Below are 66,980 nucleotides of genomic sequence, written 5' to 3'. Positions count from 1 at the left end.
CTGCCCGGCCTTGACCTGTCCCTGCCCGGCCTTGACCTGTCCCCTGCCCGGCCTTGACCTGTCCCCTGCCCGGCCTTGACCTGTCCCCTGCCTGGCCTTGACCTGTTGTTTGCCTGGCCTTGACCTGTCCCCTGCCTGGCCTTGACCTGTTGTTTGCCTGGCCTTGACCTGTTGTTTACCTGGCCTTGACCTGTCGTTTGCCTAGCCTTGACCCTTTGCCTGGCCTTGACCTGTTGTTTGCCTGGCCTTGACCTGTTGTTTGCCTGGCCTTGACCTGTCTGTGGCCTTGACCTGCCCCGCCTTGACGTCCCTTTGCCTGAGGTTTTGACCTGTCCCCCCTGCCCGGCCTTGACCTGTCCCCTGCCCGGCCTTGACCTGTCGTTTGCCTGGCCTTGACCTGTCCACTGCCCGGCCTTGACCTGTCCCCTGCCCGGCCTTGACCTGTCGTTTGCCTGGCCTTGACCTGTCCTGCCTGGCCTTGACCTGTTGTTTGCTTTGTTTACCTTGACCTGTCCCCTGCCTGGCCTTGACCTGTTGTTTGCTGGCCTTGACCTGTCGTTTACCTGGCCTTGACCTGTTGTTTGACCTGTTGTTTGACTGGCCTTGACCTGTCGTTTACCTGACCTGTCCCTGCCTGGCCTGACCTGTTTGCCTGGCCTTGCCTTTGGTTTTGACCTGTCGTTGCCTGGTTTGACCTGTCGTTGGCCTTGACCTTTGCCTGGCCTTGACCTGTCGTTTGCCTGGCCTTGACCTGTCGTTTGACCTGTCCTTTGCCTTGACCTGTCCCCCGGCCTGTCCTGCCCGGCCTTGACCTGTCGTTTGCCTGGCCCATTGGCCTTGACCTGTCCCTTGCCTGGCCTTGACCTGTCCTTTGCCTGGCCTTGACCTGTCCTTTGCCTGGCCTTGACCTGTCCCCATGCCCGGCCTTGACCTGTCCCTGCCCGGCCTTGACCTGTCCCCCTGCCCGGCCTTGACCTGCCTTGGCCTTGACCTGTCCCCTGCCCGGCCTTGACCTGTCCCCCTGCCCGGCCTTGACCTGTCCCCTGCCGTTTTGACCTGTCCCCCCCTGCCCGGCCTTGACCTGTCGTTTGCCTGGCCTTGACCTGTCCCTGCCCGCTGCCTGGCCTTGACCTGTTGTTTGCCTGGCCTTGACCTGTTGTTTACCTGGCCTTGACCTGTCCCCTGCCTGACCTGTTGTTTGCCTTGACCTGTTGTTTGACCTGGCCTTGACCTGTTGCCCGTTTACCTAGCCTTGACCTGTCCCTGCCTGGCCTTGACCTGTCCGTTTGACTGGCCTTGACCTGTCGTTTTGACCTGTTGTTTGGCCTTGACCTGTCCCCTGCCTGGCCTTTGACCTGTTGCCTGGCCTTGACCTGTCGTTTGTTTGTTTACCTAGCCTTTTGACCTGTCCCTGGCTGCCTGGCCTTTGACCTGTTGTTTGCCTGGCCTTGACCTGTCCCTGCCCGGGCCTTGACCTGTCCCCTGCCCGGCCTTGACCTGTCCCCTGCCCGGCCTTGACCTGTTCATTTGCCTGGCCTTGACCTGTCCCTGCTTGACCTGTTGCCTGGCCTTGACCTGTTGTTTACCTAGCCTGGCCTGGCCTTGGACCTGACCTGGCTGTTGTTTGCCCCTGTTGCCTTTTGACTGTCTGTCCCCTGGCCTTGACCTGTTGTTTGCCTGGCCTTGACCTGTCCTAGCCTTGACCTGTCCCCTGCCTGGCCTGACCTGTCCCCTGCCCGGTTTTGACCTGTCCCTGCTCGGCCTTGACCTGTCCCCCTGGCCTTGACCTGTCGTTGGCCTTGACCTGTCCCCTTGACCTGCCCCTCCCGGCCTTGACCTGCCGTTTGACCTGTCCCCTGGCCTTGACCTGCCGTTTGCCTGGCCTTGACCTGTCCCCTGCCTGGCCTTGACCTGTCGTTTCCCTGGCCTTGACCTGTCGTTTGCCTGGTTTTGACTTGTCGTTTGCCTGGCCTTGACCTGTCGTTTGCCTGGCCTTGACCTGTCCTTTGTCGTTTTGCCTGGCCTTGACCTGTCCCTTTGCCTGGCCTTGACCTGTTGTTTGCTGCTTGGCCTTGACCTGTCCTTTGCCTGGCCTTGACCTGTCCTTTGCCCGGCCTTGACCTGTCCTTTGCTTTGTCCCATGTCCGGCCTTGACCTGTCCTTTGACCTGTTGTTTGCCTTTGACCTGTCCCCTGCCTGGCCTTGACCTGTTGTTGCCTGGCCTTTTGACCTGTTGTTTGCCTAGCATTGACCTGTCCCCTGCCCGTTTGTCCTGACCTGCCCCTTGTTGGTCCCTTTGACCTGTCCCCTGCCCCTGGCCTTGACCTGTCCCTGCCCGGCCTTGACCTGTCCCTGCCCGGCCTTGACCTGTCCCCTGCCCGGCCTTGACCTGTCCCCTGCCCGGCCTTGACCTGTCCTTTGCCCGGCCTTGACCTGTCCCCTGCCCCTTTTGACCTGTCCTCTGCCCGGCCTTGACCTGTCCCCTCCTTTGACCTGTCCCTGCCTGGCCTTGACCTGTCCTAGCCTTGACCTGTTGTTTGCCTGGCCTTGACCTGTCGTTTGAATTTTGCCTGGGCCTTGACCTGTCCTCCTGTTTGCCTGGCCTTGACCTGTCGTTTGCCTGGCCTTGACCTGTCCCTGCCTGGTTTTGACCTGTCCTTTGCCTGGCCTTGACCTGTCCTTTGCCTGGCCTTGACCTGTCCTGGCTTTGCCTGGCCTTGACCACCTGTCCTGCTTTGGTTTTGACCTGTCCCCTGCCTGGCCTTGACCTGTCCCCCTGCCCGCCTTGACTTGTCTGTCCTTGACCTGTCCCTGGGCCTTGACCTGTCCCTTGACCTGTTGTTTACCTGGCCTTGACCTGTCCTTTGCCCAGCCTTGACCTGTTTACCTTTGCCCCTGCCTGGCCTTGACCTGTCTGGCCTTGACCTTTGCCTGGCCTTGACCTGTCCCTCTGGCCCGTTGTTTTGATTTGACCTGTTCGTTTTGACTGGCCTTGACCTGTCCCCTGCCCGGCCTTTGATTTGTCCTGCCTGGCCTTGACCTGTCCTTTGCCTGGCCTTGACCTGGCCTTGACCTGTCCTTTTGGTTTTGATTTGTTTGCCTGGCCTTGACCTGTCTTTTTGCCTGGCCTTGACCTGTCCCCCTTGACCTGGTTTTTGACTGTCGTTTGCCTGGCCTTGACCTGTCGGCCTTGACCTGTCCCCTGCCCGGCCTTGACCTGTCCTTGACCCCTGCCCGGCCTTGACCTGTCCTCTGCCCGGCCTTGACCTGTCCTCTGCCCGGCCTTGACCTGTCCCTGCCCGGCCTTTGACCTGTCCTTTGCCCGTTTGACCTGTCCTTTTTGGCCTTGACCTGTCCCCTGCCAGGCCTTTGCCTGGTTTTGACCTGTCGTTTGCCTGGCCTTGACCTGTCCTCTCTGCCCGGCCTTGACCTGGTTTTGACCTTGACCTGTCCCCTGCCCGCCTTGACCTTTTTGCCTGGCCTTGACCTGTCCCTCGGGTGCCTGGCCTTGACCTGTCCCTTTGCCTGGCCTTGACCTGTCCTTTGCCTGGCCTTGACCTGGCCTTGACCTGTCCTTTGCCTGGTCTTGACCTGTCCCTTTGACCTGCCTGCCTTGACCTGCCTGGCCTCGACCTGCCTTGACCTGTCCTTTGCCTGGTCTTGACCTGTCCCCTGCCCGGCCTTGACCTGTCCCCTGCCCGGCCTTGACCTGTCCCCTGCCCGGCCTTGACCTGTCCTTTGCCCGGCCTTGACCTGTCCTCTGCCCGGCCTTGACCTGTCCTCTGCCCGGCCTTGACCTGTCCCTTGCCTTGACCTGTCCTCTGCCCGGCCTTTTGACCTGTCCTTTGCCTGCCTCGGTCCTTTGACCTGTCCTCTGCCCGACCTGCCTTGACCTGTCCTTTGCCCGGCCTTGACCTGTCCTCTTGCCTGGCCTTGACCTGTCCTCTGCCCGGCCTTGACTGTCCTCTGCCCGGCCTTGACCTGTCCTCTGCCCGGCCTTGACCTGTAGTCTGCCTGGCCTTGACCTGTCCTTTGCCCGACCTTGACCTGTCCTCTGCCTGGCCTTGACCTGTCCCCTCTGCCTGGCCTTGACCTGTCCTTTGCCCGGCCTTGACCTGTCCCCTGCCTGCCCCCTGTTTTGTTAATAAACATCTGTGATTCGAACTGTCTACATCTTATCCTGAATCCTGATACTCATTTATGAGTAACCTCTAATGTAGAGGTTTATTTATGAAATATTACCAACAGTAGTTAAAAATTAAATGACCTGGAGAAGAGTCCCTAAGCAAGCTGGTCCTGGGGCTCTGTTCACAAACACAAACACCCACAGAGCCCCAGGACAGCAGCACAATTAGACCCAACCAAATCATGAGAAAATAAAAAGATAATTACTTGACACATTGGAAAGAATTTATTAAAAAAACATAACAAATGCTATTTGTCCCTAAACAGAGAGTACACAGTGGCAGAATACCTGACCACTGTGACTGACCCAAACTTAAGGAAAGCTTTGACAATGTACAGATTCAGTGAGCATAGCCTTGCTATTGAGAAAGGCTGCCGTAGGCAGACCTGGCTCTCAAGAGAAGACAGGCTATGTGCTCACTGCCCACAAAATGAGGTGGAAACTGAGCTGCACTTCCTAACCTCCTGCCAAATGTATTAGAGACACATATTTCCTACAAAGATTTTGAAAACAAACCCATTTTTGATAAACTCCTATGTACAGTGAATTCAGAAAGTATTCAGACCCTTATTATTTCCATGTTTTGTTATGTTACAGCCTTATTCTAAAATGTATTAAATATTTTTCCCCCTCATCAATCTACACACAATACCCATAATGACAAAGCGAAACAGGTTTTTAGAAATGTTTGCAAATTTATTTAAAAAAAAAGATAAAACAGAAATACCTTATTTATATAAGTATTCAGACTCTTTGCTATGAGACTCTAAATTGAGCTCAGGTGCATCCTGTTTCCATTGATTATCCCTGAGATGTTTCAACAACTTGATTGGAATCCACCTGTGGTAAATTCAATTGATTGGACATGATTTGGAAAGGCAAACACCTGTCTATATAAAAGGTCCCACAGATAAAAAATAAAAATAACTCAAGCCATGAGGTCGAAAGAATTGTCCGTAGAGCTCCGAAACAGTATTGGACCAGATATCAAATTCATTATAAAAGCTTTCTGTTAACTAAATAGAGAAAAAACACACATTTATCTCCTTGCATCCTTCTCCTCCACCCACCTGCTCTCCCCCTCCTCTTCTCCCCACTCCTCCCTCCTCCTCTCTCCTTCTCCGCCTTCCCCTCTTCCCACCCTCCCTACTCCTCTCCCCCCTCCTCCTCCTCCCGCACTCCCCCACCTTCTTCTGCCCCCCTCCTCCCACCTCCTCTGACCAACAAAAAAACATTCTGCATTGAAGGTCCCCAAGAACACGGTGGCCTCCATCATTCTTAAACCACCAAATTTGGAACCACTGTTGTGAAACCTATACACAGTTTTACTCAAACTAAATGAATCATTGTTTTATTAACCACTGGAGAGGTTCCAACAAACTTGATGTGCCATATTAGTACACGTCTGTCAGGAGCTCTTCCGGGGCAGTCCCGTTAGTTCTCTTATATCCTGCAGACAAGTTATATTTGCATGATTTTAGCTTGTAATTAATTCATCTTTAACATTTGCTATATTCATATGACCGACAAAATACGGGTTCAAATGAAATCATAGTTTATTTGTCACGTGCGCCGAATACAACAGGTGTAGGTAGACCTTACAGTGAAATGCTGAATACAACAGGTGTAGTAGACCTCACAGTGAAATGCTGAATACAACAGGTGTAGACCTTACAGTGAAATGCTGAATACAACAGGTGTAGGTAGACCTTACAGTGAAATGCTGAATACAACAGGTGTAGTAGACCTCACAGTGAAATGCTGAATACAACAGGTGTAGACCTTACAGTGAATTGCTAACTTACAGGCTCTAACCAATAGTGCAAAAATGGTGTTAGGTGAACAATAGGTAAGTAAAGAAATAAAACAACAGTAAAAAGACAGGCTACATACAGTAGAGAGGCTATATACAGTAGAGAGGCTATATACAGTAGACAGGCTATATACAGTAGAGAGACTATATACAGTAGAGGGGCTATATACAGTAGAGAGGCTATATACAGTAGAGAGGCTATATACAGTAGAGAGGCTATATACAGTAGAGGCTATATACAGTAGAGAGGCTATATACAGTAGAGAGGCTATATACAGTAGAGATGCTACATACAGTAGAGAGGCTACATACAGTAGAGATGCTACATACAGTAGAGGCTATATACAGTAGAGAGGCTATATACAGTAGAGAGGCTATGTACAGTAGAGAGGCTATATACAGACACCGGTTAGTCAGACTGATTGAGGTAGTATGTAGATCTGGTTAAAGTGACTATGCATATATGATGAACAAAGAGTAGCAGTAGCGTAAAAGAGGGGTTGGCGGGTGGTGGGTGGCAGGACACAATGCAGATAGCCCAGTTAGCCAATGTGCGGGAGCACTGGTTGGTCGGGCTAATTGAGGTAGTATGTACATGAATGTATAGTTAAAGTGACTGTGCATATATGATAAACAGAGAGTAGCAGCAGTTTAAAAGAGGGGTTGGGGACACACACAATGCAAATAGTCCGGGTAGCCATTTGATTACCTGTTCAGGAGTCTTATGGCTTGGGGGTAAAAACTGTTGAGAAGCCTTTTTGTCCTAGACTTGGCACTCCGGCTTTCCATAGTAAAGAGAACAGTAGTAAAGATAATTTTTGAGGATCTCTTTTTAGTTTCCTGAGGGGGAATAAGCTTTGTTGTCTTTGTTTGTCTTCACAATTATCTTGGTGTGTCTCTGACCTCCTCCGTATAGGCTGTCTCATCATTGTTGGTGATCAGGCCTACCACTGTTGTGTTGTCAGCAAACTTAATGATGGTGTTGGAGTCATTTTTGGCCATGCAGTCGTGGGTGAACAGGGAGTACAGGAGGGGACTAAGTACGCACCCCTGAGGGGCCCCAATGTTGAGGATCAGCGTGGCAGATGTGTTGTTGCCTACTCTTAACACCTGGGGGCGCCCCATCAGGAAGTCCAGGATCCAGTTGCAGAGGGAGGTGTTTAGTCCCAGGGTCCTTAGATTAGTGATGAGCTTTGTGGGCACTATTGTGTTGAACGCTGATCTGTAGTCAATGAATAGCATTCTCACATAGGTGTTCCTTTTGTCCAGGTGGGAAAGGGCAGTGTGATTGTGATTGAGTTGCGTCATCTGTGGTTATGGTGGCGCTGTATGCGAATTTGAGTGGGTCTAAGATATCCGGGATGATGGTGTTGATTATTGAGTTATTACCAGCCTTTCAAAGCACTTCATGGCTCCCGACGTGAGTGCGACAGGGTGGAAGTCATTTAAGCAGGTTACCTTTGCTTTCATGGGCAAAGGGTCAGGGAGAGATTGAAAATGTCAATGAAGACACACACTTTGAGTACACGTCCTGGTAAACCATCTGGCCCCGTGGCCTTGTGAATGTTAACCTGTTTAACCGTTTGCGTGTAGGGGGCAGTATTTTTACCCATTTGTTTGGATAAACCCAAATGAAACGGCCTATTTCTCAGCCCCAGAATCTAGAATATGCATAAAATTGTCAGATTAGGATAGAAAACACTCTAAAGTTTCCAAAACTGTCAAAATATTGTCTGTGAGTATAACAGAACTGATATTAAAGGTGAAAACCTGAGGAAAAATCCAATCAGGAAGTGCCTCTTATTTTAAAACCTCTCTGTTCCTATGCATGTCTATCCTCCATTTAAAGGGATATCAGCCAGATTCCTTTTTCTACGGCTTCCCTAAGGTGTCCACAGTCTTTAGACATAGTTTCAGGCTTTTATTTTGAAAAATTAGCGTGAAAGATCACATTGGGTAAGTGGATAGGTGGGGGCTCTCAGAGTGAGTTTTGCGCAAAAGAGTGAAGCGGCCATTGTTCCTCCCGGTGTTATTGAAAAACCTACACACCCGTTTGATATATTATCGAATATATATATTAAAAACAAACTGAGGATTGATTATAAAAACGTTTGACATGTTTCTGTGGACATTACGGATACTATTTGGAATATACATCTGCGTTGTCGTGACCGCTCTTTCCTGTGGATTTCTGAACATAACGCCACAAAGAAACTGAGGTATTTTGGGAAATAATCTTTATGGAACAAAAGGAACATTTGTTGTGTAACTGGGAGTCTTGTGAGTGAAAACATCCGAAGATAATCAAAGGTAAACGATTAATTTGTTTGATTTTCGTGACCAAGCGACCTGATGCTAAGTGTACATAATGTTATGTTATGCTATCGATAAACTTACACAAACGCTTGTATTGCTTTCGCTGTAAAGCATAATTTCAAAATCTGAGACGAGAGGTGGATTAACAAAAGGCTAAACTGTGTTTTGCAATATTGCACTTGTGATTTCATGAATATGAATATTTTTTAGTAATATTATTTGACTGTGGCGCTATGCTATTCAGCGGTTGCTGATGACAATTATCCCGCTACCGGGATGGGTAGCGTCAACAAGTTAAAGGTCTTACTCACATCGGCTATGGAGAGCATTATCACAGTTGTCCGGAACAGCTGGTGCTCTCATGCATGCTTCAGTGTTGCTGTATGTTGACATGTTGACCAGAAAGCTTCCGGCGCCGACAGAGATGGCCGCCTCGCTTCGCATTCCTAGGAAACTATGCAGTATTTTATTTTTTTTACGTGTCATTTCTTACATTGGTACCCCAGGTAATCTTAGGTTTCATTACATACAGTCGGGAGGATTGGATATAAGAGCAACGTCAACTCACCAACATTTCGACCAGGAATACGACTTTTCCGAAGCGGATCCTCTGTTTGGTCCACCACCCAGGACAATGGATCGGATACCAGCAGGCGACTCAAAACAACGGCGCCGCAAAAGGGGCAGACGAAGTGGTCTTCTGGTCAGGCTCCGGAGACGGGCACATCACTCCCTAGCATACTACTCGCCAATGTCCAGTCTCTTGACAACAAGATTGATGAAATCCGAGCAAGGGTAGCATTCCAGAGGGACATCAGAGACTGTAACGTTCTTTGCTTCACAGAAACATGGCTCACTCGAGACACACTATCGGAGTCGGTACAGCCACCTGGTTTCTTCACGCATCGCGCCGACAGAAACAAGCATCTCTCTGGTAAGAAGAGGGGCGGGAGGGTATGCCTTATGATTAATGTGACGTGATGTGATCATAACAACATACAGGAATTCAAGTCATTTTGTTCAAATCAAATCAAATTTATTTATAAAGCCTTTCGTACATCAGCTGATATCTCAAAGTGCTGTACAGAAACCCAGCCTAAAACCCCAACAGCAAGCAATGCAGGTGTAGAAGCACGGTGGCTAGGAAAAACTCCCTAGAAAGGCCAAAACCTAGGAAGAAACCTAGAGAGGAACCAGGCTATGAGGGGTGGCCAGTCCTCTTCTGGCTGTGCCGGGTAGAGATTATAACAGAACATGGCCAAGATGTTCAAATGTTCATAAATGACCAGCATGGTCAAATAATAGTAATCACAGTAGTTGTCGAGGGTGCAGCAAATCAGCACCTCAGGAGTAAATGTCAGTTGGCTTTTCATAGCCGATCATTAAGATTATCTCTGCCACTCCTGCTGTCTCTAGAGAGTTGAAAACAGCAGGTCTGGGACAGGTAGCACGTCCGGTGAACAGGTCAGGATTCCATAGCCGCAGGCAGAACAGTTGAAACTGGAGCAGCAGCATGGCCAGGTGGACTGGGGACAGCAAGGAGTCATCATGCCAGGTAGTCCTGAGGCATGGTCCTAGGGCTCAGGTCCTCCGAGAGAAAGAGAGAATTAGAGAATTAGAGAGAGCATACTTAAATTCACACAGGCCACTGGATAAGACAGGAGAAGTACTCCAGATATAACAAACTGACCCTACCCCGACACAAACTACTGCAGCATAAATACTGGCTGAGGCTGAGACAGGAGGGGTCAGGAGACACTGTGGCCCCATCCGATGACACCCCGGACAGGGCCAAAAAGGAAGGATATAACCCCACACACTTTGCCAAAGCACAGCCCCCACACCACTAGAGGGATATCTTCAACCACCAACTTACCATCCTGAGACAAGGCTGAGTATAGCCCACAAAGATCTCTGCCATGGCACAACCCAAGGGGGGGCGCCAACCCAGACAGGAAGATCACGTCAGTGACTCAACCCACTCAAGTGACGCACCCCTCCTAGGGACGGCATGAGCACCAGTAGAGCACCAGTAAGCCAGTGACCCCTGTAATAGGGTTAGAGGCAGAGAATCCCAGTGGAAAGAGGGGAACCGGCCAGGCAGAGACAGCAAGGGCGGTTCGTTGCTCCAGAGCCTTTCCGTTCACCTTCCCACTCCTGGGCCAGACTACACTCAATCATATGACCCACTGAAGAGATGAGTCTTCAGTAAAGACTTAAAGGTTGAGACCGAGTCTGCGTCTCTCATAATCCACAGCTTCTGGTTGGGATATGTATGTACGATCACTGTGGGGACAATGTCGTCGATGCACTTATTGATGAAGCCGGTGACTGAAGTGATTTACCATTGGATGAATCCCAGAACATATTCCAGTCTGTGCAATACAATCCTGTAGTGTAGCATCTGCGTCATCTGACCACTTCCGTATTGAGCGAGTCACTGGTACTTTACTTTTTTACACAAAATATTGGTACTTTGGGCCCAATTTGGACATTTTCACTTAGGGCTGTACTCACTTTTGTTGCCAGCGGTTTAGACATTAATGGATGTGTGTTGAGTTATTTTGAGGGGACAGCAAATGTACACTGTTATACAAGCTGTACACTCACTACTTTACATTGTAGCAAAGTGTCATTTCTTCAGTGTTGTCACATGAAAAGATATACTCAAATATTTACAAAAATGAGAGGGGTGTACTCACTTTTGTGATATACTGTATATCTGTATATCCAAAAAAATCTCAGTTTACATTGGCCCCTTACGTGCAGTAATGTTTTGATTCCAAAACATCCGGTGATTTTGCAGAAATACTCACAATAAACATTGATAAAAGATGCAAGTGTTATTCACATAATTAAAGATAGACTTCTCCTTAATGCAACCGCTGTGTCAGATTCTTTTTTAAACTTTACGGAAAAAGCATAATCTGAGAACGGCGCTCAGAGCCCAATCCAGCCAGAGAAATATCCGCCATTTTGGAGTCAACAGAAGTTGGAAATAACACCATAAATATTAACTTACCTTTGATGATCTTCGTCAGAAGGCACTCCCAGGAATCCCAGTTCGACAATAAATTACTGATTTGTTCCACAAAGTCCATCATTTATGTCCAAATAGCCACTTGTTGTTAGCGTGTTCAGCCCACTAATTCATCTTCATGAGGCGCGAGCACTTCGTCCAGACAAAAAGTTCCGTTACAGGTCGTAGAAACAAGTCAAACGATGTATGGAATCAATCTTTAAGATGTTTTTAACATAAAACATCAATAATGTTCCAACCGGAGAATTCCTTTGTCTGAAGAAAAGCACTGGAACGAGAGGTAACTCTGTCGGGAACACGCGTCATGAGACCAAGGATCTCTGCCAGACCACTGACTCAAAGAGGTCTCATGAGCCCCTCCTTTATAGTAGAATCCTCAAACCAGTTTCTAAAGACGGTTGACATCTAGTGGAAGCCTTAGCAAATGCAACTTTATCCATAACCCACTGTGTATTCGGTAGGCCAAGCTTTGAAAAACTACAAACCTCAGATGTCCCACTTCCTGGTTGGATTTTTCTCAGGTTTTCGCCTGCCATATGAGTTCTGTTATACTCACAGACATCATTCAAACAGTTTTAGAAACTTCAGAGTGTTTTCTATCCAATACTAATAATAATATGCATATATTAGCATCTGGGCATCTGGGACTGAGTTGGAGGCAGTTCACTCTGGGCACGCTATTCATCCAAAAGTGAAAATGCTGCCCCCTATCCCAAAAAGGTTTTAACCCTACCCAGAGAGAGACCCCTTAACCCTACCCAGAGAGAGACCCCTTAACCCTACCCAGAGAGAGACCCCCCTACCCAGAGAGACCCCTAACCCTACCCAGAGAGAGACCGCCCCCTAACCCTACCCAGAGAGAGACCGCCCTAACCCTACCCAGAGAGAGACCGCCCTAACCCTACCCAGAGAGAGACCGCCCTAACCCTACCCAGAGAGAGACCCCCTCCCAGACCCTAACCCTAGAGAGAGACCCCTTAACCCTACCTAGAGAGAGACCCCCTTAACCTTACCCAGAGAGACCCCCTAACCCTACCCAGAGAGAGACCCCCTCAACCCTACCCAGAGAGAGACCCTTAACCCTACCTAGAGACCCCCTTAACCCTACCTAGAGAGAGACCCCTTAACCCTACCCAGAGAGAGACCCCCTAACCCTACCCAGAGAGAGACCCCCTCAACCCTACCCAGAGAGAGACCCCTTAACCCTACCTAGAGAGAGACCCCCTAACCCTACCCAGAGAGAGACCCCCTTAACATTACCCAGAGAGACCCCCTCAACCCTACCCAGAGAGAGACCCCTGTATATTATCATCTAAACTGTATATTATTATCTAAACTGTATATCACTATATTATCATCTAAACTGTATATCACTATATTATCATCTAAACTGTATATTATCATCTAAACTGTATATCACTGTATATTATCATCTAAACTGTATATTACTGTATAATATCTAAACTCTACTGTATATCACCATCTAAAGTGTATATTACTGTATAATATCTAAACTCTATATCTGTAAAATCTTTAACAAAAGCAACGTGTAACTGTTACTGTGTTTGTTAGGCCATTACCACGATTGGCTAGTAGTAGACTAGAAAACAGACCCATTGAACTATGTACTAGAGATATACTATACTGTACAGAACACAGACCACAGTAAACTAGTACTGTACAGAACACAGACCACAGTAAACTAGTACTGTACAGACCACAGTAAACTAGTAAAGAACACAGTAAACTAGTACTGTACAGACCACAGTAAACTAGTACTGTACAGAACACAGTAAACTAGTACTGTACAGACCACAGTAAACTAGTACTGTACAGACCACAGTAAACTAGTACTGTACAGACCACAGTAAACTAGTACTGTACAGACCACAGTAAACTAGTACTGTACAGACCACAGAAAACTAGTACTGTACAGACCAAAAAACTAGTACTGTACAGAACACAGACCCCAGTAAACTAGTACTGTACAGAACACAGACCCATACCACAGTGTTTAAATCACAGTTTTTATTCATACTAGAGAAGAAACCTGTCCTTCTAACATGTCCTTCTGCCCAAACCGAAAGGTTAATCTTTTCAGTACTGAGAGTCTGCATCCTGACTGGCCAATAAGGGGTAGAGTTTCATGTGGAACACATTGCCATTGGTCCTTGTTGTCACACAGTGTTTGTTTGGTAACAGCATTAGAAAGATCTGAAAACAAAATAATAAACCTAGGGGCTACGTCCCAAATGGCCCTCTAGTCCCTACGGCATGCACTTATTCTGACCAGAGCTCTATGGACACCCTGGTCAACAGTAGTGCACTAATATATATATATATATATATATATATATATATATATACTACTGGGATTAGAGCTCTGGTGCCATTTGGGATTATATATATAGGGATTAGGGACACACTTCTGACATAGTTTAACATGTTCACTGTTCAGAAAGAAATATAGAAAGTAGAACAGGAACGACTCTCTGACCTGTAGAATAAGGAATCTGTAGTCATATCTCCATCTGCTGAACGCTATTGTACTATTGGTTCATGATCAGAGACGTGTAGATTCTCCTCCCCCCCCCTCGGAGTTTTACCAGTGTCTGAAATGGCACCCTATTCTCTATGTAGTGTGCTACCGATGGCCGGGCCTTGGTCAAATGTAGTGCACCCTATTCTCTATGTAGTGTGCTACCGATGGCCGGGCCTTGGTCAAATGTAGTGCACTTTACAGTAAATAGGATGGCAATTCAGACACTTCACATTATCCTCCCCAGAATACAGACAGGGAGCCATCACCAGATGTCTGTCCTTCAACTATGGTAATAACGTTTAAAAATATATATATATATATATATATATAATCCCCCCCGCAAAAGTCTAAACAAGCATTAGAAACTATCAGTAAACTAGTCATTGTTCAAAACCATAAAAAACTGATTGTCAGAAAAGAGTCTTTGAATGTAACATCCCCAGAAAAATAGTTAGAAAGAGGACAAAGTCCCAGCCGGTCCATGGCAGGCGGTGTCGTCTCAGAATTCACTTCCTGATGACGATCAGTAGTACTTCTTGTCTCACAGGAAGTTGACACCGTCTTCATGGGGGATACAAAAATAGAGACTTCTATGTTCGTATAAAAGTAAACCATCGAATAAATCATACAGGTTTTGTCATAGTAACCGTCACAACCGTTAAGCCCAGGACTACGTGTTCGCGAGTCACGTGGTTGTGACGAGGCACTTGTGTTTCTGTATGTATCCTTCCATCAGAGAGATACGTAAAGAGGAAGGAAGTAGTCCCTTCTGTCACAGTTTAAAGGATACTCCCCATGAGGGGGAGTGAATGAGTGTACACACTGGGAGAGTCCACTTCAGATGGGCTGTAGGTCGGTCAACTTCACTCCCTGTGGACACACAATATTTCAATTTAGCAAGTGTTGACTGACGTCGATGCGACACATTTAGCAAAATAGTGAAGATTATAAAAATTACCCAGCCACCATCAACACAGTTCACAACCTTCCCCAGCCAAAACCCTCCACTCCAAACCAACAGTGACTTAATCAGTAACATCTTAATATACATATATATATATTTATTTCACAAACAAGTTCGATTTGTCCCCTTCCAAAACCAACAGTGATTAAAACATTCTATATCACAATTAAGACCAATGAATTAATTGCCAATTAGCACCCCGTTTGTGACCAATTAAGTCCAGGTGAGTAGCTGGGTGTTAGTGGGTTAGACACACAGACCGGAGGGGAGGCGTTTCTCTACTCACACAGACCAGACAGGTAGGTATCAATGCAATAAAATACTAGGCTGTTCCAGGGAGGAGAGAGCGGAGGGACAGAGTTAGATAATAGTTGGTGTGATAGATAAATAGATCTCTCTCTGTGTGTGTTTTGTCTACCTTTTGTCTGCTGTTCATCCAGCTCTTGATGGTGGGTACCAGTATTGAACCCAGTAGGATCTGAGCAGGGTGATAGATGAGGAGAGGGACGGAGATCAGAGAGAGATGCTCATACCCCTCAAAAACGATCTTTAACATGGGTATACCTGGAGAGAGGAAAGAGGGGAGAAGAGGAGAGAAGAGAGGGAGAAGAGGGAGGAAGAGGGAGAAGAGGTAAAGAAAGAATTTATATTACCAATTGAGAAACACAAGCTTAGCTTGATCCATTTCTGTATCATTTTCATGGTGTTACTGGATTTGATCAAATTCCCAATATTTGTTATTGACATAATAGGTGCATTGAGTCTTTGCAGGTTAGTGTTGGCCAACTAGCACATTTATGTTAGCAAGAGATCCGAGTTCCTGGTTGTATCCGTGTCCAGAAACCAGAATAAACATTTAGTTGTTGCTATGATTTGCACCCCCTCCCTTCTCTCATCAAGGGTTTTTACATAAGTTTCAATTCTGATTTAGACTCCATTTTGTCTCCTGCTTCCTGATCCGCTTTAACAACATTTCTCATCCTTGTTTCCTCGAGCAGATAAACACCCCCATTTCTTTTTTCTTTTTTTTTTTACAAACACAACTACTCAGTGAAAGATATTTTCTAAACCTTGGGTTTTTTTCAGACCCCATTCAGAGGAGGAAAAAGAAGAAAAAAAAATTAAAATATACTAAAATACAAAAAAAAAAAAAAAAAAAATTTTTTTTTAAATATTTTTTTTAAATTTAAAAAATAATAAAAATAAATAAATCGGGAAATCTTTCAGACATGAGAAACAAGACGTACTCTCTAGACTAAATCAAGATACCTTCTAAGCTTCCATCTCGGACTCCGCTGGTGGTCCTTCTAAAGAAAATGTTGGACAACAGTAAAAATGCACTAAAAGGGTACAAATTCCTCTTCTTCTTTAAGTCTGACTCAGGCATCATTAACTGAGAAGATAAGTGGTGCTTTAAAAAAAAAAAAACATATTATCATCTCTGCAGACTTTTTATTTGAGAGAAGAAGAAAAAAACCCCAGTGGTTTAAATTGACCTTGGACTTCCAGGTCAGTCAATTGACTGCTCTTCCCTCTGCCTGCCTTGAGGGTTAACACGTCAACTTCTAGTGAATCGGTTTTCATTTCAGCAATTCACTAACTGTGATGTGCTAGATGCCTCGCTTAAGATTGATGTAATAATAATAATCATCATCTACTGGAGCTGATATGCTTAATCCATTTCTGCTGCAGCTCTCTGCCCCCCTAACGATTATATCTAGTACTATCCCCAAGGTTTGGAAGGAGGCCCAGGTACTCCCCCTAACTACGATGATATCTAGTACTATCCCCAAGGTTTGGAAGGAGGCCCAGGTACTCCCCCTAACTACGATTATATCTAGTACTATCCCCAAGGTTTGGAAGGAGGCCCAGGTACTCCCCTAACTACGATTATATCTAGTACTATCCCCAAGGTTTGGAAGGAGGCCCAGGTACTCCCCTAACTACGATTATATCTAGTACTATCCCCAAGGTTTGGAAGGAGGCCCAGGTACTCCCCTAACTACGATTATATCTAGTACTATCCCCAAGGTTTGGAAGGAGGCCCAGGTACTCCCCTAACTACGATGATATCTAGTACTATCCCCAAGGTTTGGAAGGAGGCCCAGGTACTCCCCTAACTACGATGATATATCTAGTACTATCCCCAAGGTTTGGAAGGAGGCCCAGGTACTCCCCCTAACTACGATTATATCTAGTACTATCCCCAAGGTTTGGAAGGAGGCCCAGGTACTCCCCTAACTACGATTATATCTAGTACTATCCCCAAGGTTTGGAAGGAGGCCCAGGTACTCCCCTAACTACGATTATATCTAGTACTATCCCCAAGGTTTGGAAGGAGGCCCAGGTACTCCCCCTAACTACGATTATATCTAGTACTATCCCCAAGGTTTGGAAGGAGGCCCAGGTACTCCCCTAACTACGATTATATCTAGTACTATCCCCAAGGTTTGGAAGGAGGCCCAGGTACTCCCCTAACTACGATTATATCTAGTACTATCCCCAAGGTTTGGAAGGAGGCCCAGGTACTCCCCTAACTACGATTATATCTAGTACTATCCCCAAGGTTTGGAAGGAGGCCCAGGTACTCCCCCAAGGTAACTACGATTATATCTAGTACTATCCCCAAGGTTTGGAAGGAGGCCCAGGTACTCCCCTAACGATTATATCTAGTACTATCCCCAAGGTTTGGAAGGAGGCCCAGGTACTCCCCTAACTACGATTATATCTAGTACTATCCCCAAGGTTTGGAAGGAGGCCCAGGTACTCCCCTAACTACGATTATATCTAGTACTATCCCCAAGGTTTGGAAGGAGGCCCAGGTACTCCCCCAAGGTAATGATTATATCTAGTACTATCCCCAAGGTTTGGAAGGAGGCCCAGGTACTCCCCTAACTACGATGATATCTAGTACTATCCCCAAGGTTTGGAAGGAGGCCCAGGTACTCCCCCTAACGATTATATCTAGTACTATCCCCAAGGTTTGGAAGGAGGCCCAGGTACTCCCCTAACGATTATATCTAGTACTATCCCCAAGGTTTGGAAGGAGGCCCAGGTACTCCCCCTAATGATTATATCTAGTCCTATCCCCAAGGTTTGGAAGGAGGCCCAGGTACTCCCCTAATGATTATATCTAGTACTATCCCCAAGGTTTGGAAGGAGGCCCAGGTACTCCCCTAACCTGACGATTATATCTAGTACTATCCCCAAGGTTTGGAAGGAGGCCCAGGTACTCCCCTAACGATTATATCTAGTACTATCCCCAAGGTTTGGAAGGAGGCCCAGGTACTCCCCTAACGATTATATCTAGTACTATCCCCAAGTTTGGAAGGAGGCCCAGGTACTCCCCTAACATCATTACTATCCCCAAGGTTTGGACATATGCCCAGTCTCCCCCATCATGATATCTAGTACTCCCGGTCTCAGGAGGCGGATAACTCTGGAAATTCCTTTGGTGTCTGGACGGAGTTAATCAGCTTTTAGTAACAATTTTCAAAATGTTTGGAATGTGATGTCCTGGTGCCTCTTGGGTAATTCAGTAAGCTGATTGAAGGATCCCAGGTACTACTGATGAATGTGATGTCCTGGTGCCTCTTGGGTAATTCAGGAAGCTGATTGAGGATCTTATTACTGATGAATGTGATGTCCTGGTGCTTCTTGGGTACTATCCCCAAGGATATCTAGTACTATCCCCAAGGAAGGAGGCCCAGGTCAGGAAGCTGATTGAGGATCTTACTACTGATGAATGTGTTTGTTAATGAACGTATTTTATTTTTCTTGGTGCTTGCATTTTGATTTTTATTTATTTCTATCCCCAAGCTTCTGGAAGGAGGCCCTTGGTCTCCCCTAGTTATATCTAGTACTATCCCCAAGAAAAAATAAGGAGGCCCAGGTAAATTAAAAATAAATGTAAAAATATGGAAGGAGGCCCAATACTGTCCGCTTATATCTAGTACTATCAGGGGAAGGAGGCCCAGGTACTCCCCTAACGATTATATCTGTACACAGAACATGATAGCTACTGTGTCAGCTTTAGACATAAAAGTCACCCCCCTCCTACGGTCTCAGGAGAGGATAATCTGGAAATTCCTTTGATGAACACAACAATTTTCATAAATGTGATCACTGGTGCCTCTTGGGTAATTCAGGAAGACATTTTGAGGATCTTATGGACAGAGCCCCATAATGTCCTGGTGCCTCTGTACAGATTCAGAGCCCCATTGAGGATCTTAGACTGATGAATGTGATGCCCCATAATGCTTCCAGAGAGTGACTGGACTGTACAGATGGACAGAGCCCCATTGAGGATCTTACACTGATGAATGTGACTGTTAGATGAACAGAGCCCCATAATTTTTCTTGGTGCTTGCATTTTGTATTTTTAGATTTCTGAACAGGCCCATCTGTAAAAAAAAGAGTGACCTTGGTCTCAGTTGAACAGAAAAAAATAATAAAAGAGGTGAAATTAAAGAAATGTAAAAAAAATATTAAATACTGTCCGCAGGGTGAGAGATTTGACTGTAGCACAGAACAGAGCCCCTGTAATCAGCTGGACTGTACAATGAACAGACTGCCCCCTAATCCCAGAGCGAGATCTGAAACTGATGAACACACACATAAAACATCACAGAGTGAGTATATTAGAAGACATTTTACAGATGAGATGAACAGAGCCCCATAATCCCAGAGAGTGACTGTACAGATGAACAGAGCCCCATAATCCCAGAGAGTGACTGTACAGATGAACAGAGCCCCATAATCCCAGAGAGTGACTGTACAGATGAACAGAGCCCCATAATCCCAGAGAGTGACTGTACAGATGAACAGAGCCCCATAATCCCAGAGAGTGACTGTACAGATGAACAGAGCCCCATAATCCCAGAGAGTGACTGTACAGATGAACAGAGCCCCATAATCCCAGAGAGTGACTGTACAGATGAACAGAGCCCCATAATCCCAGAGAGTGACTGTACAGATGAACAGAGCCCCATAATCCCAGAGAGTGACTGTACAGATGAACAGAGCCCCATAATCCCAGAGAGTGACTGTACAGATGAACAGAGCCCCATAATCCTAGAGAGTGACTGTACAGATGAACAGAGCCCCATAATCCCAGAGAGTGACTGTACAGATGAACAGAGCCCCATAATCCCAGAGAGTGACTGTACAGATGAACAGAGCCCCATAATCCCAGAGAGTGACTGTACAGATGAACAGAGCCCCATAATCCCAGAGAGTGACTGTACAGATGAACAGAGCCCCATAATCCTAGAGAGTGACTGTACAGATGAACAGAGCCCCATAATCCTAGAGTGACTGTACAGATGAACAGAGCCCCATAATCCTAGAGAGTGACTGTACAGATGAACAGAGCCCCATAATCCTAGAGAGTGACTGTACAGATGAACAGAGCCCCATAATCCCAGAGAGTGACTGTACAGATGAACAGAGCCCCATAATCCTAGAGAGTGACTGTACAGATGAACAGAGCCCCATAATCCCAGAGAGTGACTGTACAGATGAACAGAGCCCCATAATCCTAGAGAGTGACTGTACAGATGAACAGAGCCCCATAATCCCAGAGAGTGACTGTACAGATGAACAGAGCCCCATAATCCCAGAGAGTGACTGTACAGATGAACAGAGCCCCATAATCCTAGAGTGACTGTACAGATGAACAGAGCCCCATAATCCCAGAGAGTGACTGTACAGATGAACAGAGCCCCATAATCCTAGAGAGACTGTACAGATGAACAGAGCCCCATAATCCTAGAGAGTGACTGTACAGATGAACAGAGCCCCATAATCCTAGAGAGTGACTGTACAGATGAACAGAGCCCCATAATCCTAGAGAGTGACTGTACAGATGAACAGAGCCCCATAATCCTAGAGAGTGACTGTACAGATGAACAGAGCCCCATAATCCTAGAGTGACTGTACAGATGAACAGAGCCCCATAATCCTAGAGTGTGACTGTACAGATGAACAGAGCCCCATAATCCTAGAGTGTGACTGTACAGATGAACAGAGCCCCATAATCCTAGAGTGTGACTGTACAGATGAACAGAGCCCCATAATCCTAGAGTGTGACTGTACAGATGAACAGAGCCCCATAATCCTAGAGAGTGACTGTACAGATGAACAGAGCCCCATAATCCTAGAGAGTGACTGTACAGATGAACAGAGCCCATAATCCTAGAGAGTGACTGTACAGATGAACAGAGCCCCATAATCCTAGAGAGTGACTGTACAGATGAAGAGCCCCATAATCCTAGAGTGACTGTACAGATGAACAGAGCCCCATAATCCTAGAGAGTGACTGTACAGATGGACAGAGCCCCATAATCCTAGAGAGTGACTGTACAGATGGACAGAGCCCCATAATCCTAGAGAGTGACTGTACAGATGGACAGAGCCCCATAATCCTAGAGTGACTGTACAGATGAACAGAGCAACAGCATGACAGTAGCAGTACTACAGTATAACACTAGAGGCCGCAGCATGACAGTAACAGTACTACAGTATAACACTAGAGGCCGCAGCATGACAGTAACGGTACTACAGTATAACACTAACAGTACTATTAAACTCACTGTGTGGAGAAGACAAACGTCAACAGCATGAAGCTCAGCTGGATGCAGAATACTGGGGAGAGACAACGCATCAGATTAGAGGGTTTAGACGGAACTCAGACAGAGACAGAGCGAGAGACAGACACACAGAGAGACAGAAATACTCACTGATGAAGGTGATGAGCAGCAGGCTGAGGTGGTCCAGTTCAATATCCGGGTTAGAGAAGGTCTCACAGAAGGTGGTGTAAATGATCATCAGGAGAACCAAAGAACTGATGACTCCAAACGGAGGTTTCCTCCTCTCGAGCCAGTCCCTCAGGAACCGCCGGGACACCTGGGATACATAGTGGCTATAAGGGCTTTATAGAGGTGTTATAGACTCCCAAAGAAGGTCTCCTCTCTAGCTAGTCTGTCAGGAAATCTGTTTTTATAAAGTTTATAAATGATTTACAACAGGTTTATAAAGTGGTTAAACGGGGTATTATTTGTGGCTTTTAACAGGATTATGAAGTGGTTAAACGGGGTATTATTTGGGGCTTTTATCAGGATTATGAAGTGGTTAAACGGGGTATTATTTGTGGCTTTTATCAGGATTATGAAGTGGTTAAACGGGGTATTATTTGTGGCTTTTATCAGGATTATGAAGTGGTTAAACGGGGTATTATTTGTGGCTTTTATCAGGATTATGAAGTGGTTAAACGGGGTATTATTTGTGGCTTTTAACAGGATTATGAAGTGGTTAAGCGGGGTATTATTTGGGTTAACAGGTTTATAAAGGTTTTGTAATCTGTGTACTGACGTTGCACAGGATGAAGGGTTTAAAAATACTAAAAAGGTGTTATATTTCTGTATAGGCTTTATAAAACAGGCTCTATAAACTGTACTGACCTGTCCTAGGATGAGAGGAACGACCACAGTCATGAAAAGCTGAGAGAAGATGGAGGAGAAAGGGACAGAGGATGACGAGCCCAGCTGGAAGAGAGGATGAACAAGGGATGAGAATGTGTCAACATATCAGGTACTGGCATTGATTATAAAACTCTTTCAGTAGCAGTATGAAACCCCTTGGGGACCTCTGGAGCTCTGTCAGAGTGACCATCAGGTTCTTGGTCACCTCCCTGACCATGCCCTTCTCCCCTGATTGCTCAGTTTGGCTGGGTGGCAAGCTCTAGGAAGAGTCTTGGTGGTTCCAAACCTCTTCCATTTAAGACTGATGGAGGCCACTGTGTTCTTGGGGACCTTCAATACTGCAGAAATGTTTTGGTACCCTTCCCCAGATCTGTGCCTCGACACAATCTTGTCTCTGAGCTCTACGGACAATTCCTTCTACCTCATGGCTTGGTTTTTGCTCTGACATGCACTGTCAACTGTGGGACCTTATATAGACAGGTGTGTGCCTTTTCCAAATCATGTCCAATCAATTGAATTTACCACAGGTGGACTCCAATCAAGTTGTAGAAACATCTCAAGGATGATCAATGGAAACAGGATCCACCTGAGCTCAATTTCAAGTCCCATAGCAAAGAGTCTGAATACTTATTACAGAAGGTATCAGTTTATTTTTTAAATAGATTTTATAAAAACCTGTTTTTTCTTTGTCATTATGGAGTAGTCTGTGTAGATTGAGGAGTAAAAACATTTAATTAATTTTAGAATAAGGCTGTAACGTAACAAAAATGTGGATAAAGTCCAGGGGTCTGAATGTACAAATTACCTCCACCCCCATGCACATTGACTCGGTACCAGTACCACCTGTGTGTAGCCTCGTTACTGTTATTTTATTGTGTTACTTTATTTAGAAAATATTTTCTTAACTCGTACTTTGTTAAAACTGCATTGTTGGTTATGGGCTTGTAAGTAAGCATTTCACTGTTAGGTCTACACCCGCATAGCCGGGTTCCTCTCTAGGTTTTGGCCTTTCTAGGGAGTTTTCCTAGGCACCCCTCATAGCCTGGTTCCTCTCTAGGTTTCTTCCTAGGTTTTGGCCTTTCTAGGGAGTTTTCCTAGCCACCGTGCTTCTACACCTGCATTGCTTGCTGTTTGGGGTTTTAGGCTGGGTTTCTGTACAGCACTTTGAGATATCAGCTGATGTACGAAGGGCTTTATAAATACATTAGATTTGTATTTGGTGCATGTGACAAAGAAAGTTCCATTTAATTCAGAAAGCCCCATTGACTCTTCCCACATATTGTGTTACAGCCGGAATTTAAAATAGATTAAATTGAGATTTTGTGTCACTGATCTACTACACATAATACCCCATAATATCAAAGTTGAATTTTGTTAAATTCATCTGTTAGAAATTAAAACAAAATGAAAATCTGAAATGTCTTGAGTCAATCAGTATTCAACCCCTTTGTTATGGCAAACCTAAAATAAGTTCTGGAGTAAAAATGTGCTTAACAAGTCACATAATAAGTTGCATGGACTCACTCTGTGTTCAATAATAATGTTTGACATGATGTTATTAATGACATCCTCATCTCTGTACCCCACACATACAATTATCTGTAAGGTCCCTCAGTTGAGCAGTGAATTTCAAACACAGATTCATCCACAAAGACCAGGGACGTTTTCCACAGCCTCGCGAAGAAGGGCCCCTATTGGTAGATAGCAGACATTGAATATCCCTTTGAGCATGGTGACGTTATTAAATCACACTTAGGATGGCGTATCAATACACCCAGTCACTACAAAGATACAGGCGTCCTTCCTAACTCAGTTGCCGAAGAGGAAGGAAACCGCTCAGGGATTTGAACATGAGGCCAATGATGACTTTAAAACAGTCACAGAGTTTAATGGCTGTGATTGGAGAAAACTGAGGATGGCTCAACAACATTGTAGTTACTCCACAATACTAACCTAAATTATTTAATGACAGAGTGAAAAGGAAGCCTGTACAGAATAAAATTCCAAAACATGCATCCTGTTTGCAATAAGGCACTAAATTAATACTTTATGTCCTGAATACAAAGTGTCATGTTTGGGGCAAATCCAATACAACACATCACTGAGTACCACTCTTGATATATTCAAGTATAGTGACAGCTGCATCATGTTATGGGTATGGTTGTCATCGACAAGGACTAGGGAGTTTTTCCAGGATAAAAATAAATGGAATAAAGCTAAGCAGAGGCTAAATCCTAGAGGAAAACCTCGTTCAGTCTGCTTCCCAACAGACACTGGGAGATTAAATCACCTTTCAGCAGGACAATAATCTAAAACACAAGGCCACATCTACACTGGAGTTGCTTACCAAGAAGACAGTGAATGTTCCTGAGTGGCCTAGTTACAGTTTGGCCTTAGAAATCACCTTGAAAATCTATGGCAAGACTTGAGACTTACCCAACACACTGTCAATGACACTGACTCTACTCCAGCCACTTTAATAATGGGAATTGATGGGAAATGATGTAAATATATCACTAGCCACTTTAAACAATGCTACCTTATATAATGTTACTTACCCTACATTATTCATCTCATATGCATACGTTGATACTGTACTCTATATCATCTACTGCATCCTTATGTAACACATGTATCACTAGCCACTTTAACTATGCCACTTTGTTTACATACTTATCTCATATGTATATACTGTACTCGATATCATCTACTGTATCTTGCCTATGCTGCTCTGTACCATCACTCATTCATATATCCTTATGTACATATTCTTTATCCTCTTACACTGTGTATAAGACAGTAGTTTTTGGAATTGTTAGTTAGATTACTTGTTGGTTATTACTGCATTGTCGGAACTAGAAGCACAAGCATTTCGCTACACTCGCATTAACATCTGCTAACCATGTGTATGTGACAAATAAAAATTTGATTTGATTTTGAAAGGTGATTCTAAAATATATTGACTCAGGGGTTGAATAATTATCTAAATGAAGATTAGTGTTTTTATTTTTTCATATTTTTTAAATGTTTAAGTTTTCTTCCACTTTGACATGGAGTATTTTGTGAAGATCGTTGACCAAAAAAAGACAATTTAAATCCATTTTAAATCGTAAACACAACAAAAAGGTGCCAAAGAAAGGTCAAGGGGTTATATGGAATACTTTGTGTCGTGTAGAAAATACTTACAAACAGTAACAGTAGCAGTGGTGTCACTAGTATTCCCTGTAGACAGAGAATAGGGATGTCAGACATGCTCAATACTGTTAACACACACCCCCCACACACACACACACACCACCCCCCACACACACACACACCACCCCCACACACACCCCCCCACACCACCACACACCCCCCACACACACACACACACCACCCCCACACACACACACCACCCCCACACACACACACACACCCCCCACACACACACACCCCCACCCCCCACCCCCCACACACCACCCCCCCACACCACCCCCACACACAGGTGCTAGTCTACCTTCACAATGCTCCATGGGAGAGGTAGAGAGACACAATTCAGTCTTACCAGGAAGCTTCCGAAGGCGGAGTTAAAGATGGCGGCAGCCTGAGGGAAGACAATCCCGTTTATTAAAACGGAACCAACATACGGTAATGTACAGGTATCTGTCCAGCTTGTCGTGTACTAACAGGGACACAGAACGTCCATAATGTCCAGCTCGTTGTGTACTAACAGGGACACAGAACGTCCAGAACGTCCATAATGTCCAGCTCGTTGTGTACTAACAGGGAACTAGAACGTCCATAATGTCCAGCTCGTTGTGTACTAACAGGGACACAGAACGTCCATAATGTCCAGCTCGTCTAACAGGACACACACAGAACTCCACTAATGTCCATAATGTCCAGCTCGTTGTGTACTAACAGGGAACTAGAACGTCCATAATGTCCAGCTCGTTGTGTACTAACAGGGAACTAGAACGTCCATAATGTCCAGCTCGTCGTGTACTAACAGGGACACAGAACGTCCATAATGTCCAGCTCGTCGTGTACTAACAGGGAACTAGAACGTCCATAATGTCCAGCTCGTCGTGTACTAACAGGGAACTAGAATGTCATTCCAAATACAACCTGTATGTACGCCGGTATAGGCACCGTCATTGTAAATAAGAATTTGTTCTTAACCGACTTGCCTAGTTAAATAAAAACATTGTATGTAAATACCTCGTTCCCCCCCACAGCTTTGGTGAGTATGACAGCAGAGGAGACTGGAGGGGGCATACATCCCACCGTCTGTAACCTAGACGACGCACGCACAGAGACACACACAACAGGGTCTTTGTCAAGGTCACGTCACCCATGGCAACCGTAAGGTAGAACCACTGGCTGAAGAAAGGACTCTTTCACTCTAGCCCCTCCCCCTCCCAATACAGTATCTAGTTGTGTGTTAGGAACATCCGATGGTCCCGCCCCCCCCCACACACACACAAAGCTCCTCACCCTCAGAGCAGCCAATGGTTTAAAGATAGAGAGAGAGAGAGAGTTGCTCTGTATCTGTGTGTGTGTGTGTGTGTGTGTGTGTGTGTGTGTGTGTGTGTGTACACTCACCCTCGGAGTAGCCAAGTGTTGATTGAGGTAAGGGCCAGTAGTTTGATACAGAGCCACATGGCAACAGGGAAGAAGACCAGGGTGAAGGACTGGACAAACAGATGCAGCTTCACATGGAGGAGGGCACTAGTCAACTCCTAGAGGAATATAGAGAGAGAGAGAAGCAATCAAACTGGTCAACTCCTAGAGGAATATAGAGAGAGAGAGAAGCAATCAAACTGGTCAACTCCTAGAGGAATATGGGGAGAGAGAGAGAGGCATCAAACTGGTCAACTCCTAGAGGAATATGGAGAGAGAGAGAGAGGCATCAAACTGGTCAAAACCTAGAGGAATATGGAGAGAGAGAGAGAGAGCATCAAACTGGTCAACTCCTAGAGGAATATGGAGAGAGAGAGAAGCAACTCAAACTATGGAGAGAGAGAAGCAATCAAACTCCTAGAGGAATATGGGGAGAGAGAGAGAGAAGCAATCAAACTGGTCAACTCCTAGAGGAATATGGGGAGAGAGAGAGAGAAGCATCAAACTGGTCAACTCCTAGAGGAATATGGGGAGAGAGAGAAGCAATCAAACTGGTCAACTCCTAGAGGAATATAGAGAGAGAGAGAAGCAATCAAACTGGTCAACTCCTAGAGGAATATAGGAGAGAGAGAGAGCATCAAACTGGTCAACTCCTAGAGGAATATGGAGAAGGAGAGAGAGGCATCAAACTGGTCAACTCCTAGAGGAATATGGAGAGAGAGAGAGAGAGAGCATCAAACTGGTCAACTCCTAGAGGAATATGGAGAGAGAGAGAAGCATCAAACTGGTCAACTCCTAGAGGAATATGGAGAGAGAGAGAGAGCATCAAACTGGTCAACTCCTAGAGGAATATGGGGAGGGGAGAGAGAGAAGCATCAAACTGGTCAACTCCTAGAGGAATATGGGGAGAGAGAGACACATCAAACTGGTCAACTCCTAGAGGAATATGGAGAGAGAGAGATGCATCAAAATGGTCAACTCCTAGAGGAATATGGGGAGAGAGAGAGAGAAGCATCAAACTGGTCAACTCCTAGAGGAATATGGGGAGGGAGAGAGAGGCATCAAACTGGTCAACTCCTAGAGGAATATGGGGAGGGAGAGAGAGGCATCAAACTGGTCAACTCCTAGAGGAATATGGAGAGAGAGAGAGAGGCATCAAACTGGTCAACTCCTAGAGGAATATGGGGAGAGAGAGAGAGAGGCATCAAACTGGTCAACTCCTAGAGGAATATGGGGAGAGAGAGAGAGAAGCATCAAACTGGTCAACTCCTAGAGGAATATGGAGAGAGAGAAGCATCAAACTGGTCAGAGGAATATGCATCAAACTGGTCAACTCCTAGAGGAATATGGGGAGAGAGAAGCAGGTCAGAGAAGCATCAAACTGGTCAACTCCTAGAGGAATATGGAGGGAGAGAGAGAAGCATCAAACTGGTCAACTCCTAGAGAGGAATATGGGAGAGAGAGAAGCATCAAACTGGTCAACTCCTAGAGGAATATGGGGAGAGAGAGAGAGAAGCATCAAACTGGTCAACTCCTAGAGGAATATGGGGAGAGAGAGAGCATCAAACTGGTCAACTCCTAGAGGAATATGGGAGAGAGAGAGAAGCATCAAACTGGTCAACTCCTAGAGGAATATGGGGAGGGAGAGAGAGAGAGAAGCATCAAACTGGTCAACTCCTAGAGGAATATGGGGAGAGAGAGAGAGGAGCATCAAACTGGTCAACTCCTAGAGGAATATGGAGAGAGAGAGAGCATCAAACTGGTCAACTCCTAGAGGAATATGGGGAGAGAGAGAGAAGCATCAAACTGGTCAACTCCTAGAGGAATATGGGAGAGAGAGACGCATCAAACTGGTCAACTCCTAGAGGAATATGGGGAGGGGAGAGAGAGAAGCATCAAACTGGTCAACTCCTAGAGGAATATGGGGAGAGAGAGAGGAGAGAGAGATGCATCAAACTGGTCAACTCCTAGAGGAATATGGGGAGAGAGAGAGAGAAGCATCAAACTGGTCAACTCCTAGAGGAATATGGGAGGGATCAAACTGGTCAACTCCTAGAGGAATATGGAGAGGAGAGAGAGGCATCAAACTGGTCAACTCCTAGAGGAATATGGGGAGAGAGAGAGAAGCATCAAACTGGTCAACTCCTAGAGGAATATGGGGAGGAGAGAGAGAAGCATCAAACTGGTCAACTCCTAGAGGAATATGGGGAGAGAGAGAGCATCAAACTGGTCAACTCCTAGAGGAATATGGAGAGAGAGAGAAGGATCAAACTGGTCAACTCCTAGAGGAATATGGGGAGAGAGAGAGAAGCATCAAACTGGTCAACTCCTAGAGGAATATGGGGAGAGAGAAGCATCAAACTGGTCAACTCCTAGAGGAATATGGAGAGAGAGAGAAGCATCAAACTGGTCAACTCCTAGAGGAATATGGGGAGGGAGAGAGAGAAGCATCAAACTGGTCAACTCCTAGAGGAATATGGGGAGGGAGAGAGAGAAGCATCAAACTGGTCAACTCCTAGAGGAATATGGGGAGAGAGAGAAGCATCAAACTGGTCAACTCCTAGAGGAATATGGGGAGAGAGAAGCATCAAACTGGTCAACTCCTAGAGGAATATGGAGAGAGAGAGACGCATCAAACTGGTCAACTCCTAGAGGAATATGGGGAGGGAGAGAGAGAAGCATCAAACTGGTCAACTCCTAGAGGAATATGGGGAGAGAGAAGCATCAAACTGGTCAACTCAAATATGGGGAGGGAGAGAGAAGCATCAAACTGGTCAACTCCTAGAGGAATATGGGGAGAGAGAGAGAGAAGCATCAAACTGGTCAACTCCTAGAGGAATATGGGGAGAGAGAGAGAAGCATCAAACTGGTCAACTCCTAGAGGAATATGGGGAGGAGAGAGAGAGAGAGCATCAAACTGGTCAACTCCTAGAGGAATATGGGGAGGGAGAGAGAGAAGCATCAAACTGGTCAACTCCTAGAGGAATATGGGGAGGGAGAGAGAGAAGCATCAAACTGGTCAACTCCTACAGGAATATGGGGAGGGAGAGAGAAGCATCATACTGGTCAACTCCTAGAAGAATATGGGGAGAGAGAGAGAGAAGCATCAAACTGGTCAACTCCTAGAGGAATATGGGGAGGGAGAGAGAGAAGCATCAAACTGGTCAACTCCTAGAGGAATATGGGGAGGGAGAGAGAGAAGCATCAAACTGGTCAACTCCTAGAGGAATATGGGGAGAGAGAGAGAAGCATCAAACTGGTCAACTCCTAGAGGAATATGGGGAGGGAGAGAGAAGCATCAAACTGGTCAACTCCTAGAGGAATATGGGAGAGAAGCATCAAACTGGTCAACTCCTAGAGGAATATGGGGAGGGAGAGAGAAGCATCAAACTGGTCAACTCCTAGAGGAATATGGGGAGAGAGAGAGCATCAAACTGGTCAACTCCTAGAGGAATATGGGGAGGGAGAGAAGATCCATGCAAACAAAACCCTTATGGGGAGGAAAAGCTCAAACTGGAGAATCCTAAGGAAATGGGGAAAAATAACTAAAATATAGGGAGAGAGAAATCATTAGACCTAGAGGAGTCTGGATTCACTACAAATGTCTCAAACTGGTCAACTCCTAGAGGAATATGGGGAGGGAGACAGAGAAGCATCAAACTGTTGAAGAAAATGGCTCACACTGGTCAACATAGGTGAATTGGGAACTCAAACTGGTCTCAGTGGACCTGAGGAGAGAGAGAAGCATCAATGAACCATGCAGACAGAACCCTTTTTGGGATGAAAATGCTCAATGGAGAATCCCCAATGAAATAAAAAATAACTAAAATATACCACAAATCATTAGACGGGAGGAGTCTGGATTCACTAGTAAATGTCTCTTTACCTCTGTTTTTAATGACAGGCCGCTGTTGAAGAAAATGGCTGACACCGCAACATAGGTGATTGTGAACTCTGACTCAGTGGACCTGAGAGAGAGAGAGAGAGAGAGAGAGAGAGAGAGAGAGAGAGAGAGAGAGAGAGAGAGACAGAGAGAGAGAGAGAGAGAGAGAGAGAGAGACAGAGAGAGAGAGAGAGAGACAGAGAGAGAGAGAGAGAGAGAGACAGAGAGAGAGAGACAGACAGAGAGACAGACAGAGAGAGACAGAGAGAGAGACAGAGAGAGAGAGACAGAGAGAGAGACAGAGACAGAGAGACAGAGACAGAGAGACAGAGACACAGAGAGACAGAGAGACAGAGAGACAGAGAGACAGAGAGAGAGAGAGAGAGAGAGAGAGAGAGAGAGAGAGAGAGAGAGAGAGAACAAGCAAGTTAACAAATACATAAGCAAACAGGTATTAGAACACACAATGAAGCATATAGTCCTCCCGGATATAGGGTGTGTGTGTTGGACAGTGCCAGGCCTGCGCACTGTCTAACGCGTTGGTTTACTGGGTGCGAAGCGTTATCGTGTCACTTCCGCTTTCTGTCCGGTAATCGCTGAGAAACTATGAATATGACACTGAAGGCTGAAACAGTAGCTGAAATCGTTTGAAATCGGGTGGGAGCAACTAGCTGACGGTTGTTGGGAAAAGGGAAAGCTGGTCAGTTGTACACCTGAATGCATTCAATTGAAATGCGTCTTCCGCATTTAACCCAATCCCTGTGAATCAGAGAGGTGTGTTGTTGGCGGTTAGTTAAGTTAGCCCAAGATGTACTCTTAAGGAGTCTATCGTTACCCCTTAGGTCCAACGACCTAATGTGTTATTTTCTGGAGGTAGACTGACTCTTGCAGCCAAAAACGGCATCTAAGCGTGAATCGATTCTCAGATTTTGCGATATGGTTCTAGAAACATAAAGCCTTTTACTTTCATATCAAAATCATTTCTAAATGAAAAATACGCACTTTCTGTACACTTTTTTTTTTTTAACCGGCTTTTATCAAAGTCTCGGTGGACAGTATTTTTCAGAGACGTTTCTGGTGGTCCCCACACACAGGGGTTTGGAGAATTGCTAGATAGCTAATAACTGGGTAGCTAATTAGTCTTCTGTCTTCAGTATGTCTTCAATAAACGCGCTGTAACGTGGAGATGTTATATTATTTCTCGCTGATATGAAAAGGTCCCTACCGCAAGCGATGCCTGTTAATGTTCAGACCAAGCATTGGGGATCTTAACACCCACACAGAGGATTAATGTTCAGACCAAGCATTGGGGATCTTAACACCCACACAGAGGATTAATGTTCAGACCAAGCATTGGGGATCTTAACACCCACACAGAAGATGCCTGTTAATGTTCAGACCAAGCATTGGGGATCTTAACACCCACACAGAGGATGCCTGTTAATGTTCAGACCAAGCATTGGGGATCTTAACACCCACACAGAGGATGCCTGTTAATGTTCAGACCAAGCATTGGGGATCTTAACACCCACACAGAGGATGCCTGTTAATGTTCAGACCAAGCATTGGGGATCTTAACACCCACACAGAGGATGCCTGTTAATGTTCAGACCAAGCATTGGGGATCTTAACACCCACACAGAGGATGCCTGTTAATGTTCAGACCAAGCATTGGGGATCTTAACACCCACACAGAGGATGCCTGTTAATGTTCAGACCAAGCATTGGGAATCTTAACACCCACACAGAGGATTAATGTTCAGACCAAGCATTGGGGATCTTAACACCCACACAGAGGATGCCTGTTAATGTTCAGACCAAGCATTGGGGATCTTAACACCCACACAGAGGATTAATGTTCAGACCAAGCATTGGGGATCTTAACACCCACACAGAGGATGCCTTCGTCCAATGACTAGAGTGTAATGGAGTGATGATCATGGGATATGTTAGCTCACCCACACAGGTGGGGTCTGACAGCTCAACAGATATCACTGTCCCAATTTGCAAACACAACTGCTCATGTAGTTTACCTACCATTCTTGTCCGAAACATTATGGCAAATCACAAGATCTAAACTTACGTGTTGAATAAACTGTTTAGCTAAAAAAAAAAACAATGTTGACGTGACTATTGAAGACCATCCGATCAGTGTCAACTGGAATTTACCTCCTTTCAGTCCAACTGCAGGCTGTAGTTTCGCAGACACGATTGCTGCCACTATACCGATAATAAACCATTCTTTCCGTACTCTAGCCAACAGGCCCATATTACCAAGCCTCTACACGGCTCCCCCGGGCCGAACCTGACTTCCCTGTCCCGTCCGGACAAGCCCCAATAGCGACAGAAACTTTGTCAGATTGTAGTTTTGAAGAAGAATTAAAAAGAGACACACGATTTCATATCCGTACTAAATATTCTGCTAGCAGCACTGACGATGACGTCACTTTCCTATTGTAATGAGGAAATCTTCAAAATAAAAGCCCGCATTTCAAAACCTCGTAAAGGTGGATAAACTCATTCCAATGATATTACTTTTTTTTTTTTAAATCAATGTCGATATTTTATTTATTTATTTATTGTTGCTTATAAGCAAATGCAAGAAGGAATTTTTTTTTTTTTTTTTAAAGACCACTATTGAAAAATACAATGTTCAGACTGGTATGGTGACAATGTTGGGCTTTCTAGAGAAAAGAAACAGGATAATTTGTGCAGATGTGAAACAGTGAGGTTGGGAGTACTCGGTAGAGGCTGTAGAATCTACATATAGTGTCATTTCATGGGAAACTGAATAATAAGGAGTGTTGCTGCCAGTGGTGTAAAGTACTCAGGGCCAAATACTTTAAAGTACTACTTAAGTTGTTTTTGGGGGTATCTGTACTTTACAATTTATATTTTTAACAACTTTTAAATTTACTTCACTACATTTCCAAAGAAAATAATGTTATTTTTTACTCCATACATTTTTCCTCACACACTTCAGTATATTTTACTTTGATACTTAAGTGTATTTAAAACTGAATACCTTTAGACCTTGAGGACCTCTGTGTTCTCATAGGGCCCTGCCAGTAACCAGTGGTGGACCTCTGTGTTCTCATAGGGCCCTGCCAGTAACCAGTGGTGGACCTCTGTGTTCTCATAGGGCCCTGCCAGTAACCAGTGGTGGACCTCTGTGTCCTCATAGGGCCCTGCCAGTAACCAGTGGAGGACCTCTGTGTCCTCATAGGGCCCTGCCAGTAACCAGTGGAGGACCTCTGTGTCCTCATAGGGCCCTGCCAGTAACCAGTGGTGGACCTCTGTGTTCTCATAGGGCCCTGCCAGTAACCAGTGGAGGACCTCTGTGTTCTCATAGGGCCCTGCCAGTAACCAGTGGTGGACCTCTGTGTTCTCATAGGGCCCTGCCAGTAACCAGTGGTGGACCTCTGTGTTCTCATAGGGCCCTGCCAGTAACCAGTGGTGGACCTCTGTGTCCTCATAGGGCCCTGCCAGTAACCAGTGGTGGACCTCTGTGTCCTCATAGGGCCCTGCCAGTAACCAGTGGTGGACCTCTGTGTCCTCATAGGGCCCTGCCAGTAACCAGTGGTGGACCTCTGTGTTCTCATAGGGCCCTGCCAGTAACCAGTGGTGGACCTCTGTGTCCTCATAGGGCCCTGCCAGTAACCAGTGGTGGACCTCTGTGTCCTCATAGTCAGGGCCCTGCCAGTAACCAGTGGTGGACCTCTGTGTTCTCATAGGGCCCTGCCAGTAACCAGTGGTGGACCTCTGTGTTCTCATAGTCAGGGCCCTGCCAGTAACCAGTGGTGGACCTCTGTGTTCTCATAGGGCCCTGCCAGTAACCAGTGGTAGACCTCTGTGTTCTCATAGGGCCCTGCCATATAGACGGGTTAGTTGACAACGTCGGCCTCAGAAGTCCTGAGTTGTGATTGGCCAGATGGCAACAAGGAGATCCCATGTGGGGAATCGCAGGTGGCTCGTTTCAGCTCGTTTTATTTTGTTCTTGACACCATGTCTTGTTTTGACTGAATTAACGTCTATGATAAAATCCACTGAGGGGAGCTGAAGGATGGGACTGGATGGTGTTCAGAGATAGATGGAGGGGTTGAGGGGAGCTGAAGGAGGGGACTGGATGGTGGTCCGAGATAGATGGGAGGGGTTGAGGGGAGCTGAAGGATGGGACTGGATGGTGGTCAGAGAAAGATGGGAGGGGTTGAGGGGAGCTGAAGGATGGGACTGGATGGTGGTCAGAGATAGATGGGAGGGGTTGAGGGGAGCTGAAGGATGGGACTGGATGGTGGTCAGAGATAGATGGGAGGGGTTGAGGGGAGCTGAAGGACTGGATGGTGGTCAGAGATAGATGGGAGGGGTTGAGGGGAGCTGAAGGATGGGACTGGATGGTGGTCAGAGATAGATGGGAGGGGTTGAGGGAGCTGAAGGATGGGACTGGATGGTGGTCAGAGATAGATGGGAGGGGTTGAGGGGAGCTGAAGGATGGGACTGGATGGTGGTCAGAGATAGATGGGAGGGGTTGAGGGGAGCTGAAGGATGGGACTGGATGGTGGTCAGAGATAGATGGGACCAACAACTGTAACAATGTATTTGAGAGACAAATGTCAATTGTGTAAATGTACAAATGTGTTCAATAAACATTGGAGAGAACATGTAAACTATCTGTTTTTATTTTATTTATTTAACTAGGCAAGTCAGTTATGAACAAATTATTATTTACAATGACAGCCTACCTTGTTCATGACAGACTTGTTCAGGGGCAGAACAACATATTTTTTTACTTTGTCAGCTCAGGGATTTGATCCAGCAACCTTTTGGTTACTGGCCCAACGCTCTAACCACTAGGCTACCCCATAGTTGTACAGTCAGTTTTGTTGCTAAACAACCAACCCGTCAATAGAGGACTCTTATTTTGAAAAAGAAAAAAATCCGCGGCTGTGTAGCCAGCATGTTATCCTGCTGCCGGGAGAACGGAAATCGGATCGGTAACGTGTTCGTCACTAGTTACTACAGCCACAACGTCCTAAACCCCGCCTATTTCTACGGTTTATCTTCTTAAAATCTGATTTGAACCCCTAACCTCAACCATAACATTAACCACACTACTAACCTTATGCCTAACCTTAAATTAAGAACAACAATTTTTGTTTTTTGAATTTTGACGATAGAGTCAATTTGAACTTTGTGGCTGCGTTAACTAGTGCAAACACCGTAACTCTCGTTTACTTCCTGACACATGATCAAATCGTTGGCGTAAACACCGTAGTAAACGTGCACACCTTTTTAATCTGAGTTGAACGGCTGTCCACAACAGTGTAATAAAAACGCAGATCAAATCTCCTTATGAAAGTTATTATTTAAAGAACAGTCAACTACGAACAACAGACTTTATCACTCGTTTGATTCCGATGTTAGTATCCTTGATTAGCTATTTGAAATGAGAATGGTTCATCTATTATGGATGGGTATTACGCTTTTACAGTCCCAATATGCAGTTTACATTCATTTACTGTACCTCTATTATAGGAATATCTGAGGTATGATAAGAACTGAACATTGCGTCCAAGATGTCCGCCCGTAGATTTAAAAGTAATCTACTCACTCTCACATACTACCACCACTCCTAATTGGAGTAAACTAATGAACAACAACACTTAGGCTTCCACTTCCAACTTCTACTATATACATTATACAGACAATCTATTTTACAATAGGTACATTTAGTTTGTTTTTGGTCCCATCCTTCAGCTCCCCTCAACCCCTCCCATCTCAGTCAGTTAAAAACAAATCCTTATTTTCAATGATGGCCTAGGAACAGTGGGTTAACTGCCTGTTCAGGGACAGATTTTTTAACTTGCCCCACTCGGGGATTTGATCTTGTAACCTTCCGGTTACTAGTCCTACGCTCTAACCACTAGGCTACCCTGCCACCTCTACACTCTAACCACTAGGCTACCTGCCTCCCTCTACACTCTAACCACTAGGCTACCCTGCCACCCCTACACTCTAACCACTAGGCTACCTGCCTCCTCTACACTCTAACCACTAGGCTACCTGCCGTCCCTACACTCTAACCACTAGGCTACCTGCCGCCCCTACACTCTAACCACTAGGCTACCTGCCTCCTCTACACTCTAACCACTAGGCTACCTGCCGCCCCTACACTCTAACCACTAGGCTACCTGCCGCCCCTACACTCTAACCACTAGGCTACCCTACCACCTCTACACTCTAACCACTAGGCTACCATACCACCTCTACACTCTAACCACTAGGCTACCTGCCTCCTCTACACTCTAACCACTAGGCTACCCTACCACCTCTACACTCTAACCACTAGGCTACCATACCACCTATACACTCTAACCACTAGGCTACCTGCCTCCTCAACACTCTAACCACTAGGCTACCCTACCACCTCTACACTCTAACCACTCGGCTACCTGCCGCCCCTACACTCTAACCACTAGGCTACCTGCCGCCTCTACACTCTAACCACTAGGCTACCCTGCCTCCTCTACACTCTAACCACTAGGCTACCTGCCGTCCCTACACTCTAACCACTAGGCTACCTGCCGCCCCTACACTCTAACCACTAGGCTACCTGCCTCCTCTACACTCTAACCACTAGGCTACCTGCCTCCTCTACACTCTAACCACTAGGCTACCTGCCTCCTCTACACTCTAACCACTAGGCTACCTGCCTCCTCTACACTCTAACCACTAGGCTACCCTACCACCTCTACACTCTAACCACTAGGCTACCATACCACCTATACACTCTAACCACTAGGCTACCTGCCTCCTCTACACTCTAACCACTAGGCTACCTGCCGCCCCTACACTCTAACCACTAGGCTACCTGCCGCCCCTACACTCTAACCACTAGGCTACCTACCGCCACTACACTCTAACCACTAGGCTACCTGCCTCCTCTACACTCTAACCACTAGGCTACCTGCCTCCTCTACACTCTAACCACTAGGCTACCCTACCACCTCTACGCTCTAACCACTAGGCTACCCTGCCGCCTCTACACTCTAACCACTAGGCTACCTGCCTCCCTCTACACTCTAACCACTAGGCTACCCTGCCTCCTCTACACTCTAACCACTAGGCTACCTGCCTCCTCTACACTCTAACCACTAGGCTACCTGCCGTCCCTACACTCTAACCACTAGGCTACCTGCCGCCCCTACACTCTAACCACTAGGCTACCTGCCTCCTCTACACTCTAACCACTAGGCTACCTGCCGCCCCTACACTCTAACCACTAGGCTACCTGCCGCCCCTACACTCTAACCACTAGGCTACCCTACCACCTCTACACTCTAACCACTAGGCTACCATACCACCTCTACACTCTAACCACTAGGCTACCTGCCTCCTCTACACTCTAACCACTAGGCTACCCTACCACCTCTACACTCTAACCACTAGGCTACCATACCACCTATACACTCTAACCACTAGGCTACCTGCCTCCTCAACACTCTAACCACTAGGCTACCCTACCACCTCTACACTCTAACCACTCGGCTACCTGCCGCCCCTACACTCTAACCACTAGGCTACCTGCCGCCTCTACACTCTAACCACTAGGCTACCCTGCCTCCTCTACACTCTAACCACTAGGCTACCTGCCGTCCCTACACTCTAACCACTAGGCTACCTGCCGCCTCTACACTCTAACCACTAGGCTACCTGCCGCCCCTACACTCTAACCACTAGGCTACCTGCCTCCTCTACACTCTAACCACTAGGCTACCTGCCTCCTCTACACTCTAACCACTAGGCTACCTGCCTCCTCTACACTCTAACCACTAGGCTACCTGCCTCCTCTACACTCTAACCACTAGGCTACCCTACCACCTCTACACTCTAACCACTAGGCTACCATACCACCTATACACTCTAACCACTAGGCTACCTGCCTCCCTCTACACTCTAACCACTAGGCTACCTGCCGCCCCTACACTCTAACCACTAGGCTACCTGCCGCCCCTACACTCTAACCACTAGGCTACCTGCCTCCTCTACACTCTAACCACTAGGCTACCTGCCTCCTCTACACTCTAACCACTAGGCTACCCTACCACCTCTACACTCTAACCACTAGGCTACCATACCACCTATACACTCTAACCACTAGGCTACCTGCCGCCCCTACACTCTAACCACTAGGCTACCTGCCGCCCCTACACTCTAACCACTAGGCTACCCTGCCTCCTCTACACTCTAACCACTAGGCTACCTGCCTCCTCTACACTCTAACCACTAGGCTACCCTACCACCTCTACACTCTAACCACTAGGCTACCATACCACCTATACACTCTAACCACTAGGCTACCTGCCTCCTCTACACTCTAACCACTAGGCTACCCTACCACCTCTACACTCTAACCACTCGGCTACCTGCCGCCCCTACACTCTAACCACTAGGCTACCTGCCGCCTCTACACTCTAACCACTAGGCTACCCTGCCACCTCTACACTCTAACCACTAGGCTACCTGCCGTCCCTACACTCTAACCACTAGGCTACCCTGTCACCTCTACACTCTAACCACTAGGCTACCTGCCGTCCCTACACTCTAACCACTAGGCTACCCTGCCACCTCTACACTCTAACCACTAGGCTACCCTACCACCTCTACACTCTAACCACTAGGCTACCATACCACCTCTACACTCTAACCACTAGGCTACCTGCCGCCCCTACACTCTAACCACTAGGCTACCTGCCGCCCCTACACTCTAACCACTAGGCTACCTGCCTCCTCTACACTCTAACCACTAGGCTACCTGCCTCCTCTACACTCTAACCACTAGGCTACCCTACCACCTCTACACTCTAACCACTAGGCTACCATACCACCTATACACTCTAACCACTAGGCTACCTGCCTCCTCTACACTCTAACCACTAGGCTATCCTACCACCTCTACACTCTAACCACTCGGCTACCTGCCGCCCCTACACTCTAACCACTAGGCTACCTGCCGCCTCTACACTCTAACCACTAGGCTACCCTGCCTCCTCTACACTCTAACCACTAGGCTACCTGCCGTCCCTACACTCTAACCACTAGGCTACCCTGCCTCCTCTACACTCTAACCACTAGGCTACCTGCCGTCCCTACACTCTAACCACTAGGCTACCCTGCCTCCTCTACACTCTAACCACTAGGCTACCTGCCGTCCCTACACTCTAACCACTAGGCTACCCTGCCTCCTCTACACTCTAACCACTAGGCTACCTGCCGTCCCTACACTCTAACCACTAGGCTACCTGCCTCCCTCTACACTCTAACCACTAGGCTACCTGCCTCCTCTACACTCTAACCACTAGGCTACCTGCCTCCCTCTACACTCTAACCACTAGGCTACCTGCCGCCCCTACACTCTAACCACTAGGCTACCTGCCGCCCCTACACTCTAACCACTAGGCTACCTGCCGTCCCTACACTCTAACCACTAGGCTACCTGCCTCCCTCTACACTCTAACCACTAGGCTACCTGCCGCCCCTACACTCTAACCACTAGGCTACCTGCCTCCCTCCACACTCTAACCACTAGGCTACCTGCCGCCCCTACACTCTAACCACTAGGCTACCTGCCGCCCCTACACTCTAACCACTAGGCTACCTGCCTCCTCTACACTCTAACCACTAGGCTACCTGCCTCCTCTACCCTCTAACCACTAGGCTACCCTACCACCTCTACACTCTAACCACTAGGCTACCTGCCGTCCCTACACTCTAACCACTAGGCTACCTGCCTCCTCTACACTCTAACCACTAGGCTACCTGCCGCCCCTACACTCTAACCACTAGGCTACCTGCCGCCCCTACACTCTAACCACTAGGCTACCTGCCTCCTCTACACTCTAACCACTAGGCTACCCTACCACCTCTACACTCTAACCACTAGGCTACCATACCACCTATACACTCTAACCACTAGGCTACCTGCCTCCTCTACACTCTAAACACCCGGCTACCCTACCACCTCTACACTCTAACCACTCGGCTACCTGCCGCCCCTACACTCTAACCACTAGGCTACCTGCCGCCTCTACACTCTAACCACTAGGCTACCCTGCCTCCTCTACACTCTAACCACTAGGCTACCCTGCCTCCTCTACACTCTGACCACTAGGCTACCTGCCGCCCCTACACTCTAACCACTAGGCTACCTGCCTCCTCTACACTCTAACCACTAGGCTACCTGCCTCCTCTACACTCTAACCACTAGGCTACCATACCACCTATACACTCTAACCACTAGGCTACCTGCCTCCTCTACACTCTAACCACTAGGCTACCCTACCACCTCTACACTCTAACCACTCGGCTACCTGCCGCCCCTACACTCTAACCACTAGGCTACCTGCCTCCTCTACACTCTAACCACTAGGCTACCTGCCTCCCTCTACACTCTAACCACTAGACTACCTGCCTCCTCTACACTCTAACCACTCGGCTACCTGCCGCCCCTACACTCTAACCACTAGGCTACCTGCCTCCTCTACACTCTAACCACTAGGCTACCTGCCTCCCTCTACACTCTAACCACTAGACTACCTGCCTCCTCTACACTCTAACCACTAGGCTACCTGCCTCCTCTACCCTCTAACCACTAGGCTACCTGCCTCCTTTACACTCTAACCACTAGGCTACCTGCCTCCTCTACCCTCTAACCACTAGGCTACCTGCCTCCTCTACCCTCTAACCACTAGGCTACCTGCCGCCCTACCCTCTAACCACTAGGCTACCTGCCGCCCCTACACTCTAACCACTAGGCTACCTGCCGCCCCTACCCTCTAACCACTAGGCTACCTGCCTCCTCTACACTCTAACCACTAGGCTACCTGCCTCCTCTACACTCTAACCACTAGGCTACCTGCCTCCTCTACACTCTAACCACTAGGCTACCTGCCTCCTCTACACTCTAACCACTAGGCTACCCTGCCTCCTCTACACTCTAACCACTAGGCTACCTGCCCCCTCTACACTCTAACCACTAGGCTACCTGCCTCCTCTAACCACTAGGCTACCTGCCTCCTCTACACTCTAACCACTAGGATACCTGCCCCCTCTACACTCTAACCACTAGGCTACCTACCTCCTCTACACTCTAACCACTAGGCTACCTGCCCCCTCTACACTCTAACCACTAGGCTACCTGCCTCCTCTACACTCTAACCACTAGGCTACCTGCCTCCTCTACACTCTAACCACTAGGCTACCTGCCTCCTCTACACTCTAACCACTAGGCTACCATACCACCTATACACTCTAACCACTAGGCTACCTGCCTCCTCTACACTCTAACCACTAGGCTACCCTACCACCTCTACACTCTAACCACTCGGCTACCTGCCGCCCCTACACTCTAACCACTAGGCTACCTGCCTCCTCTACACTCTAACCACTAGGCTACCTGCCTCCTCTACACTCTAACCACTAGGCTACCTGCCTCCTCTACACTCTAACCACTAGGCTACCTGCCTCCCTCTACACTCTAACCACTAGACTACCTGCCTCCTCTACACTCTAACCACTAGGCTACCTGCCTCCTCTACCCTCTAACCACTAGGCTACCTGCCTCCTTTACACTCTAACCACTAGGCTACCTGCCTCCTCTACCCTCTAACCACTAGGCTACCTGCCTCCTCTACCCTCTAACCACTAGGCTACCTGCCGCCCCTACCCTCTAACCACTAGGCTACCTACCTCCTCTACACTCTAACCACTAGGCTACCTGCCCCCTCTACACTCTAACCACTAGGCTACCTGCCTCCCTCTACACTCTAACCACTAGACTACCTGCCTCCTCTACACTCTAACCACTAGGCTACCTGCCTCCTCTACCCTCTAACCACTAGGCTACCTGCCTCCTTTACACTCTAACCACTAGGCTACCTGCCTCCTCTACCCTCTAACCACTAGGCTACCTGCCTCCTCTACCCTCTAACCACTAGGCTACCTGCCGCCCCTACCCTCTAACCACTAGGCTACCTGCCGCCCCTACACTCTAACCACTAGGCTACCTGCCGCCCCTACCCTCTAACCACTAGGCTACCTGCCTCCTCTACACTCTAACCACTAGGCTACCTGCCTCCTCTACACTCTAACCACTAGGCTACCTGCCTCCTCTACACTCTAACCACTAGGCTACCCTGCCTCCTCTACACTCTAACCACTAGGCTACCTGCCCCCTCTACACTCTAACCACTAGGCTACCTGCCTCCTCTAACCACTAGGCTACCTGCCTCCTCTACACTCTAACCACTAGGATACCTGCCCCCTCTACACTCTAACCACTAGGCTACCTACCTCCTCTACACTCTAACCACTAGGCTACCTGCCCCCTCTACACTCTAACCACTAGGCTACCTGCCTCCCTCTACACTCTAACCACTAGGCTACCTGCCTCCTCTACACTCTAACCACTAGGCTACCTGCATCCTCTACACTCTAACTACTAGGCTACCTGCCCCCTCTACACTCTAACCACTAGGCTACCTACCTCCTCTACACTCTAACCACTAGGCTACCTGCCCCCTCTACACTCTAACCACTAGGCTACCTGCCTCCTCTACACTCTAACCACTAGGCTACCCTGCCTCCTCTACACTCTAACCACTAGGCTACCTGCATCCTCTACACTCTAACCACTAGGCTACCTGCCTCCTCTACACTCTAACCACTAGGCTACCTGCCTCCCCTACACTCTAACCACTAGGCTACCTGCCCCCTCTACACTCTAACCACTAGGCTACCCTGCCTCCTCTACACTCTAATCACTAGGCTACCTGCCTCCCCTACACTCTAACCACTAGGCTACCTGCCGCCCCTACACTCTAACCACTAGGCTACCTGCCGCCCCTACACTCTAATCACTAGGCTACCTGCCACCTCTACACTCTAACCACTAGGCTACCTGCCTCCTCTACACTCTAACCACTAGGCTACCCTACCACCTCTACACTCTAACCACTAGGCTACCTGCCGTCCCTACACTCTAACCACTAGGCTACCTGCCACCTCTACACTCTAACCACTAGGCTACCCTACCACCCCTACACTCTAACCACTAGGCTACCTGCCGTCCCTACACTCTAACCACTAGGCTACCTGCCGCCCCTACACTCTAACCACTAGGCTACCTGCCGCCCCTACACTCTAATCACTAGGCTACCTGCCACCTCTACACTCTAACCACTAGGCTACCTGCCTCCTCTAACCACTAGGCTACCTACCTCCTCTACACTCTAACCACTAGACTACCTGCCTCCTCTACACTCTAAACACTAGACTACCTGCCGCCCCATGTCCGAACACCATCCAGTTTTGATTTCTAATTTCCATATTTTTTTCCCAACTGTGCTGTGATGTTTCACAAACGTTCTGGACCTTTCTATTGTCATAGTTTCTACAGACTGTAAAATGAAAGATAAAACACCTTCGCTATGAAGAGATTTAGATTTTTATTATTATTATTATCAACACGGTGATAAGAGCACGCACTTCATCTTCTCCTCTGGTCCTCCTCCTCTTCCTCCTCCTTCTCCTCATATCTTTCCCTCTGTTGGAAACAACAGGGTCACGTTCAGTTGGGAGCAAAACAGTAGAAAACGTTTTGAAATGTAGAACATGCGCCAACCTACATAAACTATCTCCAGTGACAACACGGAATAAAACGTTCTATTCTGATGACCTCCACCGTTTCCTTAAATGGCACCGACACAGATGATACATGGAAAGCAAGTGACGTGACCGATTGAAACGCTATTTAGCGCGCATCGCTAACTAGGCTAGCCGTTTCACATCCGTTACACTATTTCAAGAAGCAGACAATACCCCTCCTCAATACCCCTCCAGACTCACCTGCTGATCCTGCTGTATCAGTAAATACGTTCTGCCTGCTCTCCTTCCAGGCTGTCAGGAGTAGCAGGTCACTGTGTGACGCCGTCTCAACGGAACGACTGTACTTCCTGATCATACTGCAGGCACGGGCACTACCCACAAACACCTGACAATCACAACGGAAAAAAAAAGAAAAAAAGTTTTTTTTATTTTTATAAATTCCTTTTATTTTACGTCAGCAGTTTTCAGAAACTGTTTTTTACAGATACCCAGCCCCCAAAAAAACACCCCAAAAGAGACAGCAATGTAGAGGTTGGCAGAAGGACAGCGCCTAGGAACAACTCCCTAGAAGGCAGGAACCTAGGAAGAAACCTAGAGGAGGAACCTAGAGGAGGAACCAGGCCCAGACGGGATCGCCTTTACATGCCAAGTACATTTCCATGTAACCATGGTGATGACAATACATAGAATATACAAGACAGAAGAATCTATCTGCCCTGGTCACATAGGCTGTGGCCCCTATCAGCCCTGGTCACATAGGCTGTGGCCCCTATCAGCCCTGGTCACATAGGCTGTGGCCCCTATCAGCCCTGGTCACATAGGTTGTGTCCCCTATCAGCCCTGGTCACACAGGCTGTGTCCCCTATCAGCCCTGGTCACATAGGCTATGTCCCCTATCAGCCCTGGTCACATAGGGTGTGTCCCCTATCAGCCCTGGTCACATAGGCTGTGTCCCCTATCAGCCCTGGTCACATAGGCTGTGTCCCCTATCAGCCCTGGTCACACAGGCTGTTTCCACTATATAAGAAGGATCATGGGTCTATCTATAAACTAGGGTGCCATTTGGGACCCATCCATAATGTATATGGGTCTATCTATAAACTAGTGTGCCATTTGGGACTCATACAAAATGTATATGGGTCTATCTATAAACTAGTGTGCCATTTGGGACCCATACAAAATGTATATGGGTCTATCTATAAACTAGTGTGCCATTTGGGACCCATACAAAATGTATATGGGTCTATCTATAAACTAGTGTGCCATTTGGGACCCATCCATAATGTATATGGGTCTATCTATAAACTAGTGTGCCATTTGGGACCCATCCATAATGTATATGGGTCTATCTATAAACTAGTGTGCCATTTGGGACCCATACAAAATGTATATGGGTCTATCTATAAACTAGTGTGCCATTTGGGACCCATACAAAATGTATATGGGTCTATCTATAAACTAGGGTGCCAGTGTGGGACCCATCCATAATGTATATGGGTCTATCTATAAACTAGGGTGCCAGTGTGGGTGTCCTACGCTGGACAACTTGTTACAGCTGTTGATAAGTCCCCTTCAGAATGTATTCACACCCATTGACCTCTTCCACATTTTGTTGTGTTACAGCCTCAATTCAAAATGGATTAAATTGTTTCGCTCACACCCATCCACACATAACACTCCATAATGACATCACAATACTCCATAATGATATCACAACACTCCATAATGACATCACAATACTCCATAATGACATCACAACACTCCATAATGACATCACAATACTCCATAATGACATCACAACACTCCATAATGACATCACAACACTCCATAATGACATCACAATACTCCATAATGACATCACAACACTCCATAATGACATCACAACACTCCATAATGACATCACAATACTCCATAATGACATCACAACACTCCATAATGACATCACAATACTCCATAATGACATCACAACACTCCATAATGACATCACAACACTCCATAATGGCATCACAATACTCCATAATGACATCACAACACTCCATAATGACATCACAACACTTCATAATGACATCACAATACTCCATAATGACATCACAATACTCCATAATGACATCACAATACTCCATAATGACATCACAACACTCCATAATGACATCACAACACTCCATAATGACATCACAATACTCCATAATGACATCACAATACTCCATAATGACATCACACCACTCCATAATGACATCACAACACTCCATAATGACATCACAACACTCCATAATGACATCACATCACTCCATAATGACATCACAACACTCCATAATGACATCACAACACTCCATAATGACATCACAACACTCCATAATGACATCACAACACTCCATAATGACATCACAATACTCCATAATGACATCACAATACTCCATAATGACATCACAACACTCCATAATGACATCACGACACTCCATAATGACATCACAATACTCCATAATGACATCACAACACTCCATAATGACATCACAATACTCCATAATGACATCACAACACTCCATAATGACATCACAACACTCCATAATGGCATCACAATACTCCATAATGACATCACAACACTCCATAATGACATCACAACACTCCATAATGACATCACAATACTCCATAATGACATCACAATACTCCATAATGACATCACAATACTCCATAATGACATCACAACACTCCATAATGACATCACAACACTCCATAATGACATCACAATACTCCATAATGACATCACAATACTCCATAATGACATCACAACACTCCATAATGACATCACAACACTCCATAATGGCATCACAATACTCCATAATGACATCACAACACTCCACAATGACATCACAACACTCCATAATGACATCACAATACTCCATAATGACATCACAATACTCCATAATGACATCACAATACTCCATAATGACATCACAACACTCCATAATGACATCACAACACTCCATAATGACATCACAATACTCAATAATGACATCACACTACTCCATAATGACATCACACCACTCCATAATGACATCACAACACTCCATAATGACATCACAACACTCCATAATGACATCACATCACTCCATAATGACATCACATCACTCCATAATGACATCACAACACTCCATAATGACATCACAACACTCCATAATGACATCACAACACTCCATAATGACATCACAATACTCCATAATGACATCACAATACTCCATAATGACATCACAACACTCCATAATGACATCACAACACTCCATAATGACATCACAACACTCCATAATGACAAAGTGAAAACATGGTTTTAGAAAATGTTTGCTAATTCATTGAGAATTAAATAAAGAAATCGAATTTACATAAGTATTCACACCCCTGAGTGAAATAAGCAATAAGGCACAAGCGGGTGTGGTATAAGGCTAAGGGCTGTTCTTAGGCACGATGCAAGGCGGAGTGCCTGGGCACAGCCCTTAGCCGTGGTATATTGGCCATATACCTTAAACCCCCGAGGTGCCTTATTGCTATTATAAACTGGTTACCAACATAATTAGAGCAGTAAATCTACATGTTTTGTCATACGGTCTGATATACCACGGCTGTCAGCCAATCAGCATTCAGGGCTCGACCCACACAGTTTATAATACATGTTAGAATCACCTGTTATCTTATATGACCTGAAGAAGGGTCACTCCCCCTCTTGTCTGTAAGGTTGCTCTGTTTCTAAACTCAGCAACAACAACAAAAACGTCCCTTTTTCAGGACCCTGTCTTTCAAAGATAATTCGTAGAAATCCAAATAACTTCACAGATCTTCATTGTAAAGGGTTTAAACACTGTTTCCCATGCTTGTTCAATGAACCATAAACAATTAGTGAACATGCACCTGTGGAACGGTCATTAAGACACTAACAGCTTACAGACGGTAGGCAATTAAGGTCACAGTTATGAAAACTTAGGACACTAAAGAGGCCTTTCTCCTGACTCAGGGTCTTCTGCCCAGGGTTCCTGCTCATCTGCATGAACGTACCTTAGGCATGCTGCAAGGAGGCATGAGGACTGCAGATGTGGTCAGGGAAATAAATGGCAATGTCTGTACTGTGAGATGACTAAAACAGCGCTACAGGGAGACAGGACGGACAGCTGATCATCCTCGCAGTGGCAGACCACGTGTAACAACACCTGCACAGGATTGGTACATCCGAACATCACATCTGCGGGACAGGTACAGGATGGCAACAACAACTGCCCGAGTTACACCAGGAACGCACAATCCCTCCATCAGTGCTCAGACTGTCCGCAATAGGCTGAGAGCGGCTGGACTGAGGGGTTGTTGGCCTGTTGTAAGGCAGGTCCTCACCAGACTTCACTGGCAACAATGTCACCTATGGGCTCAAACCCACTGACACTGGACCAGACAGGACTGGCAAGAAGTGCTCTTCACTAACGAGTCGTGGTTTTGTCTCACCAGGGGTGATGGTCGGATTCGCGTTCGAAGGAATGAGTGTTACACCGAGGCCTGTACTCTGGAGCGGGATCGATTTGGAGGTGGAGGGACCGTCATGGTCTGGGGCGGTGTGTCACAGCATCATCGGACTGAGCTTGTTGTCATTGCAGGCAATCTCAACGCTGTGCGTTACAGGGAAGACATCCTCCTCCCTCATGTGGTACCCTTCCTGCAGGCTCATCCTGACATGACCCTCCAGCATGACAATGCCACCTGCCATACTGCTCATTCTGTGTGTGAGTTCCTGCAAGACAGGAATGCCAGTGTTCTGCCATGGCCAGCGAAGAGCCCGGATCTCAATCCCATTGAGCATGTCTGGGACCCGTTGGATCGGAGGGTAAGGGCTAGGGCCATTCCTCCCAGAAATGTCTGGGATCTTGCAGGTGCCTTGGTGGAAGAGTGGGGTAACATCTCACAGCAAGAACGGGCAAATCTGGTGCAGTCCATGAGGAGGAGATGCACTGCAGTACTTAATGCAGCTGGTGGCCACACCAGATACTGACTGTTACTTTTGATTTTGACCCCCCCCCCCTCCTTTGTTCAGGGACACATTATTCCATTTCTGTTAGTCACATGTCTGTGGAACTTGTTAAATGTATGTCTCAGTTGTTGAATCTTGTCATGTTCATACAAATATTTACACATTTTAAGTTTGCTGAAAATAAACGCAGTTGACAGTGAGAAGGACGTTTTCTTTTTTTTTTGCTGAGTTTAGTTTCCCTTTTGTAACATATATAACTGTTATATAACTGTTTCTAAACTGTCCTGTTCTAACTTTCTGTGAAATGATCTTTAATGGTTCCTGTTGTCCCAGGATGTGTGGGGGAGTGGACATGTCCCTGGTATGATTAGTCTTTCTCTAGGCCAACTGTGGTGATAAGCAGAAGCACCCGACTCAATCCAAGGGCATGTGAAACACCCCCCCCCCTCCCTCCCCATCCTGGGTCTGTATAAATGTCTGTGAGAACAAAGAGAGACTCTATCTAGTTTCCCCTTGCATACATGCTCGTCATAAAGCTTTTGAATATTGAGATCGGACTGCCTTCTGAGTCATTTTTCCACCACAATTCTTGGTGCCGTGACCCCGGATCGCAACAGCAGGACCCGGACCCATATCGCCCGCTGGGAAACAAGACAACTCCTGTGCCAAAACTAAGAGGTAAGGGACCTTTCTCACAATCCATATATGAGTTGTCTATTTCTCTAGTGGGTGGTGGGGTTACAGCTGTGAATCTTTCTGGGTAAGTCTAAGAGCTGTGCACACCTGGATTGTACAATATTTGCACATTATTCTTTTTAAAATTCTTTAAGTTCTGTCAAGTTGGTAGTTAAGTCTTGCCATAGATTTTAAAGTGGATTTAAGTCAAAACTTGTAACTAGGCCACTCAGGAACATTCAATGTCATCTTGGTAAGCAACTCCAGGATATATTTGGCCTTGTGTTTTAGGTTATTGTCCTGCTGAAAGGTGAATTTGTCCCCCATTGTCTGTCTGAAAGCAGACTGAACCAGGTTCTCCTCTAGGATTTTGCCTGTGCTTATAGCTGTATTCCGTTTATTTTTATCCATGTTATGGATGACAAGCATACCCATAACATGATGCAGCCACCACCATGCTTGAAAATATGAAGAGTGTTACTCAGTGATGTGCTGTGTTTGATTTGTGCCAAACATAACGCTTTGTATTCAGGACATAAAGTTAATTTCTTTGCCACATTTTTTACTTTAGTGCCTTATAGCAAACAAGATGCACAATTCTGTACAGGCTTCATTGTTTTCACTCTGTCATTTAGGTTTGTATTGTGGAGTAACTACAATGTTGTTGATCCATCCTCGGTGTTCTACCTATCACAGCCATTAAACTCTGTAATTGTTTTAAAGTCACCATTGGCATCACAGTGCAATCCCTGAGTGGTTTCCTTCCTCTCCGGTAACTGAGTTAGGAAGGACACCTGTATCTTTGTAGTGACTGGGTGTATTGATACACCATCCAAAGTGTAATTAATAACTTCACCATGCTCAAAGGGATATTCAATGTCTGCTTTTACATTTTTTACCCATCTATCAATAGGTGCCCTTCTTTGTGAGGCATTGGAAAACCTCCCTGGTCTTTGTGGTTGAATCTGTGTTTGAAATTCCCTGCTCTACTGAGGGACCTTACAGATAATTGTATGTGTGGGGTACAGAGATGAGGATGTCATTAATAATCATGTTAAACACTATTATTGAACACAGAGTGAGTCCATGCAACTTATTATGTGACTTGTTGAGCACATTTTTACTCCAGAACTTATTTTAGGTTTGCCATAACAAAGGGGTTGAATACTGATTGACTCAAGACATTTCAGCAATACATTTTTAATTCATTCGTAAACATTTCAAAAAACATATTTCCACTTTGATATTATGGAGTAATGTGGTTAGGACAGTGGAGTAATGTGGTTAGGACAGTGGAGTAATGTGGTTAGGACAGTGGAGTAATGTGGTTAGGACAGTGGAGTAATGTGGTTAGGACAGTGGAGTAATGTGGTTAGGACAGTGGAGTAATGTGGTTAGGACAGTGGAGTAATGTGGTTAGGACAGTGGAGTAATGTGGTTAGGACAGTGGAGTAATGTGGTTAGGACAGTGGAGTAATGTGGTTAGGACAGTGGAGTAATGTGGTTAGGACAGTGGAGTAATGTGGTTAGGACAGTGGAGTAATGTGGTTAGGACAGTGGAGTAATGTGGTTAGGACAGTGGAGTAATGTGGTTAGGACAGTGGAGTAATGGAGTAATGGGTTAGGACAGTGGAGTAATGTGGTTAGGACAGTGGAGTAATGTGGTTAGGACAGTGGAGTAATGTGGTTAGGACAGTGGAGTAATGTGGTTAGGACAGTGGAGTAATGTGGTTAGGACAGTGGAGTAATGTGGTTAGGACAGTGGAGTAATGTGGTTAGGACAGTGGAGTAATGTGGTTAGGACAGTGGAGTAATGTGGTTAGGACAGTGGAGTAATGTGGTTAAACAGTGGAGTAATGTGGTTAGGTTGGACAGTGGTTAGGACAGTGGAGTAATGTGGTTAGGACAGTGGAGTAATGTGGTTAGGACAGTGGAGTAATGTGGTTAGGACAGTGGAGTAATGTGGTTAGGACAGTGGAGTAATGGGTTAGGACAGTGGAGTAATGGGTTAGGACAGTGGAGTAATGTGGTTAGGACAGTGGAGTAATGTGGTTAGGACAGTGGAGTAATGTGGTTAGGACAGTGGAGTAATGTGGTTAGGACAGTTAGTGTGGTTAGGACAGTGGAGTAATGTGGTTAGGACAGTGGAGTTAATGGTTAGGTACAGTGGAGTAATGTGGTTAGGACAGTGGAGTAATGTGGTTAGGACAGTGGAGTAATGTGTTAGGATAATGAGGTTAGGATGGGTAATGTGGTTAGGACAGTGTAGGGTAATGTGGTTAGGACAGTGGATAATGAGGTGGTTAGGACAGTGGAGTAATGTGGTTAGGACAGTGGAGTTGTGGTTAGGACAGTGGAGTAATGTGGTTAGGACAGTGGAGTAATGAGTTAGGGTACAGTGGAGTAATGGGTTAGGACAGTGAGGATAATGTGGTTAGGACAGTGGAGTAATGTGGTTAGGACAGTGGAGTAATGTGGTTAGGACAGTGGAGTAATGTGGTTAGGACAGTGATAGAAAATCTCAATTGAATCCATTTTAAATTGTCTGTAACAGCATGTGGAAGAAGGCAAGGTGGTTGAATATACAGTGCCTTGGGTTATTGGCCCCCTTGAGGATTTTGCCAATTTCAGGCTTCAAAATGATAAAGATATAAAACTGTATTTTTTGTGAAGAATCAACAACAAGGGGACACAATCATGAAGTGGATCGACATTTATTGGATATTTCAAATTTTTTAACAAATCAACTGAAAAATTGGGCGTGCAAAATTACTGTACTGTACATACTGAAGGCTCTGTACTCAGTAACATTCACAACATGATTTAAAACCTACAGTCTCATGGTTGGTGCCTAATGAGGTGATGGTTAATGAGTGTAGGGTTAGTTGGTAGGTTAATGAGTGTAGGGTTAGTTGGTAGGATAATGACGTGATGGGTTTTAATGAGTGTAGGGTTAGTTGGTAGGATAATGAGGTGGTGGTTAATGAGTGTAGGGTTAGTTGGTAGGATAATGAGGTGATGGGTTTTAATGAGTGTAGGGTTAGTTGGTAGGATAATGAGGTGGTGGGTTTTAATGAGTGTAGGGTTAGTTGGTAGGATGATGAGGGTTAATGAGTGTTGGTAGGATAATGAGGTTGTAGTTGGTAGGATAATGAGGTGATGGTTAATGTTTTAGTTGGTAGGATAATGAGTGTAGGGTTAGTTGGTAGGATAATGAGGTGGTGGTTAATGAGTGTAGGGTTAGTTGGTAGGATAATGAGGTGGTGGTTTTAATGAGTGTAGGGTTAGGGTAGGATAATGAGGTGGTGGTTAATGTTTAGTTGGAAGAGGTAATGGGTTAGGGTGGGATAATGAGGTTTTAATGAGTGTAGGGTTAGTTGGTAGGATAATGAGGTGGTGGGTTAATGAGTGTGGGTTAGTTGGTAGGATAATGAGGTGGTGGTTTTAATGAGTGTAGGGTTAGTTGGTAGGATAATGAGGTGGGGTTTTAATGAGTGTAGGGTTAGTTGGTAGGATAATGAGGTGGTGGGTTTAATGAGGTGGTTAGTTGGTAGGATAATGAGGTGGTGGGTTAGTTAGGTAGGGGTTAGTTGGTAGGATAATGAGGTGGTGGGTTTTAATGAGTGTAGGGTTAGTTGGTAGGGTGATAATGAGTGTGAGTTGGGTAATGAGGTGGTGGTTTTAATGAGTGTAGGGTTAGTTGGTAGGATAATGAGGTGGTGGTTAGGGTAGGGTTAGTTGGTAGGATGAGGTGGTGGGTTTTAATGAGTGTAGGGTTAGTTGGTAGGATAATGAGGGGTGGGTTTTAATGAGTGTAGGGTTAGTTGGTAGGATAATGAGGTGGTGGTGTAGGGTTAGTTGGTAGGATAATGAGGTGTAGGGTAGGGTTAGTTGGTAGGGTAAGGTGAGTTGGTAGGATAATGAGGGTGGTTGGTTAATAGGTAGTTAGTTGGTAGGGTGGTGGTTAATGAGTGTAGGGTTAGTAGGGTTAGTTGGGTAGGGTAGGATAATGATGGGTTTTAATGAGTGTAGGGTTAGTTGGTAGGGTTAATGAGTGTAGGGTTAGTTGGTAGGGTAATGAGTGTAGGGTTAGTTGGTAGAGGGGTTAGTTTTAATGAGTGTAGGGTTAGTGGTAGGGTTAGAGGGTAGGGTAATGAGTGTAGGGTTAGTTGGTAGGGTAATGAGAGTGTAGTTGGTTAGGATAATGAGTGGGGTTTAGGATAAATAATGAGTGTAGGGTTAGTTGGTAGGGTAATGAGTGTAGGGTTAGTTGGTTGAGTAATTAGAATCTAAATTAGAATGTCAAGGCCCAAAGAAGTATTCTTAAAGTGGCAATGTCCACATTATTACCTCGTAGTTTAGAATGTAAGAACACTTAGAATGTCAATTAGAATGTCAATTAGAATGTCATTAGTCAATTAGAATGTCAATTAGAATGTCAATTAGAAAAATCAAGGCCTAAAGAAGTATTCTTAAAGTGATAATGGCACTTTTTTAAAACACTTTTTACATGTTATTTTATATTAGACCCTAATGTACAATTATATAAATTATACAATTGTATAACATTGAGGTCCTTGCAAATTACCTTTAACTGCTTGAAAAAGTCCCTGAAAGTAATTGAATTTGACTTGTCAATGTTAGTATGACCCCTGCTTATAGGATGTATAGTCCTGTTGTTGTGGAGTTATGGGACAATTTGCATTACTTGTGTTCTTCTAAGAACACATTAGAAACTGCATGAAAATCTTTTTTATTTTTTGTCACAAACCATTTTGAGATGTTGATCCCAATGTCACACACTGGGCCCCATTATTTATAGAAAGAGCATCATACCTGAGCCCTCTGGAGCAGGGGGACCTCCTCCAGGTCACGGGCGATCTCGTACCCCCGTTCAAAGTACGTACAGCCTCTTTCGTACTGACCCTGAGGAGAGAGTGTGAGGGGTGAGAGAGAGAGAGAGAGGGGGGAGATAGACAGAGAGAGAGGAATACGAGAGGGGAAAGACAGAGAGAGAGGAATACGAGAGGGGAAAGACAGAGAGAGAGAGAGGGGGGGAGATAGACAGAGAGAGAGAGAGAGAGAGAGACAGAGAGAGAGAGAGAGAGGGGGATAGACAGAGAGAGAGAGAGACAGAGAGAGAGAGAGAGAGAGAGAGAGAGAGGGGGGGGAGATAGAGAGAGAGACAGAGAGAGAGAGAGAGAGAGAGACAGAGAGAGAGGAATATGAGAGGGGATAGATGGAGAGAGAGAGAGAGATAGAGAGAGAGAGACAGAGAGAGAGAGAGAGAGGGGATAGACAGAGAGAGAGAGACAGAGAGAGAGAGGGGGAGATAGAGAGAGAGAGAGAGAGAGAGAGATAGAGAGAGACAGAGAGAGAGAGAGGGGGGATAGACAGAGCGTAGGGAAGATGCTTATTTTGAAAAGTGGAATAAATGCATGTTGTCAAATTGTAAAATATCATCTCTCTGAATTCTTATTTTGTCCCCTCCCTCCCCCTCTAGAGTTGAAGATACCTCCTAGACACATGCTCTCTCCCTCCCTATCTCCCCCCACCCTCCCTCCCTCCCTTGCTCCCCACTCCCCTCCCTCCCGCCCTCCCCCACCCACCCTATCTCCCTCCCTCCCCCTCCCTCTCTCCCTCCCTCTCTTACTCTAGAGTTGAAGATGACTCCTAGACACATGCATGCTTCCTCTAGGTTGTGGTATTGGTTGTTGCCCTGGGAAACCTCTGCAAACTTCTCCAGATACTGGACCGTCTCACTCAGCTTCCCCTCACTAGGACACACACACAAACTGTATAGGAACCTTCCACCGAAGGTCCAACAACACAAAATGTCAGGTGTGTGTGTCTATCCTTCAGCGTGTCTGTGTCCGTCTGTCCTTCAGTGTGTCTGTGTCCGTCTGTCCTTCAGTGTGTCTGTGTGTGTCTGTCCTTCAGTGTGTCTGTGTGTGTCTGTCCTTCAGTGTGTCTGTGTCCGTCTGTCCTTCAGCGTGTCTGTCCTTCAGTGTGTCTGTGTGTGTCTATCCTTCAGTGTGTCTGTCCTTCAGCGTGTCTGTGTGTGTCCATCCTTCAGCGTGTCTGTGTCCGTCTGTCCTTCAGTGTGTCTGTGTGTGTCTGTCCTTCAGTGTGTCTGTGTGTGTCTGTCCTTCAGTGTGTCTGTGTGTGTCTGTCCTTCAGTGTGTCTGTGTCCGTCTGTCCTTCAGCGTGTCTGTGTCCGTCTGTCCTTCAGCGTGTCTGTCCTTCAGTGTGTCTGTGTCCGTCTGTCCTTCAGCGTGTCTGTCCTTCAGTGTGTCTGTGTGTGTCTGTCCTTCAGTGTGTCTGTCCTTCAGTGTGTCTGTGTGTGTCTGTCCTTCAGTGTGTCTGTGTGTGTCCGTCCTTCAGTGTGTCTGTGTGTGTCTGTTCCTCAGTGTGTCTGTCCTTCAGCGTGTCTGTGTCCGTCTGTCCTTCAGTGTGTCTGTCCTTCAGTGTGTCTGTCCTTCAGTGTGTCTGTGTGTCTGTCCTTCAGTCTGTCCTTCAGTGTGTCTGTCTGTCCTGCAGTGTGTCTGTCCTTCAGTGTGTCTGTCTGTCCTGCAGTGTGTCTGTGTGTGTCTGTTCTGTCTGTGTGTATCTGTTCTTCAGTGTGTATCTGTCCCATCCTTCTGTGTGTGTCTTTGTGTGTAAAATAGTGCTGAGCGATAGTGATTATTAGTTCATTAGTGCTTTATGAGGTAGGTTCGGTTAGATTATTAATAAATAATCAGTTTGGCTTCCCGGGTGGCGCAGTGGTCTAGGGCACTGCATCGCAGCGCTAGCTGTGCCACCAGAGACTCTGCGTTCGAGCACAGGCTCTGTCGCAGCCGGCCACGACCGGGAGGCCCGTGTGGCGACATACAATTGGCCTAGATATCCTTGTCTCAACCCGCACCAGCGACTCCTGTGGCGGGCCGGGCGCAGTGAGTGCTAACCAAGGTAGCCAGGTGCACGGTGTTTCCTCCGACACATTGGTGCGGCTGGCTTCCGGGTTGGAGGGCGCTGTGTTAAGAAGCAGTGCGGCTTGGTTGGGTTGTGTATCGGAGGACGCATGACTTTCAACCTTCGTCTCTCCCGAGCCCGTACGGGAGTTGTAGCGATGAGACAAGATAGTAATTACTAACAATTGGATACCACGAAAAAGGGGGTAAAATAACATTTAAAAATTTAAAATCAGTTTTAGATTTTCGGTTTCAATATAGTTTTTCAACATTAAATTCATTATGAAATATAATATAATTAATATAATATAATATAATATAATTAATTACAATGATTTAGAGCTTTTTAATGGAAATTCCAAAACCTAAAATAGTGAACATTCAATGGCCAAAACATTCCATTGTCTCTGTCAGGTTCATATTGGGTCGGCATCAATAGAAACATAGGAAATTACTATGAAATAAAAACATTTTTCAGTTGTGATTATTACTTAGTTTATATTGGGTGACTTTCTTATTTATCATTCCTCAAAGTAATCACCTGTCTGTAGTAATCACCTGTCTGTAGTAATCACCTGTCTGTAGTAATCACCTGTCTGTAGTATTCACCTGTCTGTAGTATTCACCTGTCTGTAGTAATCACCTGTCTGTAGTAATCACCTCTCTGTAGTATTCACCTGTCTGTAGTAATCACCTGTCTGTAGTAATCACCTGTCTGTAGTAATCACCTGTCTGTAGTAATCACCTGTCTGTAGTATTCACCTGTCTGTAGTAATCACCTGTCTGTAGTATTCACCTGTCTGTAGTAATCACCTGTCTGTAGTATTCACCTGTCTGTAGTAATCACCTGTCTGTAGTATTCACCTGTCTGTAGTAATCACCTGTCTGTAGTAATCACCTGTCTGTAGTAATCACCTGTCTGTAGTAATCACCTGTATGTAGTAATCACCTGTCTGTAGTAATCACCTGTCTGTAGTAATCACCTGTCTGTAGTAATCACCTGTCTGTAGTATTCACCTGTCTGTAGTAATCACCTGTCTGTAGTATTCACCTGTCTGTAGTATTCACCTGTCTGTAGTAATCACCTGTCTGTAGTAATCACCTGTCTGTAGTAATCACCTGTCTGTAGTATTCACCTGTCTGTAGTAATCACCTGTCTGTAGTAATCACCTGTCTGTAGTAATCACCTGTCTGTAGTAATCACCCGTCTGTCGTAATCACCTGTCTGTAGTAATCACCTGTCTGTAGTAATCACCTGTCTGTAGTAATCACCTGTCTGTAGTAATCACCTGTCTGTAGTATTCACCTGTCTGTAGTAATCATTACTACTTCTTCAAAGTAGATGTGGCATAGTAACTCTGTATTCCTCTCTCTTGTTGTTAGATGGTATATCTGGTCTGTGTGTATCTAACATAACAGTGGATCCCTCTCTCTTGTTGTTAGATGGTATATCTGGTCTGTGTGTATCTAACCTAACAGTGGATCCCTCTCTCTTGTTGTTAGATGGTATATCTGGTCTGTGTGTATCTAACATAACAGTGGATCCCTCTCTCTTGTTGTTAGATGGTATATCTGGTCTGTGTGTATCTAACATAACAGTGAATCCCTCAGGGGTAAAAGTGGTTCCATCCAGAGATCTGTAAATAATGACAAGATGCTCATGTTTCCTCCCTAACAATGGGAGCCAAAATTAATCCCATAGAAACTAATCGTACAGATTTTGGACAGATTTTGGAGAGAGTGAAACCTCTCGCTTCACATCTTCCTCTCTGGTCTGTCTAAGCCCCCTCCCACTGCCGCAATGGATTATGGTCAATGTAGTTAATTATCATGTTTTGGCGCTGGACTAGGTTGAATATTTGCTTAATGAAAACTACAACTCCCTTCAGCCATGTGTCTCACATAATTCTGGACATGATTTCTCTCTAGAGAAATGGCACGTTGGGCACACATAAAACAATACAGAGCTAAATGGAATTGAAGTCATTGAACCGACGTTGATAATAACCGAATGTGGTTAATGGCTCAGCACTACCAGTCTACCTCTCCAGTGACTTGGCTATGGCTTTATAGGCCTTCCCCAGTCCTCCTGCGTCCCCCAGGGCTGTTGACATCTCCATGTACATGTTCAGGAAGCGCTTGGCTGTCACCTAAAATTAGTAGAATTTATTTGGGAAAATAATACACCAGATGTACATTTGATCCCAGAGAATAGATCCCAGAGGATAGATCCCAGAGAATAGATCCCAGAGAAAAGATCCCAGAGAATAGATCCCAGAGAACAGATCCCAGAGAATAAATCCCAGAGGACAGATCCCAGAGAATAGATCCCAGAGAACAGATCCAAGAGAACAGGTCCCAGATGACAGATCCCAGAGGACAGATCCCAGAGAATAGATCCCAGAAAATAGATCCCAGAGGACAGATCCCAGAGAATAGATCCCAGAGGATAGATCCCAGAGGATAGATCCCAGAGAACAGATCCCAGAGAACAGATCCCAGACGACAGATCCCAGAGGACAGATCCCAGAGAATAGATCCCAGAGAATAGATCCCAGAGAATAGATCCCAGAGGACAGATCCCAGAGAATATATCCCAGAGAATAGATCCCAGAGAATAGATCCCAGAGAATAGATCCCAGAGGACAGATCCCAGAGAATAGATCCCAGAGAATAGGTCCCAGAGAATAGATCCCAGAGAATAGATCCCAGAGGACAGATCCCAGAGAATAGATCCCAGAGAATAGATCCCAGAGAATAGATCCCAGAGAATAGATCCCAGAGGACAGATCCCAGAGAATAGATCCCAGAGAATAGATCCCAGAGAATAGATCCCAGAGGACAGATCCCAGAGAATAGATCCCAGAGAATAGATCCCAGAGGACAGATCCCAGAGAATAGATCCCAGAGAATAGATCCCAGAGAATAGATCCCAGAAAATAGATCCCAGAGGACAGATCCCAGAATAGATCCCAGAGAATAGATCCCAGAGAATAGATCCCAGAGAACAGATCCCAGAGGAGAGATCCCAGAGAATAGATCCCAGAGGACAGATCCCAGAGAATACATCCCAGAGGAGAGATCCCAGAGAATAGATCCCAGAGAATAGATCCCAGAGAATAGATCCCAGAGGACAGATCCCAGAGAATAAATCCCAGAGAATAGATCCCAGAGGACAGATCCCAGAGAATAGATCCCAGAGGACAGATCCCAGAGAATAGATCCCAGAGAATAGATCCCAGAGGACAGATCCCAGAGAATAGATCCCAGAGAATAGATCCCAGAGAATAGATCCCAGAAAATAGATCCCAGAGGACAGATCCCAGAATAGATCCCAGAGAATAGATCCCAGAGAATAGATCCCAGAGAACAGATCCCAGAGGAGAGATCCCAGAGAATAGATCCCAGAGGACAGATCCCAGAGAATACATCCCAGAGGAGAGATCCCAGAGAATAGATCCCAGAGAATAGATCCCAGAGAATAGATCCCAGAGGACAGATCCCAGAGAATAAATCCCAGAGAATAGATCCCAGAGGACAGATCCCAGAGAATAGATCCCAGAGAATAGATCCCAGAGGACAGATCCCAGAGAATAGATCCCAGAGAATAGATCCCAGAGAATAGATCCCAGAGGACAGATCCCAGAGAATAGATCCCAGAGAATAGATCCCAGAGAATAGATCCCAGAGAATAGATCCCAGAGGACAGATCCCAGAGAATAGATCCCAGAGAATAGATCCCAGAGAATAGATCCCAGAGGACAGATCCCAGAGAATAGATCCCAGAGAATAGATCCCAGAGGACAGATCCCAGAGAATAGATCCCAGAGAATAGATCCCAGAGAATAGATCCCAAAGGACAGATCCCAGAGAATAGATCCCAGAGAATAGATCCCAGAGAATAGATCCCAGAGAATAGATCCCAGAATAGATCCCAGAGAATAGATCCCAGAGAATAGATCCCAGAGAACAGATCCCAGAGGAGAGATCCCAGAGAATAGATCCCAGAGGACAGATCCCAGAGAATACATCCCAGAGAAGAGATCCCAGAGAATAGATCCCAGAGAATAGATCCCAGAGAATAGATCCCAGAGGACAGATCCCAGAGAATAAATCCCAGAGAATAGATCCCAGAGGACAGATCCCAGAGAATAGATCCCAGGGAATAGATCCCAGAGAATAGATCCCAGAGGAGAGATCCCAGAGAATAGATCCCAGAGAAAAGATCCTAGAGGAGAGATCCCAGAGAATAGATCCCAGAGAATAGATCCCAGAGAATAGATCCCAGAGGAGAGATCCCAGAGAATAGATCCCAGAGATCCCAGAAGAGAGATCCCAGAAGAGAGCACTTATAATTAAAACACTTTCCAAAGTGGTCCTCCTGGTAAAAAATTTACATCTAATGATTTTTTAAAAAGCAACAAAACAAAAACACTTAATTCATTTAGAGCAGTGTTTCCCAACTCCAGTCCCCCAGTACCCCAACAGCCCAACTCCAGTCCTCCAGTCCTCCCAACAGCCCAACTCCAGTCCTCCAGTCCCCCAACAGCCCAACTCCAGTCCTCCAGTCCCCCAACAGTCCAACTCCAGTCCTCCAGTCCTCCAGTCCTCCCAACAGCCTAACTCCAGTCCTCCAGTCCTCCCAACAGCCCAACTCCAGTCCTCCAGTCCCCCAACAGCCCAACTCCAGTCCTCCAGTCCCCCAACAGCCTAACTCCAGTCCTCCAGTCCTCCAGTCCCCCAGTCCTCCAGTACCCCAACAGCCCAACTCCAGTCCTCCAGTACCCCAACAGCCCAACTCCAGTCCTCCAGTTCTCCAGTACCCCAACAGCCCAACTCCAGTCCTCCAGTCCTCCAGTCCTCCCAACAGCCCAACTCCAGTCCCCCAGTCCTCCAGTACCCCAACAGCCCAACTCCAGTCCTCCAGTACCCCAACAGCCCAACTCCAGTCCTCCAGTACCCCAACAGCCCAACTCCAGTCCCCCATTCCTCCAGTACCCCAACAGCCCAACTCCAGTCCCCCAGTCCTCCAGTACCCCAACAGCCCAACTCGAGTCCTCCAGTCCTCCAGTCCCCCAGTCCACCCAACAGCCCAACTCCAGTCCTCCAGTCCTCCAGTCCCCCAGTCCTCCAGTACCCCAACACCCCAACTCCAGTCCTCCAGTCCTCCAGTCCACCAGTCCCCCAGTCCACCCAACAGCCCAACTCCAGTCCCCCAACAGCCCAACTCCAGTCCCCCAGTCCCCCAGTCCTCCAGTCCTCCAGTCCACCAGTCCTCCAGTCCTCCAGTCCACCCAACAGCCCAACTCCAGTCCTCCAGTCCACCAGTCCTCCCAACAGCCCAACTCCAGTCCTCCAGTCCTCCAGTCCACCAGTCCCCCAGTCCTCCCAACAGCCCAACTCCAGTCCTCCAGTCCACCCAACAGCCCAACTCCAGTCCTCCAGTCCCCCAACAGCCCAACTCCAGTCCTCCAGTCCTCCCAACAGCCCAACTCCAGTCCTCCAGTCCACCCAACAGCCCAACTCCAGTCCTCCAGTCCCCCAACAGCCCAACTCCAGTCCTCCAGTCCACCAGTCCTCCAGTCCTCCAGTCCCCCAACAGCCCAACTCCAGTCCTCCAGTCCCCCAACAGCCCAACTCCAGTCCTCCAGTCCACCAGTCCTCCAGTCCTCCAGTCCCCCAACAGCCCAACTCCAGTCCTCCAGTCCACCCAACAGCCCAACTCCAGTCCTCCAGTCCACCAGTCCTCCCAACAGCCCAACTCCAGTCCTCCAGTCCTCCAGTCCACCAGTCCCCCAGTCCTCCCAACAGCCTAACTCCAGTCCTCCAGTCCTCCCAACAGCCCAACTCCAGTCCTCCAGTCCCCCAACAGCCCAACTCCAGTCCTCCAGTCCCCCCAACAGCCTAACTCCAGTCCTCCAGTCCTCCAGTCCCCCAGTCCTCCAGTCCTCCAGTACCCCAACAGCCCAACTCCAGTCCTCCAGTACCCCAACAGCCCAACTCCAGTCCTCCAGTTCTCCAGTACCCCAACAGCCCAACTCCAGTCCTCCAGTCCTCCAGTCCTCCCAACAGCCCAACTCCAGTCCCCCAGTCCTCCAGTACCCCAACAGCCCAACTCCAGTCCTCCAGTCCCCCAACAGTCCAACTCCAGTCCTCCAGTACCCCAACAGCCCAACTCCAGTCCTCCAGTCCCCAGTCCTCCAGTACCCCAACAGCCCAACTCCAGTCCCCCATTCCTCCAGTACCCCAACAGCCCAACTCCAGTCCCCAGTCCTCCAGTACCCCAACAGCCCAACTCCCGAGTCCTCCAGTCCTCCAGTCCCCCAGTCCACCCAACAGCCCAACTCCAGTCCTCCAGTCCTCCAGTCCCCCAGTCCTCCAGTACCCCAACACCCCAACTCCAGTCCTCCAGTCCTCCAGTCCACCAGTCCCCCAGTCCACCCAACAGCCCAACTCCAGTCCCCCAACAGCCCAACTCCAGTCCCCCAGTCCCCCAGTCCTCCAGTCCACCAGTCCTCCAGTCCTCCAGTCCACCCAACAGCCCAACTCCAGTCCACCAGTCCTCCCAACAGCCCAACTCCAGTCCTCCAGTCCTCCAGTCCACCAGTCCCCCAGTCCTCCCAACAGCCCAACTCCAGTCCTCCAGTCCACCCAACAGCCCAACTCCAGTCCTCCAGTCCCCAACAGCCCAACTCCAGTCCTCCAGTCCTCCCAACAGCCCAACTCCAGTCCTCCAGTCCACCCAACAGCCCAACTCCAGTCCTCCAGTCCCCCAACAGCCCAACTCCAGTCCTCCAGTCCACCAGTCCTCCAGTCCTCCAGTCCCCCAACAGCCCAACTCCAGTCCTCCAGTCCACCCAACAGCCCAACTCCATTCCTCCAGTCCACCAGTCCTCCAGTCCCCCAGTCCACCAGTCCTCCAGTCCTCCCAACAGCCCAACTCCAGTCCTCCAGTCCTCCAGTCCACCAGTCCTCCCAACTCCAGTCCTCCAGTCCACCCAACAGCCCAACTCCAGTCCTCCAGTCCCCCAACAGCCCAACTCCAGTCCTCCAGTCCTCCCAACAGCCCAACTCCAGTCCTCCAGTCCACCCAACAGCCCAACTCCAGTCCTCCAGTCCACCCAACAGCCCAACTCCAGTCCTCCAGTCCACCCAACAGCCCAACTCCAGTCCTCCAGTCCACCCAACAGCCCAACTCCAGTCCACCCAACAGCCCAACTCCAGTCCTCCAGTCCACCCAACAGCCCAACTCCAGTCCTCCAGTCCCCCAACAGCCCAACTCCAGTCCACCCAACAGCCCAACTCCAGTCCTCCAGTCCCCCAACAGCCCAACTCCAGTCCTCCAGTCCACCAGTCCTCCAGTCCTCCAGTCCCCCAACAGCCCAACTCCAGTCCTCCAGTCCACCCAACAGCCCAACTCCATTCCTCCAGTCCACCAGTCCTCCAGTCCCCCAGTCCACCAGTCCTCCAGTCCTCCCAACAGCCCAACTCCAGTCCTCCAGTCCTCCAGTCCACCAGTCCTCCCAACTCCAGTCCTCCAGTCCACCCAACAGCCCAACTCCAGTCCTCCAGTCCCCCAACAGCCCAACTCCAGTCCTCCAGTCCTCCCAACAGCCCAACTCCAGTCCTCCAGTCCACCCAACAGCCCAACTCCAGTCCTCCAGTCCACCCAACAGCCCAACTCCAGTCCTCCAGTCCACCCAACAGCCCAACTCCAGTCCTCCAGTCCACCCAACAGCCCAACTCCAGTCCACCCAACAGCCCAACTCCAGTCCTCCAGTCCACCCAACAGCCCAACTCCAGTCCTCCAGTCCCCCCAACAGTCCAACTCCAGTCCACCCAACAGCCCAACTCCAGTCCTCCAGTCCACCCAACAGCCCAACTCCAGTCCTCCAGTCCCCCCAACAGCCCAACTCCAGTCCACCCAACAGGAGGAGGCCTGGAGGACTAGAGTTGGGCTGTTGGGAGGACTGGAGTTGGGCTGTTGGGAGGATTGGAGATGGGCTGTTGGGAGGACTGGAGGACTGGAGGCCTGGAGGACTGGAGTTGGGCTGTTGGGAGGACTGGAGTTGGGCTGTTGGGAGGACTGGAGGACTGGAGTTGGGAAACACTGATTTAGAGGTACCTGGTCGCCGACACACTGATAGGCCAGACCCACACGGTAGGCCGCCTCCCCCTCGATTCTATGGTCTCCAGCTAGAGGAGACAGACAGACAGACAGACAGACAGACAGACAGACAGACAGACAGACAGACAGACAGACAGACAGACAGACAGACAGACAGACAGACAGACAGACAGACAGACAGACAGACAGACAGACAGACAGACAGACATGTATTGATTGAATGAGAACATTTAGTGAGTTTTATTTGTAAAGCCACACACTGGTCTCCCTCACCTTCCTTGGCCATCTGGAAGGCCTTGCTCAGCGTGTCTATAGCAGCTCTGTAGTCGTTAGCCTGTAGTGGTCTGTCTGCCAGCTGGGTGTACACCCTCCAGAGACCCTCACAGGCCTGGCAGTGGAGAGACCTGCCCCCCTCGCTGCGCCATGCCCGCCCTGCTGTCAGCTGGTAGAAACACTCATACTGCTCCCTGGCACTGTCTAACTGACCTAGAGGGAGAGATTGGGGAGGGGGAGAGAGAGAGAGAGTGGGAGAGAGAGAGGATGGGGAATGGGGAGAGAGAGAGAGAGAGAGAGAGAGAGGAGAGAGAGAGGGGGAAAGGGGGAGAGAGAGAGAGAAGGGGGAGAGAGAGAAAGATGGGGGAGAGAGAGAAAGAGAGAGAGGAGGGGAATGGGGAGAGAGAGAGAGAAAAAGGGAGAGGGGGAGAGGAGAGAGAGAGAGAGCGAGAGAGAGAGAGAGAGGGGATGGGGGAGAGAGAGAGAGAAAAAGGGAGAGGGGGAGAGAGAGATAGAGCAAGAGGGAGAGAGAGAGAGAGAAAAGGGAGAGAGAGAAAGAGAGAGAGAGGGAGACAGAGGGAGAGAGAGAGAGAGAGAGAGAGAGACAGAGGGGTCTCAGACAGAGGGAGAGAGAGGGAGAGAGAGAGACAGAGATGAGACATGAATGTCCATTTAGACCTGTCTCAGCCTCCTTCCTCCATCTACAGTATCTACACTCCCTGCGTGTGTGTGTATTATCTTGTTCCATGTGTGTGTGTCTGTGTGTGTGTGTGTGTGTTACCTGTGTGTGTGTGTATTACCTTGTTCCATAAGTGTGTGTGTGTGTGTATTATCTTGTTCCATAAGTGTGTGTGTGTGTGTGTGTGTATTATCTTGTTCCATGTGTGTGTGTGTGTGTGTATTATCTTGTTCCATGTGTGTGTGTGTGTGTGTGTTACCTTGCTCCATAAGTGTGTGTGTGTGAATATTATCTTGTTCCATAAGTGTGTGTGAGTGTGTGTGTGTGTGTGTTACCTTGCTCCATGTGTGTGTGTGTGTGTGTATTATCTTGTTCCATGTGTGTGTGTGTGTGTGTATTATCTTGTTCCATGTGTGTGTGTATGTGTGTATTATCTTGTTCCATGTGTGTGTGTGTGTGTGTGTGTATTATCTTGTTCCATGTGTGTGTGTGTGTGTGTGTTACCTTGCTCCATGTGTGTGTGTGTGTGTGTATTACCTTGTTCCATGTGTGTGTGTGTGTGTGTGTTACCTTGCTCCATGTAGACTTGTCCCATGTTAGCTAAAGCCTCAGCCTCCTTCCTCCCTCCATCTATCTTCACCCTGCGGGCCGAGGTCAGGCTGGTCTGGTAGAAGTGGCAGGACAACCACCTGTCCTCTGGCTCTCTGAAGTACTGGGCCAAAAACACCTGCTGGTCGTACACAGCACTCCACGCACCTGGCAGAGTAGAGATACACACACGGTG

The 66,980-nt window shown here is 47.1% G+C and overlaps 2 protein-coding genes and 1 long non-coding RNA gene across 4 annotated transcripts in view; all 3 read right to left on the bottom strand.

Moving 5' to 3' along the window:
• Nucleotides 1-14,719: 14,719 nt before the first annotated feature.
• Nucleotides 14,720-18,507, bottom strand: LOC121844239. The gene is made up of 4 exons (XR_006081906.1): nt 18,427-18,507; nt 15,280-15,425; nt 15,148-15,188; nt 14,720-14,767 (listed from the first exon to the last, which is right to left on the bottom strand). It is a non-coding gene; the product is annotated as an uncharacterized LOC121844239 (long non-coding RNA).
• Nucleotides 18,508-21,380: 2,873 nt separating this feature from the next.
• On the bottom strand, nt 21,381-32,087 carry LOC121844238 (sodium/bile acid cotransporter 7-A-like). Its single transcript, XM_042314126.1, has 9 exons — nt 32,053-32,087; nt 30,831-30,912; nt 26,927-27,063; nt 26,543-26,618; nt 25,887-25,925; nt 25,529-25,564; nt 22,322-22,405; nt 21,602-21,767; nt 21,381-21,506 (listed from the first exon to the last, which is right to left on the bottom strand). The coding sequence occupies exons 1-9, from the start codon at nt 32,085-32,087 to the stop codon at nt 21,451-21,453; spliced, it is 711 nt and encodes a 236-aa protein (XP_042170060.1). The 3' UTR covers nt 21,381-21,450.
• Nucleotides 32,088-44,302: 12,215 nt separating this feature from the next.
• Nucleotides 44,303-66,980, bottom strand: part of LOC121844240 (tetratricopeptide repeat protein 29-like) — a 42,252-nt gene continuing 19,574 nt past the window's right edge. The window contains exons 5-12 of one of the 2 annotated variants that reach the window (XM_042314128.1): nt 66,767-66,952; nt 65,518-65,730; nt 65,242-65,312; nt 59,160-59,266; nt 55,817-55,940; nt 55,000-55,089; nt 44,730-44,874; nt 44,310-44,427 (exon numbers count right to left, since the gene is read on the bottom strand). In XM_042314128.1, coding sequence (XP_042170062.1) covers nt 44,414-44,427; nt 44,730-44,874; nt 55,000-55,089; nt 55,817-55,940; nt 59,160-59,266; nt 65,242-65,312; nt 65,518-65,730; nt 66,767-66,952 — 950 coding nt within the window. In that variant the 3' untranslated portion in view covers nt 44,310-44,413. Of the gene's footprint in view, nt 44,428-44,729; nt 44,875-54,999; nt 55,090-55,816; nt 55,941-59,159; nt 59,267-65,241; nt 65,313-65,517; nt 65,731-66,766; nt 66,953-66,980 lie in introns of both variants that reach the window. The other variant, XR_006081907.1, reaches the window with a different exon arrangement.

This window comes from Oncorhynchus tshawytscha, unplaced genomic scaffold (genome assembly GCF_018296145.1).
Source record: "Oncorhynchus tshawytscha isolate Ot180627B unplaced genomic scaffold, Otsh_v2.0 Un_contig_1094_pilon_pilon, whole genome shotgun sequence".
Classification (NCBI taxonomy): domain Eukaryota; kingdom Metazoa; phylum Chordata; class Actinopteri; order Salmoniformes; family Salmonidae; genus Oncorhynchus; species Oncorhynchus tshawytscha.
Note: the sequence above shows the minus strand (reverse complement) of the source record. Positions and strands in the feature narration are given on the sequence as shown.

Coding starts and splice junctions, on each gene's coding strand:
- LOC121844238 (XM_042314126.1), bottom strand. CDS start 32,087: ATGCTTGGTCTGAACATTAACAGGCATCGCTTGCG. Junction 25,926..26,542: donor AAGCTGTGGGGGGGAACGAG/GTATTTACATAC, acceptor GTCTTCCCTCAG/GCTGCCGCCATCTTTAACTC. Junction 21,507..21,601: donor GCTGCTCATCACCTTCATCA/GTGAGTATTTCT, acceptor GTCTCTCCCCAG/TATTCTGCATCCAGCTGAGC.